The sequence below is a fragment of the Numenius arquata genome, chromosome 7, assembly GCF_964106895.1.
Source record: "Numenius arquata chromosome 7, bNumArq3.hap1.1, whole genome shotgun sequence".
NCBI lineage: Eukaryota > Metazoa > Chordata > Aves > Charadriiformes > Scolopacidae > Numenius > Numenius arquata.
In genome coordinates this window covers 10,619,782-10,680,729 of record NC_133582.1, presented here as the reverse complement: position 1 = coordinate 10,680,729, position 60,948 = coordinate 10,619,782, and the positions used below count along the sequence as shown (strand labels likewise).

The window sequence follows — 60,948 nt, the reverse complement described above, 5'->3', positions numbered from 1 at the left end:
TGTAGCAGAGACAAAGCACTTTTCTTCTGTGTCTCTTCACTGCTCTGTTGTAAGAATTTAGCGAAACCTCATGCTGCAAATCATCAGCTGTGGCATGAAGCGGCTACTGCTCTCACTTTCCACTCATCCTTCATTACCTGTGCGCCATCTGTAGCGTGGAGTGGCCCAAAAGCTGTGAAGAAGGTGCTCAGCCCCCACCTTGTGAAGGATGAGGGCAAAGGAGCTCAGCAGGTTTTGGAGGGAGCAACCTGTTTGGGGAACAAGATTTACCAGGTCCCTGGGACCTCTCTGATCCCATCAATTCCCAAGAGCAGGGCATCAGCACAGTATCAAACACATGGTGTGTATCAAACACGGGGCTCTCGCACTGTAACCTGTGGTTACGACCACCCATAAACAACCAAGTTAAAAGTGAGGAACAAAGCAAAATGCTGCAAGGAGCTACAGCAGGAAAGTGTCAGAGCACAGCATCCTTCCCGGTGAGCGCAGGCAGGAGGCAGAGACCACTGCTCTCACTGATGTTGCCCAGCAAAACTAAATGCAAAACTGGCCACCGCAGGCACTTGGAGAAGTTGGCACATGGATCTGAACTCCATGGCTTCGCTGACGGCTCTCCTCTTCCTCGCCTTCCTCCTTTGTCTAATCTGTTCCATAACCTGAGCTAAAGCACCTACAAAGCGCTGGTCATAGACCCTGTCCATCCCCTACCAAACACTGAAAGTTACTCCATTTCTGTGAAGAATCGGGTCACTTCTATTGCCCCTGATGGCATAATACAGTGGAAGCTTTTTGGAACAGCCCTGTTCACACCACAACATTTGATGAAGGACTAAGTTGTTTGGGCAGTGGTATTAATCAGAAAACAAAGGGCACTTGTTAGTGTTTTAGAGTGATACGGATATTTGGCAGAATATAACGCGAATCTAAGACCATCATGGGGCACCCAGGGCCCCCACTGCAGCAGGGAGGTGGCAGGCAAGGGAGCAAGGGGGCTCTCGGCGCCAGACAAACCCCGAGGGATTTGCTTCAGGGCCACTTTGCTTCCCTTCCTCTGTGCCTTTCCCCGCGTAGAGGTGTTCTCCTCCGTCACCTCATCCAGCATCGGGGTAACAGAAGGAAAATTGCCACCAGATGCCGGGTGTTGAGAGACGCCTGTGGCAGTCACGTTCAGAATCATAGAATGGCCTAGGTTGGCAGGGCCCTTTCAGATCATCAACTCCAACCATCAACCTAACATGGACAAAAACCACCACTAAACCGTGTCGCTAAGCTCCACATCTACCTGTCTTTTAAATATCTGCAGGGACGGCAACCCAACCATTTCCCCGGGCAGCCTGTTCCAATGCTTGATAACCCTTTCAGTGAAGAAATTTTCACTAATATCCATCCTAAACTTCCCCTGGCGCAACTTGAGGCCATTTCCTCTTCTCCAATCGCTTATTACTTGGGAGAAGAGACCGACCCCCACCTCTCTACACCCTCCTTTCAGGTAGTTGCAGGGAGCGATAAGGTCTCCCCTCAGCCTCCATTTCTCCAGGCTGAACAACCCCAGCTCCCTCAGCCTCTCCTCACAAGACTTGCTCTCCAGACCCCTCACCAGCTTCGTTGTCCTTCTCTGAACCCGCTCCAGCACCTCAATGTCTTTCTTGTGGTGAGGGGCCCAAAACTGGACACAGCACTCGAGGTGCAGCCTCACCAGTGCCCAGTACAGGGGGGCGATCGCTGCCCCAGTCCTGCTGGCCACACTGATCCTGACACAGGCCAGGATGCTGTTGGCCCTCTCGGCCACCTGGGCACACTGCTGGCTCATCTTCACTGGGCTGTCAACCAACACCCCCAGGCCCTTTCCCGCCGGACAGCTCTCCAGCCGCTCTTCCCCGACCCCCCTCACGGCGCCAAACCACGCTCATTTTAGGGCCCAGAGCGGGGCGGGGGGGGAACGCGGCGCCTCCTCAAGGGCAGGCCCGGCCCCGTCTCATCCACCTCTCCTCCCCTCCCCGCTGCCTTGCGCAGCCGCGCAGCGAAGGCTGAGGGAGCCGCCGGAGCCGCCCGGCGCGGCCCTCCCCGCCGCCGCGGCTGGGCAGGGCAGGGCGGGGGGCTCGGCGGGGGATGCGGGGCCCGGGCACAGCATGCTGTGGGGGGTGGGCCTGGCGGCTCCCCGCTCCTGCGTGGCGGACCTGAGCCGCAACCGCAGCCTGTCGCTGGGGTGGTGCGGGGGGCCGGAGGAACCGCCGCCCGCCTTCTATGGGGGGGGGGAGATCGTCGCCTTCCCGCTGGCGGGCGGGGGCGCGGGCGGCACCATGGCGGCGCTGGGCACCGACTCCTGGTGGAAGAAGACGCTGTACCTGACGGGCGGCGCCTTGCTGGCCGCGGCCGCCTACCTGCTCCATGAGCTGCTGGCCATACGGTGAGGCGGCGGCGGGGGTCCGGGGCGGGCGGCGGGGGGCCTGGGGCGGCGGGGCCGGGCGCTGCCCCCTGAGGAGAAGCGGCGAAGCGAAGGGCGCTCACCTGAGGGGAGAGGGCGCTGAGGCCTGGGGGGGCGGTCGCTCTGCTTCACCGGGGTTTTCGCCCTTTATCCTTTTTTTTTTTTTTTTTTTTTTTTCCTTCCTTTTCGCCGGATCCGATGAATCAAAAACCTGCAGCAGCCAATTGAGGGAGGATGTGTGTGTCGCCTCGGCCAAGGTGTCCTTTGTCTGTTAAATGTACTGATGTATCGTGTGTATCATGCACCTGTATTTTATTTTATTTTGTTTATTTTTATTTTACTTTTTTCTTAATTCCGTTTTCTTTTTGGCAGGAAAGAGCAAGAGCTTGATTCGAAAGACGCTATCATACTGCATCAGTTTTCACGGCCTACCAACGGCGTTCCGAGCTTATCTCCCTTCTGTCTGAAAATGGAAACTTACTTACGGATGGCGGATCTCCCCTACCAGGTACATCTGTGCAGTTTTCCTTTACACTGCAGTTTGCTATGATTTCATGAAATGCCAAACAAGCCTCCCCCCCAGTCTGGCTTACCCCGGGGAGGTGTAAACATACACCTACAACGAGGTGGGTATCCCGACATTTTTTTGTCTCTGCTTAAATTTGGTGTATAGCCTTTAAAGATAATGACTTGAATAAGATTGATCTGGAACAGCTCTGGATTTCACTGGCAAACCTAATGAATGTCAGAAGTTACCTTGGCTGGAAGCGCTGAAGTGGGAGAGTAGTCTGGAGTTTATATAATGCTAAGTGAACCCCAAAACAAAAGCGTAACGTTATTTGGTCTTTTTGAATTTCACCATGGGGTCAAGATTGGGCAGCTGCAGCTTCTTATTTTCCTGGAGGGTTTATCTCTGGAGCTCTCCTGGGAAGACGTGCTTGCCTTTTGCTTCACCTCCCATCGCCAGTGCTTCCTTTCCAGTGAAGGGAGGCAGGGAGGCTTTTAGAGGTCATGAATGCCGCTTCTTAACTGTACCTGGGTGCATCCTGGGCCATTTTCCTGTAGGGGACAAAGCCCGAGCTACTCCTGGTGCATTAAAGCTGGGAGAGCAGAAATTTGAATGTAGCAGTCCCGCCTGTTAGGGTCAAGGTTTAGTGGTGACGCCGCCAGTCTGGCGTGCGCCTTGTTGCGGTGTCACAGGCTGCACAGCCTGCAAGCTCTGTGAGACATGGGACAGGTTTGTTGTTTCTGTTTGTGTGAAGTATTGAGCGTATTTAAGATGGTACAACAGTGGTGACAAATGTAACAAGTATCTTAGGTAGAAGAAATGTGTCTTTCTCCTCCCCCCCGGGAGCGATGTAAATTTGGCACCTTTTATTGTCCTGGAGAGACTGAGCTGTGGGTAAGTTGCCTGCTCGTCCCACATGAGTTCAAGTCACTTCTAACTTCTGCAGACCAAGGTGTAAGGAAGAATGTTTTGTTTATGTCCAGTGTTTTACAGAGGAAAACCAACCATATTACAACTGTGTTTTTCTTGTTTTTTGGGTTTTTTTTTTTTTACTCATTTGTGGTTGATATTCATTCAGCTTCATATGCGATTAAACTCCTTTGCATTGGAAGTGAAAGAAAGCATAATTAGTACATTTTGCTTAAGTCTTTAAAAGCCTGAGTTTAATGTTCATTATCTTACGATTTAATGGTACTTGAATCGGATACTTCAGAGCATTAAAGAGGGAGATTTCCATCCCATGGGATGTAAAAACTATTTTGGTGAGATCTGTTTTCTTTCTAATGGCAGTAGATGCGGTTCAGAGGTTTGCGATGATCAAAGTTGCTCTGGTGGAGAGTAGTTAAAGCCAGCTGCGATTATAAAAGATGGTTGTGACAGGATATGGTCACTTCTAAAAGATAATACTGCGCATTTGTGTGATTCAAGATGGAGTCGTTTAGACAGCTAATGCTGGGTAGAAGTGACTCACCCAGCTTCTTGGGGGGGAGAGAGAGAGAGAGAGAGGTATTTCCAGAGGGTTATCTTCCCCTCTTTATTCTCTGTACTGGTGGTCTGGACTGCTTTTTGGGGTTGCATCTCTCTGTGTCCTTACTCTCTTGGTGTGAGCACCTAAGCTGGCATAGGTCAGCAGAACCACCAAAAGCAACAGTCCCACCTTCAGGGGCTGGTGGCTCCCTCTTGTTCCTTCCTGCATGTGTTTTTTTTGTGGCAGATCAGGCTGGGCCAGAGCTGGCCTAGCTGGAGCCCTGATGGTTTAGTTTATTTGGTTTTAACCCATCTCTGTTCCCCACGTTCAGTGCTGCAGGAGCAGGAACGGGTCCCGCAGATGCTGGGAACGCCAAGTTGCTGCTCTTAGCTGTGCTGGCTTATATGTGCTTAAGATTTTTTTGTGGGGTTACCCGCCCTATGTAGGGCTTTAGAGGTAAGCTTGGTGGAGCTAAGCTTACAAGCTGAGGATGCAGCTTTTTTTTCTGGAAGAGGCAGGTTCTGTTTCTGCCCTTGTGTTAGGATTATGGCACTGTGTTTGGCTCCAATGGGTGGAGGAAGGTATAGATGGGTTGAAGAGGTAGGGGAGCCAGCAGGCAGTGCCGTTCTCAGCTAGAGTTAAGAAGCTTCCTATACTTGGACTACTTGGAGACTTACTTTGTTCCCTCATGGCCATGTTACCTACCTGTGTAGGACATTGTAGGTGAGAGAGGCATCCGATGGTCCCCCTGGCAGGCAGCAGGGTGGGTGTGTCGGGGGGTATGGCTGGACGCAAGAGGAAACAGCTCGCTTCTCTGTGTGCTGGAGGGAGCAGTGATGGAGAAGCAATAGCACTCTGGGTGGCAGCTGGTGCTGGGGTTTGCCTCTGGAGATTTGCTGTGGTCCTCACCTTCCTGGGGAGGGGATGCTTCGAAGGAAGGTGAAATGGGGTGAAGAAAAGGCAGCAGAGGTGGTTAGACTGCTTTTACTCTTCCGATTCCTTGTGTTTATTATAGTGCATCAGACTATTGAAGAACGTGCTGTGTGTTACACAACATGCTTTAATGGCGTGTGAGAAGTGGAATTGGGTGACACATTCCTACCTTACTCTCATCAGAATTTCTCCCAACAGATGCGCTCTTTTAAAGTGCTCACGTTTTCTTGAAACTGCCATTCCAGGTGCGAGTTCTCCATCAAAAATACTTTGGTAGCCTCCCCCCTCCACACCCCAGGCTGGGCTGTCATAGTACCCAGCTGGTTTTTTTTCAAATTTTTGATGCTTTTCTTGATAAAGCTTAGTTTGAAAGAGCCCATTCTGGGTGTTTGTGGAGATCTTTTGGGTGTTCTTTGCTTCCCTCAAATATGGAGAGCTGAGCATTTATGTAATCTGCTAAGTAATTAGCACGGCAGAAACATGCTGGTTTTGTGCCAGCTCTGTGAAGATGGTAGCCTCCTTGGGAAGAGACATGAGTAAAAGCATAAGCAGCAGTAGTTGAAAATGTGGAACCTAATTTTTTCTGGATAGTACTATAAAATTACCCCAGAAGAGCTGTATGCCATTCTGTTTATAAATTCCTCTGTAAATGAGGTTCTGCGGAGTTTTTGTTATTGTCGCTTCGCAGTTCAGTTAAACATACTCGGAGGTATGAGGGGATATTTTGTTTGATTGTTCTTGTTTTTTTAATGATAATACCATAGCTTTTCCTTGCTTTGCAGCTGGAACAATTTTTAAGTGGAAAATTGATAAATATTTGATGGCAATTTGTAGAAGCCATAAGGGTACTGAGGTTTCAAGCCTAAAATTACCCATTTGAGAACAGTGGATGCAGGAACAGTGTAACAGATTTGTCAAGAGACTAAGGTTTTCTCAGGTCGTTGAAAGATGTTTTCTATTTTGTTTGATAAACTGTATGTAATGAAACATGAAAACCCTGAGGAAGCTTTTCAAGCTTACCTAAACCAACTTTCCTATAAGCACTTTAGCTCTCATTTATGTTTTTGAGTGTGTAGTATTAATGCAATACTATGTTTTTACGCAGTGTATTCATATATATATTATGTATGTGCTTGAAGAAATGTGCAGTTGAATAACAAGAACTTGATTTTTTTCTGGGTTGCAGATGATGGGGACTACGGTTATTGCAATATGTAATAAACACATCTTAAAGCCTTCGTGCACAAGAAGGGAAATCTCATACTTACTGAAAGGGCTTAACAAAGATTAAGTCAGCAGTGCTCAGTGCTGTGTAGACAACCTGTGTAGTTCCAGAAAAAGCTTATGATTCTGTAGTAAATTAATAATGAAGAATTATGGAAACCTGTCAGTCTGAGTGCTGAAAGAGCCTTTTTGATGAAGGGAAGGCCTGGAAGGTGGAAGGATGGGGCTGTGCTCTCTGTTCAGCCTCAGGTGTTCAGCAGTTTTAGAGGTTTTCCCATGGACCATGGTAATAACCCCCTATGTCACCCATACGTGCAGGCGGGGTAGATTCAGTTGCTTTATTCACCCACGTAGGGATGCAGTTGATGAGACATTATTTAATCCTGTGTTCCTGCCATGCTGTTTCTTTGGGCAGAAATCCCAGAAAAGGCTACAGCCAGAAGGCATTGTTTTCCCAGCAGCGCTATCTGTTTCTGCTGTTTCCATCCACGAGGGAAGAGCCTCCGGGAATGGCCACACGTTTGTAGTGCTTTGCCCATCCGTGTTTTGAGCAGTAGCCAGGATGCTGCACTCTCAGACCGAGCTGGAGGCCTGTCCTGGTGTACACTCCTTGCTGCAGGAGTACCTTAATCCATCTTTAGTGCATTCAGGGAGGGTAAATATTTAAGGTCCAGAACTGCTAACCTTAAGCCTCCAGCGATTAGGAGCCAGACCCGAAAATGCTTAGGGTGACTGCCAGAGACAGAGCACGGAGCCCATTTATTGTGAGCCTTTATGGTTTGGGTTTCTGAGCTGGGATTTTCCATTCACTAGGTAACAGGACATGAGGAAGTGAATCACAAGAAAATAGAAAGGTCTGCCTTGTGTCTCTGCCTTCAAGAGTAAGAGAGAATTGAAGTCAAATGTCTGATTCTGTTTTGGAAGCCAGCAATTCCTCTTGGGTTTGTCAAATGAGACATAAGTTTTCTAATCTTTGTTTTTTTCACCTTCTCCAACTGTAAAATGGGTAGAATACATTGCTGCTTCTGTGTGAGTGCTCCACTGAGCAGATACACCAGCATTTGGCGGTGCAGTAGTGCTGTGCTGGTGCTGGGCTCTCGGATACCCAGTTTTAACAAGCGGGTCTGTAAATGTATGAGATTTCTAAGTTACAATGTTGCAGAAGCATGGGAAAAAGCAGATTTCCCTTCTGCCTATTGAAGGAAGGATAGACCTTTCATTACACGCTTGTGAGTGTGTGTGTTTTATCCTTGGAGGTAATGCAGCTGCCTGAGGTAGGTAGTGAATGAATCTGCATAAGGTACTTTTAATGTGAAAAGTGCTGCTCTGTGCAAGAGCCAAATTTAGGTGTCAGTCCTGTGATTAAAAATCACAACAAGTGAGAAACACAGTCTTTTGGGAGATCTGAGCATCTCCAAAGCCTTAAATAACCTTAAGTACTTAAATATTATTACATCACATGGCATGAAAGCGTGTAACACCATGCAGGACCTGGAAATAATTTTATCTGAATTATATAGGGTAAAGCTTTTGTTCTGATTGAACAGCTATCACTAGTCTAGAGTATTAATTTTTTAAAAAAACTTTGCCTTTTAAAAACACAGAAAAAATATTTTAAAAGCTTTATTCTCACTGAAACAGAACTTTGAAGGGCCTTTCTTGTCTATATGTTTGTTTGTTTACTTGCTTTTTTTTCTTAGAACTATTTTGATGGAAAACTTTCCCCTCAAGGGAAAATGCCTTGGATTGAATACAATCACAAGAAAGTATCTGGCACTGAGTTCATTATTGACTTTTTGGAAGAGAAACTTGGAGTGAATTTAAATAAACACCTTGGTCCGCATGAAAGAGCTGTTTCCAGAGCCGTGACAAAAATGGTGGAGGAGCACTTCTACTGGTAAGCTTGCGTGGCGAAGCTGGCTGCGTCAGATCTTGCACTGTCAGATCTGCCCCTGTGCTCGTGCCTGGACGTGAATGCTTATTTTTCTCTTGCAGAGAGCTTGGGTACACAGTTATTAGTTCCACAGCTGCTTTCGCCCTAGAAAACTATGGCTTCTGCCTGCGTGGGCTGGTATGAACCAGGGGTGATTCCCCTGAAGAGCTGTCATGCTGTGTAAGCGAGGTGGGGAGTCGAGCCCTTCACCTGCAGCTTTGCAGAAGGGAGCAGCAGTGGGCTGTTCCTCCGTCCTGTTTCATGTGATCTCCGTATAGGATCAGCCCGGTTGATAATGAGCGAATAATCAAGATGGCTGAATATGTTTGTGGTTGTGGTGTGAATAGGTTGGTGGTAATAGTGGATTAACAGGATACTCCTGTTAATATATATTATTGACAACACTGCCAGTTGATAGGATGCAGTCTTAGAGTATCCTGAGAAGCTGAAGTCCATGTATGAATGGAAAACATAAATATAACCTTGTGGATACTTTATGCATTTTACTGACACCTTTGAAAATAATACCAGTGATTTGCCCCCCAGCTTTACATTTCACTCCTTTTCAAGTGCCCTTTCCAGTCTGGATTAGTAGAAGTAGCAGGTGGAAATGGCATTGTGGATGCTACATTGGCTGCCTCAGCAGGCAGTAGTTTGCTTTCTAGCATGCATTTAAGTCCTTGCACTTCTTGTCTTTTAAAAAAAAAAAAAAAAAAAAAAAAAAGCATGATGTAAATTGAATGCATTTACCTGCTTTTTCTTTCACCTTGTGATCAAAGACAAGCAGCAACATGTGTACATATACTTCTTCAAATAATTTTTAGTGTTTCCTGGGAACAATTTTAGCATTCAGTAGGCAGATTCAAATGATGTGGTTTAGAAATGTAATCCCTGCCTTCCAAGAAGTGTGAACTTCACCAATTATGCCTGTCTGCAGTGCTATAGCCTCAAAAATCTGACTCAGTGAGACTGCAGATGTCTTTTTTTTTGTGTTTGTTTATCCCTCCTCAATTATAGCTGCCAAAGGGAAGATGAGGCCTTTTAATCTTCTAACGCTCCATCTCCTTGCCTTAGTATTGGTTGTTTCGCAGTCCATAGACTTAACTGCTTTAAATGTAACATTACTGATGACAAACTTACACCACCGTTGTGTCCCTGCTGTGTGGCTGTTCCAGAGGCTTGTGACCTTGCATTGGTGAGGTTACACCAAGCCAGCTCTTGGTGTGAGGCATCAGCAGTTGTACTGCTGGAATTCCTGGATAACAACTTTGACCATCCTGCTTTTACACCAAAATAAAATCAGGCTTTAGCAGTGTAGGACCGCGTTTCTCCCTGACAGCATTGTATCTGTGGTTGTGGGATCCCTTCACGTTGGTCCTTGAACCTGCGCACTTCCCACCAGAGGACACCAGAAACAGACCCTGAGCTTCAAGTCTCATGGTGAGGAACTTGGGACAGTGATTGCCTCTCTGCAGAACAAGGTTTATAGAATCAAGCCTCCAAAGCAGCGATATAAAATGCGATTCATACCATTTCACTGCCAGCAGCATGCAAAGTAGCTTCATCATAAATAAGTAATACTGTAGTACATTTATCGAACAAAGAAGCAAAGTGCATCCTGTGGTGTGCTGCCTCTGGATGGAGCTAAGCCTGGTGGGTGCTCAGCATCTCATCCTGAAATGTTTAGCTTTTGCTGAGGTAATTGCTCATCTTCACCAATTAGTGCCTCTTACAGGTGGAAATTGCTGCTCTGGCTGGAGCTGAGAGCAATGCAGGGCTGTTGTGAACCTCAGCCTCTAGACACCCTGACTCCATCCCAGGCTGTGATACCTGGCAGGGGCCAGGCAGAAAGACAGCAAGCGAGTGAGCATACCTATTTTCGTGCCGGGATTAGAGCATGTCTCCGAGATGCACAAGGCTGATTTGGAACTGGCACTGGATCTCCTGTCCCTGGAGAATGCCATAACTATTAGGCTTTTGCTATGTTTAAATGGACAAAAGAAAAAAAGCCTGCTAACCCGAATGGGTGCTGGGCTGAGTCAGCAGGAAGGAGATGGGCGCAGATCGGTTTTGTGGCTCTCGTCCCAGGTCCTGGATCCAGAGCAGACCTCTGTCATCTGCTGAAGGCTTGCCCTTGGTCGCCTCCACTGCCTGCAGCGACCCATGGGCCCTTGGAGACCAGCACCCACAGCCGTCTTCAGGATGCGTTGAGTTTTTGGTGTATCTGCAGCACGTTCGTGGGATCAGACCCCTGTGTCAGACAGGCTGGAGGATGTCAGATTCTCACGTCCTTCTGGTGCTGGCACGCTGGACTCAGCAGCACTGCCGGCATTCAAACCAGGCAGTTCCTGGAGGGCTAGCAGTCACTGTGAGGTGCTTTCTGGCACCTTAAGCTTCAGGAGAAGGATCTCAGGCCAATGACACTAATGTGCTTAGTGAGAACCTAAAGCCTTCAATATGCAGCTTAACCAAACTAGCCCATTAGATTGGTTTACCTGGGTTGTCAAACGCAACCCTAGTGATCTATAACTGTGTGTGTATATATTCACACACACGTATTTAACTCGTTTCTTGCTTTGTCTTTCAAGAAGACCACGTAAACATCATGTATGTCACAAGTACTTGAAGTACAGGAAAAGCATGGTATGAGAATACAAATGAATCTGGCTTTGGTTGGCATTCAGACTTGCTATGTATTAAACATAAAATATATTTATAATACAAATATGTTTAAATACATCAAGCCAATTATAAGAGCAACATCTCTCATGCTATTAACAATGATGAGCCTTGAATGCCACTGGCAGCTTAAAAGCCAGTTGCTTTGGGGTGGTGCACAGCAGGTGGGGTTTCTATAGCAGACTGTGGAATGAATTCATTATAATCCTTTTGTATATCAAGAAATTCCACTCTGCACAGGTTCATATAGAAAAAATAACCCCCAGTTCACGTCCGTGTGAATACCTCCCCCTTGCCTTGATGTTCAGACAGTTTGGGGATAATCAGGCAAGCCGCTGTTGATGAGTCACTTTCTCCATCTCTTCTCCTGATTTATGTATTGAGGCCAAAGCTGCTCTTACGTTTAGACTTCAGATTTGCTTCACCCCTGCAGCATTGCTCTTTAACGCATTATTGTTTTATTTATATTCTAAGATTTGTACAGATGTGCTGGCACAAATGGGTATGTTAGTGTTTCCAAAAATGCTCAGTACAGGCCAATGTTTAAAATAATTATGTCATCCTATAAATACTAACTGTAGTTAAAAATGTATAGTTATGCTGAAGTAGGTTATGTAGACTACTCGATTTCTGGCATTTTCTAACCTTTTGTGATGTTGATAATACGCTAGTAATGTAGTCTGAGAAAGGGATGATGGATGGGATTAAATGCAGAGAAGCATGTTTTGATAGGAAGTACAGATTAATGAACCTTTGAATACAATTATTTTAACGAAGTGCCTGTAAAGCCAGATTTAAAAGTCCTTTTAACTGTCTCTCCGAGTCTGAGCCTGCTTTTTTCTTTGCTTTTGTGTGCTCAAAACCATAAAATTTTAGGAGTAAACTCTGTGGTTGTCTATTTAGCTGCCTTCATTGCCCATGTAAATTTGAGATTTGGGACATGTGACAACTCTACTCATTCAAAGTGACAAGCAGATGTCTTAAGATTGTGTCTGACAGTTTAGCCTAAGCAGGATTACCTAAATCCTGTGCAGCTCTGCTCTTCCTGCGTTGCTGTCCTGATCGCTAAACGCTTTGTCTGATCTCTGCTTCTTCCAGACCCAAAGACCTTCTGCCCCAGAGCAAGCAAATGAGCGCTAGGGACGTGTATTTTTGATTTGAGGTATAGGCTAATTAGCTTTGCGGAAAACCTTCTTCATCCTGTCTCGTGAAATTAAAGCCATCCTGGACATGGTTGATTGTTCTTGGTGTGGTGCCAACTCACTCATATGAACAATAGTGATGGCACCTCCATAGGTCTGAGTTGGTCTTGTGTGACTGGGATGACTTTTAGAAAATGCTGCAGCAGTATCTCCTTTGTTCTTTTTCTGTTTTGTTTTGGTTTCTTTTTCTTTTTGACCCTTTCCATGGCCAGGCCTGCCATTCTAAAGCAACTAAGTTGTGTTGCAGAGTTGCTGGGTGAAGCTGGTCAGGTCCATGCTGGGAAAAGAGGGTCTTTGCAGCGAGACGCACAGCAGTCCTCTTGGAGAGCAGGGTTGGATTTTTTTTAGTTTATTCAAGTAATAAATAATAACTTATAGATAGTTTTTGTGATTATTTCCCAGCGTTTGCACTGAGACCAGAGTTCTTCCTGTTCAGAGCTGTAGCTACCCAAGGGACCTTGTCCTTTCTCAGGCCTGTGGAGCATGACTACTGAAATGTTCTGCTCTATGGAACACCCTTATGCTTTCAGCCCAGTCTTCTTTCCATCCTTCTTAAATCCTGGTTCATCTTTGTTCCTGGAGCAAAGCAGTCTTGCACCATATCTTCTAGCCAAAGACAATGCCTCTGGAGTTTCAGTAGTTGTTCACTCCTGTGCTTGCTGGCTTCCCGTTCCCCCTTCTTGTGCTGGTGCCTCTCGCTAAATCTGGATTTGTTTCAAACTCTGCTGTGCTGAAACCAGCCCAATGGCTTGAGTTCATCCATCTATTTTGAAAAACAAGGATTGTGCGGAACGCCCCCATTCGAAGAGTGGTACTGAAGTGTGTGAAGTGTCATCAGGATGCTTTTGTCATATAGTCTAAGAGGTTGTGAAGAAACCTGTTGAGGATAAAAGCCATCAGAAACAGAACAGGTGCATTTTTGTTCTTCACTGTTCATGCATTTGCAGTAAAATCTGCAGTGACTGTTACTGACTTTGCTCAAGCTGATTTCATTAGAAGTCATTCTCCTGCAGTGGATGGTTTTTAATAGAATTAAAATGCCTTTTACCTGCTCTGTTCGGAGCATTCTAAATTTGAACTGTAACTGGATTTTTTTTCAGCTGTTATGCCAAATATTCTTATACCTCATGTTATTAGTAATTCAAGTAAAGAATCTGTGGAAACAAAGATTAGAACATTTTCATGGTGTAAACATAGTTATTCATTGATGGTGCTGCTGAATTCAACTTCTGTTCATGACATACAGGAGTTTCATAAAACATACATTTAAAAAAAAAATCACAGGAGTTCTTCAGGAGATACAGCTTTGGTTTTTTTTATCTGTCTTGAATTAGGCGATCCATATCAGCACTAAGGAAATTATGTGTAATTGGAAATATGTACAAAGATAAAACTGAAGTCATATTCCAAACAAAAAATTGACCTCTGATCATATTGGAAATGGAAAGATTTGATTATTAAGCTTAATATTTAATGTAATTGTGTACACAAACTTGCAACTTTGGATATTTCAAGTTTTCGATCTAGCTGCATCATGTCTCCATGAGCCTGTTTTCCTATGATCTGAAATACATAAATCCACTTTTATATTTTTTGGTTTGGAAATTGCTACAAATGCATTGGAATGTGCATATCAACTCCCAGTGTTTCTGAGACCCTGTTGGCTTCGTCTGTTTGTCATGCCTACTTTGAGGTGTCTTTAGCCTTTTTTCCAACATCCCTTGAACTTGGTGACAAAAGTCATATGGTCGTTTTGGTTTCTTTGTGATGAGAGAAGATGCTAGATATTAAAAAGGTTAATGCTTTTTTTTCATAAGTTTCTTGAGTAGCAGCAACAGCAAGTAATTTTTTTGTTTGCCTACAACATTAATAAAGGTAAAAATTCATGTAGGAAACAAAAATTTTGGCTGGTAAGACAAATTTTTATAAAAAGACCTTTCAAAATAATACATTTGCTGTTCAATAAAGCTGAAATGCAGCCCCAAATACAGCGGAGTCCTTTGGAAATATCTCTCACATAGAATCAACATTTTGAAGACACAAAAAAATACAGGAGAAAACTGATCCAATAGCCACCATCCCTTTGGTTTTTTTTTTAAATTTTATCCGTAAAAGATTGTGCCATTGTTAGTTTCTGAGGAGAGCAGAGATCTGAAAAATGACTGCTTCAGTATTTATGTTGGGGCAAAGTTTCTGCTTGGCTAAGTTTCAGTAGTACGGAAAGCGGGGAGAACAGGTTGGTGGGAAAGACTGGTTTCTTTGTGGGCTGCGGTGGTGGTGTTTTCCCCAGGTCTGTGCAGTCAATCGTCTTTAGCTAATAAATCCTTTTTGGCAGTTTTGGCACTGCATTTTGTTATGCGACTTTAGCAGAATTCTGCAGCTTCTATTTTGTATTTCAATGTGAATCCCATTTTCTCTTGAATGAGTCATGATTTACGGAGAGAATAAGCACGGGGCAGTCTGTGTAGGTGTTGCAAAGTCATTTTTCTCTGCTGTCGCTCTGAGGTGCGTGAGGGTCTACTCCTTATGGGAAGCTACCTCTCCATCGGGGCAGTGGGCACCCGGCGCTAAGGAAACTCGCTGCCTAACCTTTTGCGAGCCTTTGCAGGGTGCTGATGGGCTGTCTGGGTATTGCACCGCTCTAACTTATTTTCGCATCCTTCTAGGACTTTAACTTATTGCCAATGGGTGGAAAATCTTCACGAGACGCAGAAGATGGTCTCGCTGTTTGGCCCCTTCAGTGACTTGCTGAAGTGGATCCTCTGCCACCTGACCAAAGGGATCGTGAAGCGGGAGATGTATGGCCATGGCATTGGCCGCTTCTCGGAGGAGGAGATGTACACGCTGATGGAGAAGGACATGCGGACCCTCGCAAGCCTCCTGGGTAATGTACTCTTAAGTTCCCTGCCTTCTGTTTGATCACAGCCCGCTGTCCACAGGATGAAATCCACTGCGAGTGCTTCCTGGCAGCTTGATCGCGTAGACAAATAATCTCATTTTGTCAGTAGGTAGAGTCCATGCCGCTGCTGCCACTCAGTCCCACCCTCGTTCCAGCAGGGACAGTGTTTCTTTCCCCCTGTTTGTTACCAAATTGTGTCTCTCGAGGGCTAAGCAGCTCTCTTCTCTGCGCACCCACTATCTGCATCAAGAGGAGCAGAACATGGCCTGCAATATAGGAAGAGCATTTTGCTATGTGAATTTAGGTAAATGTAGTGTTCAGTTCTGCAAATGAAACCTCTTATTTATATTTGGGGGGGTGGTGTGTGTGCATCTCATTTTTTTTTTCATGGGACTCATGGCTGTTTGATCGTTTTCTGAAAACACTTCACAGATGTTGTTTAGATGAGCTGGACTTTGTATTTGGTTGGTCTTAGCAGCTTTATTCAAAGCTGCCAGTAGGAGATAGGTTTGTGTTGTCAAAGCAGGTGGATTTATGCTTCTTGGTTGTCATGGGTGGATCCCATGACAAATCTCAAGGGTTAGTCTCAAGGTTGACCTCACTTAGCTAGAACCACACGAGCCTCATTTCTGTTGTGTAGCTCAGGCTGAAATCTGCAGTGGAGCTGCCTACACTGTGCTTCTCGCTTTGCAGTCTGCTGTGAGCTGACCATATTGTGCTTCTGTTTAAAATTTGCATTTTGAGGAACTGGTTTGGGGCAGATTGTCGCTTCCCTTGAGCTTGTGTCTCTCTTGTGAAAGGAACCAAGACAAGGTGGTACTTGTGTGACTACTTTGTTCCCTGTTACGACGGCTTTAAAGAGGTGGCTGAGTGGAGGGCAGGAGGAACACCTCCCTGCCCTGTGTTTCGGACCGAAGACATATTGCACATGCTCTAAATAAATAAGTGTGGAGTGGATGGAGAGAGCAAGGTGAGGAGAGCCCAGCAGAAGGCAGAAACTGAGTGCTTAATCAGAAAGGGAACGGAGATGCTTCTGGACTTCCAATGTGTTTTGGAAAGGAAGATGTTTGCATAGGACCTAGGTGGGGCTGTGTAGAGTTTTCTGTGAGTTTTGTCTTCTGAAACAAACCTGCCAAATTGCTGGACTGGGAGCAAGGTAGAGAAAAGACATGTGATGCATGGGCACACTGGACAAGGGGGAGGGATTTATTAACAGCCCCTCTTCTGTCAATGCTTTCTCATGCTGCATTTTGTTTATTAACAAAAAAGTTACCTGTTCTAGTGCCTCTTCAAAGAAAACCTAGTTTTGGAGCTTAGGAGGTCCCTTTTCTTCCTGAGGGAGGAAGGGTGGGAGCACCTCATTTTAGAAGAGGAGGCCTGGGCACATCTCAGAGCTGTGGCCATCTCAGGGTGCCCTCTACTGTGGGACTACTGTTGCCATAGCTTTGAGGCTGGCATGGCATGACTTCATGTACGTCACAGAGAGGAATGAGGTTGGGATGGGTGATGGAGCAAGTTCAACCTGTGGCTTGGGAGCTCAGCAGAGCCCCCTCGTTCTGGCTCGGCAAGGCTGGCAGGCTGAAGGGAGCAGCAGTGGATGTGTCTATGTGAAAGTCAGAGCAGACGTAACCTTCAAGAGAAAACTGAAACATGTGCCCGAGTACCTGTAAAAGTCTCTTGGTTTGCTTATTTGAAGTCTGCATCCTTCTGTCTCTGGAATCTATGCTGACACTCAGATTTGTAAAGTCTTTTTCATCTTCCCCTCTGAAACGGATGTCAGATTAGTTAGGGTGCAGTGACGTGAATTCTATTTGCCCTTTTGATTATTGGTGCATTTATCTACTTTTCTATAATTGCCTCAATTTTTCATTAACACCAGCATGCCCAGGTTTTCTCCAGCCAGCTGTTTATGGTTGGGTCTGGTAACTGTGGCCTCCAGGTAGTATCCTGGGATGGGGACAGGAGGTGGGATGAGGACTTCCAGCCTGACTGGAGACTCCTGTTACACAGGGGGAAGGAGGAGGCGGTCACTCAATCTGTTGCCTGCACAGCAATCATTGTGAGATTCTACTCCATGTATATGTGCCCATGTATTTCCCCTTTAAAGGAGGCAGTTGGGATTTTGGCTGTTAATTAGAGGGCAATTTTAAGAGCTTAAAAAGGATGCCCACCTTGCAGAATAGCTACACATACCAAACTAGCTGTCAGTCATCAGGCATATCAGATTAATTTAATGCTCCCCATTTTTTAACAGAGCTATTCACATGGGAAGAAGAATGACTTTTAAATTCCAAGAGCTGCTTCCAGAGAATGATAACTTGGCAGCTGCCAGGTCTTGTGACACTCATTTTGACGTTCCCAGTCACATCTTGAGTGCTTTTTTTTCTTTCTTTTTCATTTCTGAGAATCATTTTTCCTTCTTCCATGTACCTGTTTCCCTAACAGATCTCTTACAAACGTGGGAATTGGAACATAGAATCCTGTGATGGATCAGCCTGCTCTGTTGGTATCAGCTTGCTCTCTGTCCTGCGTTTTCAACCAGAAATGTAATTTCCTTGTCTTGTAGTTTCCTACTGCCTGACAGTAGTGTAAGGAAGTGAGGGCAGCTGGGCATATGAACTAGCAATATATAAAAATATATGTTTTAGTAATTATTTAAAAGATGCAAGTGAGTGAGCAGTGCCCATAAATCTGCTAGTGCTCTCAACTGTCTGCCTGCCTCAGGCTTTTGGGTAAATGGGGATTTTGATTAGGGAGTTGCAGGGCAGCAGCTGCCCGCACTGGCTTTTGAAAAGCATTTGGTGTTTTGTGGAGGGCAGGGGTGCTCAGAGCTGAAACACAGAGGTGGGACTAACCTGAACCCAAGCCTCTAACGCTAATTGAAATGCCCTGCAGCAGCCTGCGTGGGCTGTACGTGCTTGCTGAGGAAGGGTGCAGGTCTCCTGTAGGTCCTGTCTATCATAGATCTGTCTCTTGCCAGGGATTCTTGACCCACTGCTGAAGTAGCTGCTTTTTAATCCTCTGGTGCGTGTATTTGTCAATAGTGGAGCTGTGTGCTCTCACATCCCTGGGCAGTACAAATTCCACCCAAGTCTGGTGTGACCAGGCGATTGCATTTCTGTTGGGGTAGGGAGGGGATAGGGTGAGGTGTTGGAGACGATTAGCACTATGGCAGCCTCCATGCGACACGAGCCGTGTTACCTGGCATAAAACTAGACACTGAGAGATGATACCTGCTCTGTCAGACAGTCTTCTGGAAAAATGTTGCACTGGAAGTTTTGGGAATGGATTGGAACTGATAGAAGGAAATGTGTGTGGAGGCTGTGTTGTGCAGTGCAGGGTGACCAGATTTGCAGTTTTATGGAACCACAGCTCTATTTCTTCCTCTTTCCCTTTGTTTCCACGCACCTGAGGGTGCAGGTGCTGTGCCTGGGGGACGGGGGGGTCACTCCGCTAGCCGTTCATCCCTCACTCACTGCCTGCTTTAGTTGTAGCAAGATAGGAACAGCAATATTGCTTCCCAGCACAACATCGTTATGGATCGAGTCTCAGACCTGGTTGTATGGTGCTAAATTCCTAGTGTTGGCATATAACTGTGGTTTGGGGACCAATTTTTGAGCTGTGTTTGAGATCGATGAATGCTCAGTGTCACATAAATACTGAAAAGACACAACATTTACCTTGTACATACTTTTCAAAGAATAGATTGATGCCGCCGTGAAAGAGCCGGGGAGAGTTAACTCCATGTTAAAATTGCACCCGACAGGCCAGAGGAGGTTATTGTTACTGGTTATGCCTGAGCAGTGCTTTGCTACACTGTAGTACAGGGGGATGACAGCGTTTGTTGTACTGTACTCTGGAATTTGATGTATTTTACTGCTGGACAGTTTTTCTAAACTCACTCAATAACCCTAACATTTAATAACCAGCTGAATTACAGGCAGCTTATGTTGGGCAGGGGAAGAATGTCCTGGGGAGACGGGATAACTGGATTTGGAGAATTCAATTACATACCACATTTCACAGAGTTTATAGCACTTTGGGCCGAGGCAGGGACAGTGCAACCGTCTAAGCTGACCTCTGCAATACCGCATGTTTCACCTGCGTGCTCCGTGTGCGGTCTTTGCTCCAGCTTTTGTGCCTGTGGTGAGGAAACAAGTTTATACTGTACACTTATTTTAAAATGGTGGCTTTGGAACGTGATTTTCTTCCCTATCTTAGGCAGCTATCCATCCTGGCGTTGGGGTACCCAGAGGGGTAAGCAGAATAGCGGTATGGAGTGGACATGTCCCTCCTCTGACTCAGGCCAGTCCCAAGCAACCTGTGTGCCTTATGTGCCTCTGTTTGGTCCCTGGCAGGTAGAAACCAGTGCTTGGGGGTGGAGACACTGCACTTGGTGGTGTGAGAGATGTTCACTCCAGTCTATGGCTGTGTCCTCCTTGAGATGCAGGTCATTCCTGGGCAGTCTGACTGCTCCATCAGTTTCAGCCTGAGCAAATGGTGGGAGAGGAAAGCTTTGGGTATGACTTCCTTTTTTTGTGTGATCAGATGGGTAACCTGAAACTGGATCTGCACGCATGAGAGATACGGGGTGAAGTAGCTTCTTTCAGCAAGTGCATTTGTGATTTTGAACCAGGGTTGAATGATTTTGGGTTTGCACCAAAGGAGAAAATCATGCTTTCGGGCACCTGCTGGCTGCAGAAAAGATTTTAAATGCAGCAGCAGGAGTGCAGTGTGTATGTGCTGCCAGCGGTGATGAGCGGAGGAGGTTACTTGGCCAGTGGTGGTTCTGTAATTGGCCTGGTTACAGAAGAGGTGAGCAGAGGGGAAGCTGCAGTAATGGATTTCACCTGCTGAACCCTAGCAACAGCTTTTGAACTGTATTCAACATTGAATCCCTGTCTTTGAACCAGTGAACATTTTCAGCTAAATGATTTCAGTAAAAAAAATAAATGCTAAAGATGTAACCAGGCAATGTTGGGTGTTTTTTTGTGTGTGGTTTTTTTCAGTTCTTTTTTTTTTTTTTTTTTTTTTTAACTGGGGGGAAGTGACATCCAGTTGAGAAGTGTTTGCTGTTGTATTTACAGGTGACAAGAAGTACATTATGGGACCAAATGTTTCCACTGTTGATGCCACTGTCTTCGGGCATCTGGCACAGGCAATGTGGACGCTACCAGGGACTCGACCAGAGAGGCTGATCAAAGGTAAGAAAGCTTAAGTGATCTCTGATGGAAAAAATCCTGGTGATGTTTGCCATGTTTAAACTTGGTGCGCCTTGTAAGGACACGTGAAGACTGCAGCAGCACTTCAACTGCATCACAGGCTGTTCTTGCCTTTGATGTAGCGTTTGTATCCTGTAATGTTGTTTTGTCTTAAAATTCTTGTTTGTTTTCTCTTTAATGTTCTACACGGTAATTGTTTCTGTTCCTGCACTTGATCTTTTCCCTGTTTAACATAGCAAAGACTGAAAGCCTCTAAAGAATGAATGCTGGGTAAAATGTGAGAAGACACAAGCACGGCCATGAGCCAAATTCTGCTGAGCTCAGTGGTTTCATTGAACTGCAAGTGCTATTGTCCCACTGAAATTACAGCCTTTGCTGTTACTGAAGATGCTGGGCAAGGAAAAAGTCCAGCCTGGCTTTAGAGTCGCTGTGTTTTTGCATGAATTGGAAACATACTCCTTTCCTCCACTAATTTTTCTCTTTTTTTTTTTCTCTTGTGGGGTGGTATAGGCATGTGAAAGTATCTTTGCATCTCTTTTCAGAATAAAACCAGGCAGTATGGAAGAGCTAAGGAGGAAAAGAATGTGAAATAGGTGGAAAAGGAATGAATCTGACCTGTAGGTCTACTCTGTGCGAGAGAGCTACTAAAGCAATAGTTAGGAGACGTAGACTTGCTCATTATTAAAACTTTGAGGGGAAAAAAATACTTGAGATTAGGACGTAAGTATTGTCTATATAGTTCTTCCCCTTGATGTCTGGGGTATCACAGATAAAATTCTGAAGGGTCTGTGGCTTTCAGGAAGAAATACTATGTCTGTTGAACTAGTTTGTCTCTAACAAAAATAAACAGATGATAATAGATGCAAATACCCAGGCAGTGTGGATGATTCTCTGTACCTATCCACCTATGCATGCTATTGTGAGTGCAGGTTTCACATAGACGTTCCCTTTAATATGCTATTATTTCTTTGTTCTTTGAAGTTTTTTGTAGTTTCTTCTCTAAGCATTTACGTGTGTATATACATAAGGCATAAGATACTGAGGCTGGGAACGTTAAGGGTGAGCCAGTGATGGTATAAAAACTTAAGAATGTGAATTTATCTTGCAGACAACGCTGCCATCTGGTGGTGTAAAACCCAAATTCACTGTATTTTAATAAGTGTATTGTGTATATATAGGATCAAATTTTGTCTTTAGAAACCAGGTTTATGCAATATAAGCAGGAATTTTGCTATGAAAAACTTACAGTATTAGTACCTTGTTTTGATTAATTTCTGCAGAGGTTGAGTTTGGGGTAGCTATTTTGCTACATGCTTTTACGTTTATTCCAGTGTAACCCTTCTTATGTGTAGGTTAATAATACGTGTTTTAAGTTACATGAAAGTTAGAAACAGAGCCTCTGAGAGAATTGATGGGATCTTGGAGTTTTGAAACCTCTTTGGAAAGAACCTGCACAATGTGTTTCCAAACAGTGCTAAGGTCTTTGTGCGTCAGCAGGTGAGTTAGAGCATTATTGACCGGAGGTATTTACTGGTGTCTCTTGTGCTGTGTTGCAGGTGAACTGATTAATCTTGCTATGTATTGTGAAAGAATAAGGAGGAAATTTTGGCCAGAATGGCACCATGATGATGATAACACTCTGTATGAATCTGAGGAGAGCAGCGAAGCAAGCAAGACTTACTCCCCTTTGCAGGACTTCAGTTTTTATTCAAGGACAGAAACATTCGATGAGGAAGGGAACAGTATTTCTCAAACCCCTGACACAGATTACACAGGACACTCCCTCTTTGACTCGGATGTGGACATGGATGACTACAGAGATCATGAACAATGCAAGTGATGTGTACAAGCATCTCCCATTTTGCAGACAAGCTGTTTCTTGGGATCAGTGTGATTTATTTTCTCCTCCAGGTCAGGAAGAGGTTTATACCACTTTGGAGGAGACCATTGTGCTTGACTCAGCTGTCACGTGCTACCCAGACTATTTCAACTTTAATTCATTTTGTGTAACTGTTCAGGTGAAACCACGGTAAACATTTATTTAAAACACAAATGGGCAAACTGGAGGTCCAGAGGGCAACAGGACCTTTCAATCTACATTTTTGTTCGCCTTCAAAACCAGATCCCACAACCAGGTGGGACAGACCCCCGGGAAGTGGAGCATTTGTCAGAGCTGGTTTGTGTTGATATCTTAATCTTTACAGGAATGGGTTGAGGACAAAAATGGAAGCGGCACAACTGGCATACCTTTCTCCCAAGGAAGAAAATGATTGATGCTGTATTGATGTGGCAGATTTTCGGGGGGATTTTATTTGAAAGCTGCCCGCGCTCTGGGTGCATGTGCTACTGCAAGGAACTGCTCCCAGTTCTTTCGGAGACAGTGAAAGAAGGCAGGAGGAAAAAAATATTCCTACAAAAAGGAGCATTTTAGTGTTTCTTGTTCTTTCTAAAAGGTGGCAATTGCTACTCTAGAATATTTTTATTCAGAAGGGAAATGTGAGTTTTAATTAATAACCTCCCAAACACTCATCTGGAATGTGTGTTGGCCAAATTTCTTCTGTGTTTTCGAATTAGTATCATGTTCTTACTTCCTGCTGCTGGCTGTTGTCTGCTATTGCTAGGCAAGGCTAAAGAATTGGGATTTGTTACTAAAAGTCTGGTGCATTTCAGCAGTGGGTGCTTTGTGCTCTTTACCAACAGACAAGTCAAACCTATGGAGCTTGCGAAGCGATTTGGGATGTTTCTAGGCGTGGGGTGCTGTGGAAATGCAAGATGTTGGCCCAGGCAGTCAAAGGCTTTAAGATACTTCAGTGGGTGCTGGGCACGGTGCTGGCTGACAGTGCACAGTCCCTGACACCGGTGCTCGGGGAGGGAGTTGGGATAAATGTCTGTGTCAGCGCTGCCGTCTGTGGGGATCTCCAGGTGCTGAAAGAGTGACCAGAATTGATTTTTTAAGGCACCTTTTCTAGCACATCTGTGAATCTGGAACCCCAGATGCGGAATGACAGCACAGGTGCTGACATGCTTCATGTTTATGTCTCCCTAAATGCAGGTTAGAGGTGAGAATGAATCTATGCGATTCACCCACCAGTTTGAAGGTGAGTGTGTACACCAGTGTTGCATGGCCATGACTAGCTGGTTTTAAGTAGAGACAAAGCATATAGAACGCATAGTCAGCTGTGGTATTTGTAAACATGCATATAAAACTGAATATTTACCTGTAGACTTTGGTAATGGCCCGTTTAAAGATATTTTAATTATGATTTTCTCAGTGAGTTAGGGTTAAATGAATCGGGATCTCACAGCAAAATTTTTATAGTATGTTGTTGTGCCATACGTTCTGGGGGCAGGCAGGACAGACAACTGCTTTTAGGGTATCAGTTGTTGGTAGCCCTAATAGTCTGGAGCTTGAAATAACTCGAGCTTTCAGAGAATACCTCTCATTCTTAGATCATGGAGTGTCTCCCGCAGAGGAAAGCACTTGCTCTGGGGAAACACCAAGCTAGCCGTGGCTCTGAAAGAAGGGGGATACACGTCTGCTGTGATTTCCCAGGTCTCTTCATACATGGGAGCCACCACAGAGAGAGCTGACAAGTTTGGTGTGGTCTGAGGTGGGTGTGAATTTGCACCTGTTCCCTCAATTCCCTGAGCATGTTTTTGGAGCCATGTTCCAGCCAATGATCTCTGTTATTGTGGACAAGTGTCATTTGTGAAGTGAACCAAAACTGAGGAGGAGTCATCCACTTACTGCTCAGGAAACTAAGCACAGGAGAATAGTCACGAGAAGATAAGTCTTGGGCTTGAAAGCACAGAGGAGATGGCCTTAAATGCCCGTGAAATTTCATAGCCAAGTCAGGGCAGATGTTACCTGCAAAGATGTAGGTATTGATATTCTGGATAAAAGGCATCCATGTCAAAAAGCTCTACTTCAAAAACATTTATGTGTTGGGAATTCGGATGTTCTCATTTAATTACCTGTGCGTGTTTGAAGGCTGTGCTTTCTCCATCTTTTCAGCATTGGGAGGGTGTGCTTGCAGGTATGGAGGCGCCTGCTGACAACAGATGAGTCCCAGCCATGACTCCCAGTTATTAAAAGACCAACCTGAGTTCAAGAGACCCTGTCACCTTTATAATACCACAGCATGGGTACCTGCTGAGGATGTAGGTGCCTGGCGGGACCACGGTTACATTCGCACCCAGAGTTTTTCGCTTTTATTTTTAATAAATCGGTGTGCCTCAGTGGAGGCTGAACCTCACCCTGGCCAGCCAGATAACGGGCTTTGCCCCTGGGGAGGGTGAAGAGGAAAGAAAGGGGTTGCAGAAGGGGAAGCAGCTTCTTGATGTCAGCTGAGGTTTTCCAGGGTGTTAATCAGCAAGATGAATGTATTTTGCAGCTCATCACTTGCCTGCCTTTTCTGAGGGACTGCTCAGGTTTAGAGAAGTTGGTTGGGAGAAGTTAGTTGGCTTTCTCCTCATGATGGCTACTCTCGATAAAGTCTGCGTTTCTGTGTTTGGCTGTGTTTCAAACTAGAGGTGAAATAAGGAAACGGCATCTCTTTAGGAATTTATAGGTATAGTCCAGGTTTGATAGGCAATCCTTGGGTTTATTTATCCCTTCTGGAAACAAATACTGACTGTCAGACCTGTTTAAAAGGATTTAATCCAAACTTTTTTTTCTTTTGGAAGCTAATACTGGTAAAGTGTTTGGGGGGAAAAATGTTTTTAAAAAATAGCTTTTTTTAACATCTGTGAAAAAGTGTTAATTCATTTTGGTTTGCATGGGGAAAGAAAAGATGTGTTTTTCTTAAAAAAAAAAAAAACCACAACAGATTTTTTGGCTTTCCAAAATTCTGCCAGAAGAGCAATATTTTCTTAGTCCTGCAGTGTTTTGGTTGGTTGACTTCCCCCTCCACCCCCCCTTCAATCACCTCTGTTTTTTACCTTAGTGCTGAGGGGCCATACAGAACTAAAAATAGTTGGAGAGCATCTCTATTCCCCCTTGTTTGGTTTTTGTGTGTGCGTGTGTGTGTGTGTGTGTGCGTGCGCGTGTGTGTTTCTTATTGTTTTGGTTTCTGTTTTGTTGGTTTTTTTTCCCCCCTCCCTCCCTGATCAAAACTGCAAGCGAGTCCATCGTAGGGATGCCAGAGGTCCTGGCTGCGCTGCTGCTGAGGGTCAGGGACATCAGGTGTCTCTGCAGCAGTGAAACCTGGGACAGCCACAGGGTGCCGAACAACCAGTGGGTGAGCTGGGATGGCTGCTTCAAGCTGGACCTGGAGGGTGATGGATGCCATGATGTCATGTCTGAGGTAACACGGACCGCATAAGGTCCATGAGGACCTGTGAGGTCTCTGAGAGCATCACAACTGCCAGCACCAAACCTGGTCATGGTCATGGTCCCAGCCGCAGCCCTGGACTGGTTTTGGGTAGATGGTAGTATGTGGTCCTGCCAGGAGGAAAGCCAGCTCTGGGCTCCTCCATGTTGTCTGTCCCCTCCCAAAATAGGGTGGGGGGCCCTTGGATGGTCAGGGAAGGAGGCAGTGAGGGTGGGATACAGGGAGGATGCCAAGTGGCAGGTTGCCGAAGCAGGACTCGGACCTGTGGCCCGGCTAATGCCACTGTTTGGCGGTCGGGTGGGAGCCCTCTTGCTCATGAGCTGGAAGACGACCCCTCATCCCTGCGAGGTGACACTGTGGTTCCTCCTGGTTACTTTACCTTAAATACCACCAAAGGTTGAGTACTGCCTTTGTTTCCGTAGTGTTGCTTTAAGAGAATGGGTAATTGGTCTGCTCCTCGTTTGGCAAATAGGAGTTTAAAGCAAGCCCTGCATTTCCAGTGGAGTTAGATTTGAAGCAGTCTGTTGTGTTTTTTTTTTTTTTTTTTTTCCATGTGAATTGCAGTGTTTGACTGTGTAACACTCCCTGGTGTCGGAAGGGATTTGTTTACCCCTGTTGGACTCGCTGGCTCTGTCAGCAGAGCTCACTGTTACCCAGTGGGAGAAACAGACGCCGGGATGTGTAGGTCCTACAGAAATCCTACAAATGTGGTGCTTGATTTAAAAACCAAACCCAATCCGATGTTTCAGATCTGGAGGACTGTTCCCATCCAATTATAACACTGCAAGTCACACGTTTTGATCTTTAAAACCTTGGCAATGTCCCTCCAGATCTATATTCTCTTTGAGAAACATTGCCTGAAATATTTCTGCAGTAACAGTTCAGGCACAAATTTCCTTTTGTCAGTGATGTCTGCTCAAGTAATCGTGACAGTTTCATACTGTTTTCATCGGAAGGCCTGTATCTGTCAGATACTGAGCCTTACAAAATATTGCCTGCTGGAAAAGTGTGTTATGTGCAGATTTATGCAGGGCAGCTCACCAAGTGAAATTTCTGTGGCAGAGGATGAATTCAAGTGGGTCTTGTCCTTACATGTTTGAATAAGAATTCGAATCTGTTTTCTGTCAAGTAGCTCTTTAGCCTAACACCTCCCTACCTCCCTACCACCCCCAAATACTGCAAAATTATGAATTAGGCATGCGATTGAAATAAAGCAAATTATGCTTTCTAAATGCAGAATTATGTTGGACAGCCCAGTATCTGGCATATGGAGATAGATATAGATATATAGCGTAGGTGTGAGTTGTGGCATACGTGTCAGTGGCTGTGATCTGGAGGAGCACACAAGTAATAGTGTCTCATCCCGAGGACCAAGAGGACTAGGGGTACCTTTGAGTGACTGCAGTGGTTTTCAGCAGGTATTTGTGTGTGCTGTGCTTCGGGTACTGCTGAGTGCCAGGCAGCCAGTGCAGGGACTCCTTTTGGTAGCCGTGGCTCTGCTGACGCTGCCAGCGTGCTGTCATCCCGTGTCTGTGCTGCAGAGCCATCTGTGTGCTGGTGACAAAGGGCAAGGACAAGGATCTGCTTGGATTTGACCCTTTTACAGAGCATCGCAGTGAGCACAGCTTCGAGCTTGACCGGTGAACGTGGGCCCCGTCCAGCTGGTGTCCGAGGGAGGGTGTTCCCCTGTACCACGTGGGTTGCTGGTGGGAGGGGGGATTTAATTTTTAGACCAGTGACCCCAGTCTTGACAGCTTTGCCTTAGTGGAGAAGTGTTGCACCGTGCATCAGCTCTGTCTCAGTGGGTTTGGGCAATCCTCTCTCTGATGGCCATCGGGGAGGGCTTCTCTTGCATTCCTTCCCTATGGAGGTACCCTCATGTGAAGTCTCAGCCAAGGTTTCTGCAGCTCCCTGAGGAGTTTGGAAAAGAAATGGGATGTCTGTGTACAGCACAGGGATCCCCAGCGATGGAAATGCTCAGTGTGTCACTGCAGCACTGAACTGTTAGTACCATGTCCTGGTTGCCCCACTTACAGATTATTTCTGTGAAGGCCAGAGGAGATCCTTAGGAGCATTTAGTCTGACTCGTGCGTAAAAAGGAGTGCAGGATTTCATCTAATAATCTCCACATTCAGCTCAACAAACTAAAGCTGAAGGGGAGCATACGCTTCCAAAAGGCAGTGAACTTTTGCAGAGCAAATAAAATCCTGTCCCCTTTGAAGTCTCTGACAAAAGTGCCATTTGCTTCAGTGGGGACAGTTTCCGACCGAGCTTCCAATTTACCACTTCTCTTACTCCTCTGTCTAATTATCCTTCACCTAAAATCTGCCTTATTTGCGGCAGTAAGGCAAACAAGATGTGACCCTTGGTTTTTTAAGCTCTCTAAACAAACAAAAAAAAGTAAGTGCATTTTTAAGCTTCACTGGTCGTGGTGATATTCTCACTGGGCATGATGTGTGTGTGTGTGTGTTCTTCCCTCACTTCTCAGTTTGTTCTTACAACTCGTCTTTCCTCGAATGTCCGGGTTTTTATTTTTCAAGATACTTGAAGAATGCAATTCCCAAAGTTTTAACCATTGGGGTGTGCAATCCAGCAAGAATATGTGGATGTGGGTACGGGAGGAGGGATTTATCAGCTACCCGCAGTGTACGAGGTTTAATTAGAATGAAGCAACACATTGCTAAATGAGGACTTCAATGCTGTAGCTGCATTATGTTGTTTGTCTATGAACTTACATGAGACATACATTATTTTAGCACTGTTATTACTACTAGTTTATAAAGCCATATTTAAAATTGTACACTTAATTGTAACATAACTTTAAATTGTGCACTGTGTTGATCCATGTGTATATATATGAAAATCTGTATATTTTGTCTTTATGCCGTATGTCATTGTTGTGTAAATTATAACTAATGGATCTAAAATACCCTTCTGCTTCACGTCCTTATTCTGAATATCTCTCGTGCTTTCTCTAGAGCTGTGAACTAACCGTGTTCTCCTAAATGTGAGAGCGGGGAGCGCGGGGAGCTTTAATGGCCCCTGAGTTAAACCCTCGCCTCCCCAGGCAAATGCTTCAGCCACCAGTGCGATTTGCTTGGGGACACTCTGTCACTGGCCATCTCTCCCCTCGATGCTGCAGGAGGGATCTCAGGGGCCAGCACAGGAGGGGGGACTCCGCTTAAATTTGGGCACGAGGAGGGTTCCCTGCTCCCCTCTCCCTCTCTTTTGTGGCTACTGCTGCCAGTAAGTCCTTAGCCGGACTGGGCAGGCTGCCCCCATCGCAGGAGACCTGGCCTTGCTGGGAGAAGTACAGGACAACAGCCCGCAGGTGATGGGGGTGCAAGACTATACACAGGTGCCTTCAGACCTCGCAGAGGCTTGAGGTCAAATCCCGCTTCGTGAGTAGTGATGTCAGTGTTGTAGGTGCACTTCACCTACCTGAACATAAAAACCAAACAAACAAAAAACCAAAAAAAAAAACCCCAAACAAACAAAAAAAAAGAAAAAATCCCCCCACCCAAGTCAGACCCAACCCTATAGTACCGTTCTGAATAGATTTTTAACTCCTTTCATTGCCTTAAAGTTTTATGGCTGGTGAGGTTGATGTTTATAGACTTTTCCTCCATGAAGGCTAGGAATGTCAATGTATTTAATAAACACAGAGGTCAGAAACACCTACCTCGGTTGTGATACAGGACTTGGAATGTTAAATATTGCAAGCTCAGAAGAGCTGGCGGCCAAAACTGAGAGCCCTGTCAAGGTCAGGTCTCTCCCTGTTCCAGTGAACTTCTGTCTTGGTGAAATACTCACACACTCCATTTATCCCCCAGTCTCAAAACCTTTAAATTATGGCATGTGGGACGTATTCTGGTCATGACAGGGTTGTTCTGGGCTGCATGGATGCTTCCAGCTGCTTATTGCAGCCTCCCTGGCAGGAATTTGGTGGTAAGCCTGGTCTTTACTCCACAGAGCACTTCTAGAAAGGTGAGGGTGCCTGTGTGTCTCATGTGAGGAGATGGCGGTAGGTGGTCCGAGAGTGCCCCGGGGGGATTGAACTAGATGACCTTTAAAGGTTCCTTCAAACCCAAACCGTTCTATGATTCTAACACTCCTCATTTTCCAGTGAAGTTGTTAAAAGGAGCTGATCAGAAGTCTCTATGCCACCTCTGTCCGCACTCAGATGTCTGTTGCCAGGCTGGAGTTTGGTTGCCCAAGCTAAGTGCCCAGTGTCTCCTGAGATGCCCTGGGAGACCCAGGCTACCTGTGCAGAGCTGCCTGGCAGCCTGAGAGCAGGATGGCAGGCAGGTTGTCTTACGGCATCTAAAATGGTGGCTAAACACCTTTGTCCAGGCAACAATCCCTCCTCGATAACCACTTCACGGGGAAAATGAAAGAAAGTGATGGCGGTGGTGTCGCAACTAATATTATTCAATGTTTATATTATGGTAGGACCCAAATAATCTGACCAGCGTGAGCCCTTGCATGTGATGTTCTTCAGAGGCTCAGATTGCCTACCACGAGGTTTAAAATCCCAGGAAAAGAAGAGTGCGAAGAGAAAGACAGCCTGTTGTTTCAATACCTGGCTCTGGATTGCGCCGTGTACATTTGATTTTATATTAAGATCTCACGAGGCATCTCGAGGTGTCTGTGGAAATCTGCTCTGGGCGGTCGGTGCAGCCTCGGGGCTCCTCAGCGGAGCAGAAGTGTCTGCCCCTGGGGTGGACTGACTGCACGACCCGGGTCTCCTTGGGTGATGGTGGAAACCAAACGCTTAGCTCAGGACTGTACCCTGCAGCCAGACATCAAAATTAACACCTCTTCATCCCAGGCTCAATCCCACCCTAAAATGTCCATGTCTTTACCTGGAAGCCCAGCCATCATCTCTATTCTGACTTTTTTTTTTCTGGGAAATGACGTACCATTGCAGAGAGGAGAAGTTGTTCAAGGCGACTAGAGGCTGTAAGGAGCACTCCAGGGTTAGGACATACCAGAGTTCAATCGCCCATATAGTTTTAATCCCACCTCTTTTTGCACAAGTATCATGCGGATTTCAGGCCTTTCAGTCTCTCCCTATTTCATTTTTTTTTTTCCTTAAGACCTCTGCCTCGTCTGGAGCCGGGGGGTAGACACCAGTGAATTAACGATGAGCTGGTGGTGATTTCATTTGAAGTGTGACCCCCACCCGCCCCCCAAGCTTTATTTACTGCACAGGATTCAAGCCCTCCGATGGCAACATTAATGATTAATTTCCGCATGAGCTTCTCTGTGGCAGCCATTACCATGGTTTCTGGGGGCTTCAAAAATACTAACAAGTTTATTTTTGCAACATCCCTGTTGAGATGCAGTAATAGACAAGACTAGAAAGATAGAGTTGTCAAGAGCCTGGAAACTAAGTGTGAGAAACTGGAATTTGATATAGGAAGAGCCAGTGGATGGACTTAAAGAAAGGAAAGATATAAACAAGCAATAGGCATCAAAGATGTTCTTAGCAGATGCACTTAATGTGGGTTAGAGGGTCTTAGGGAAGTGCTGATTACTCTAGGATGGAAGTTGAGGGTCTAAAGTAGAGCCTTGTTTGTCAAAACAGGATGGAAATGATTTAAAGGAGAAGAGTGGTACAGAAATAATAAGATTTGGAGAGAGGAGGCACGGGCTGTCACCAGGCAGGCACCCTTTTTCTGTCACTCACGTAAAAGCCTGCGGTGGCGGGGGTGTGTGTGCTGCCCTTACAGACAGCCGCGAGAGGAGCGTAGCTTCCTCTGCCCGGACACGAAGGCTGTAAGGTTGGGCCCCGCTTCGCCATCCTTTCGAAGGCAGCATTTGTTTGGGAGCCACCCCGAAGCACAGTTGCTATCTAGTAAGAAGCTTTGATTTGTTGACTGCATCCCCGCATAGAGAAATTGCCGTAATTTCCCATGCCGTGATTCACTGTGACAAAGAAAACCGTAATTATTCAGCGTGCAGACTTCGCTGCGTGCTAACGTGGCCCCTGTCCTCGTGGCTTCTCCGTGTCCCTTTTAACCTGTGAGTGCAGCATCGCAGGAATAGCCAGCGGAGCAGGGAAAGGAGATTGGTTGCTCCCAAGAGGATCTGGAAGCGCTCGAAGGTGGAGCGATGTGCTCGCTGTCGCCTGGGGTTGCCGGGCCTGAGCTCAGGGAAGGTTCCCCTACACCAGCCTTTTTCTGCATCCAGCCCTATTTTCAGTCCCGTCGCCGAAGATCATCAGCGATTTGTTGTCACGCAGCGGTTCGGAAGGTGAAAAGGCGAAGGTTTGCTGATGAAGAAAGCATTGCTGTGAAAGCAGCTGGCTCCCGAATGCGTGCATCCTTTACTCCTGAAAAAGTAGGGGGTGCATGTTGTGTCTCCTTTCTCCTGAGCTGTTGTGCAAGTTGTGAGCAGCCAGTGCTTTTCCTCTTACAGCTCCGGAAAACTTTGCTGTAGTATTTCAGCTGTAAAGTACTGATACGCTTTTTAAAGGTGAGACTCTAGCTACGCTGCATTCTCAGGCTTGGTACCATTAGAATAGTAAATATTCTCCCAGATACCTTCTGCAAGCCAATGCCAGTCCTGCTATTCCCATTAAAATAATTCCAAATATTATATTTACATTAATGTATATGTTCTAACGTATGTGAGTTGGGAAGTGACTGGATTTCCTTGTAGCTCATTACCAGCTACCAAACCCCTGCAGAATACCAAAGGGTTGTAAAAGTTTGAGAGTTGTATGTAGACTTTCTAGCTGCTATAACTATTGTTAGTTAATTTGTCTGCTTTCTCCTACAAGGCCAAAAGCAAATCTTAAGAAGACCAGGCTGGATGGGGCTTTGAGCTACCTGGTCTAGTGGGAGGTGTTCCTGCCCGTGGCAGGGGGGACGTAACTCAATGATCTTTAAAGTCCCTTCCAACTCTAACCATTCTATGATTCACCAAAGAGGGGAGAAAAGTGACTAAATCTGATGCACCATTTATCTAATAAATAAATTATATAATGGATAATTCTGGAACCCACTTGGGGAATCAGAGTTAATAGCAAGCTTTTTAAAGCCTGCTTAACGAAATGGTTCACAATATCAAATCCCTTAGACAAATGGTTAAAGAAGTCTTCAGTCTTTTATTGAAAGCCATGAAAATATTAGTACTTTTACAATGAGCCTGAAAATAGGACAAACAAGAATGAATGGTATGATTGCTAACTAATCCCTCCATGGTTTTGGAGCTGGCTAACAAGATGGATAAAAGTCAAGTACTTAGTAATGATTTGCTTTGTCTATTTTATATTTTTTTTAATCCATAGATGGATTTCTGAGAGCTTGGGAAACATGCATTGCCTGAGCCAGGCAGCATCAGGAAAATGTCAGAAAGGACCGTGTATGTGATACATGCTGGCAAATAGCCACAGCTGCTGGGGAAAAAAGAGCAAACACTTTAAAAACTGGGCTAAACCAGAAGCTAACGATAGGAGGAGGATACTGAAGATGAGCAATCATTTTACAAATACAAACTTAACGGTGGTTGTGTGAAGTTTTAAAATTCTACCTAGAAGAATTTTAAAACTTCACAGGGAGGGAGAGGGATGAGATCCACGGGAGGGTGTCTCCTTCATATTTACCACTGTGATACGTGACAGCAGAGATCTCATGGCCACAGTGGGCAGGTTCCCGTTCACAAAATTATTGTGGTGATGGTTCAGTCTGCCTCTTAAAGTAGCTGATGCTGCCAAAGAGGCCAGCTAGATTTTGTGATAAACTTTTACTGGTCTAAAACCAGGCTCCTAGGCATCTTGAAGGCTTCAGAATGGCTTCAATCAGTTTATCTTAAATTTGGCATTTTCTGTGCTAATCAGGTGAGAAGCTTCTGGATTTGCTGCTCTTGTTTGAGATTTCTTTTAGCACCAAGAGGAAACATTAGGAGATTCTGTGACAGCTTTTACTTGCAAAACCGTAAGTATATACTTGTCTCATTGAATTTTAAGTCAGGAAGAGGTTCGTTCATCATCTAAATTAAACAGTTTCTCAGCTCTACAGACAATCTTATATTCTACTGGGCTTTGGTGGCTGAGGAGATGGGAAGAGGGAGAAGGGACTGGGGTGAGGAAGGAAATGATAAAATACTTAACATTCAGATAAACGTGTTTATAAGATCATAATTTGTATAGCCCTGATTACAAACATCGGTGATTAAATTTCACAGATCCCAAAACACGGCTGGAACGACTCGGAGGAGACACAAGCCATATATTTTGGCTTGAGTATTTCCCTGCAGCCTCCCCTTCGGGGCAGCTTTTCTGTACCCTGCCGCTCTGCAAGGCAAAAAACGAGTCGTCCTGCAGCACTTCTGCTTACAACTCTTATTAAGCCTTCCTGTTTCCATCCAGATTCAAGACAGAAAGATGCTTCAAAGTAAAACTATTTTTAGGGAAATGAGTTTGAGGCAGCCCTGGCCCGAGCAGCAGCCTCACACCGTTCCCTTTATCCGATTCCCCGCTGCTGGGAGGCGCCAGGGCCAGTTATTAATTGCACATCCCCAAACTTCTGTGCTGGGGTTAAAAATGACAACTTAGGCGTCAATCACCCTGATTTTGATCTGGTACAACAATGCCCCGAATAAGGAAAGGCCCAACAAAGTTCCCGTTTAGCTGGCTTTTCATTCTCGCTCTGTGTGTAATCTCCGTCAAACAGAAGTGCTGTTTTTAACTGTAATCTAAGCCTATTCGCCTCCGTACCGGAGCTGAGGGTAGCTCATGTCATCAGGCCACTGCAAACATAAGCAAACGAAGCTTTGTCAGGTAAGTAAATATTCTTTCTCTTTGACACGTGAATGAAATGAAATAGATATGAGTGATTGACTGGCACCGGAGATGTCAGACCCCTCGGATGCCCCCCTCCTGGCCGAGTTTAGTCAGCATTTTGTTCCAGACGCATTCGAAAGATCATTAGGTTTTGTTTATCCAGAACTCCAAATGAGAGAACGATGTTTGTAATTCAAAGTGCTGATCCTTCCTCTCCTTTAACCTTCCCAACCTAAGCAGGGTATGGTCAGCCAGTTTAACATTCAAGCCAAGCGGATCATTGCCACGAGCTTTCAGCGACGCAATTACATCACCTAGCGCGGGTGTACCTGATGTTTCTAAACCATCTAGTGCTCCTTGCTTGGTACTTCAGCTCTTAGCAGCCGTACATACGGGGGAAGCAGCAACAAACCAGCCACTTCGCCTTCAGCAAAACATCTTTGTGGAGGACTGAAGCTGGGCTTCTACCCGATTTGCCTTCAGTTTGCTTCTGCAGTCCAACCTCCCTCTGGTCGTTGTGACACGTCTCCAGCAGAGCTGGCTGCTCCCTCATCCTGTGCTCCCAAGGATGGGCACCCTCCTGTTCCTGCAGTCTGCCATCTCACTGGGAGAGGATCCAGCAATGAGCATTTCGACCATAAATATTCCTGTTTGCTCTCCTGGGGAAAATTGAAAGAGACACTGAAGAGATCTTCTGGATGAAGCTGCAAAAAAGGCCCCGACATCTTTCTTCAAGGGGCTGTCCATGTGGCAGAGTTGTTGATTTTAGTTCTGTATTGTTATTAGAGGAAAGACGTGAGATGTCTCATCCAATCTTGCTGCACTCATACATCAGGGAAATGTAGATAATTCTGTTGTTTGTGCATTTTTCTTCTCCTTTTGCAGAATCCTCTTTGATGATGGATTGCTGACAGCTTCAGAGGAAGGTCCCCGTCGTGCCCTGAATCATTCCTCCACAGGCACCTCTTCTGTGCCTGCCTTGATGGATACCTGGTGGTAGAGCAGTATTGCTGGCGTGCTCGGGTGACTCCTGGATCCCCCCATGGTGACAAATCTGCCTCCTTAGTTTCTCTTGTTTCTAATTCCTGTCCAAATGCACTTGTGTTCTGGAGATGGTATGCTGTACTGAAAGACATGCCTCCAGGCTTCGCTGGGTGTCACCGACCCAGCCATCTCTTCTGTGTTCTGGTGGAGAGAAAAGTGGGGCCCTTCCTTCTTCCTCCACGTAGGCTGCTTACTGTGGAGCCACATTTACATAGGAAGACTTGTATGTCCTTCAAAATTCCCTCTCCATCCCCTTGCTTAGGGGTTTCCTCACAACAGCAGCATCTTCCTTGAGTTGAGCAGGCCATGTGCCCACCCTGCCGGGTGTGTGGTGGGCAGGGTGGCCATGGTGGGTTTGGGCAGCACAGGACATCCCTCCACCAGGTTCCCCTTCTGCTGCATGGGGGGGCTGCTGGCCACCCTGCCCACGTGAGGACATCCACAGCAGAGAAACTGTCCCTTATTTATTGCGTCTGTGCTGACACTGCCTCCGTCGGCAACCTGTCCTTCATCTGACCTTCAATGCTGGCCTCTGTGGTGACAGCACATCTTCCCATTATTTTCACAGAAACAAGACTCACGTGTGGGGTGCCAGCAGTGGGGCAGTCATTTAGCAATTTGTAGATCACCGATTGGCGAAAGTGGGAAGCAGCTCCTGCAAACGTCAGAAATCCTGAAAAAACGTAGTCAGGTTTTGATTTAAGATTGTCGAACATCCCTTAAACCTCAGCCGTGTACGTGTTGACAACAAATACATCTCACGCCAAAAATGCTGCTGGATCAGAAGCCACAGAATAACGCTTCCAAAGCACTTGACAATCCCAATCCTGCCCCTTTGGCAACAGCACGGGAAAATGAGTATGACTTTGTAATCCTATCTGCACCCAATCCAGGAATTTTTCAGGGACTTGCGTTGTATTAGGGAAAAATACAGGGTTAATCTCAGAGGATAATACTATTATAGCAAGAGATTTTACTGAATTTGACACAAAAACGCACTATTATATTTTTTGAAAAATTGTAGAGAAGTATTAATACATTACACTTTCCTGTGTTTTTTAAACTGTACATGTAACATACCTTCTGGGTTTTTTTATTAATATTCTGCCACTATTAAAGTTAGAAACAATCTTTCGGCCAACAGCCAAGCATTAAGTGCTGGGGAAAGACAACATAAAGACAATCTACTAATTTGGCAAATGTATTTGAATGGACTGGAAGACGAGGCCCTCCTCTGCTGCCGGGTGCTTTGGAGGTGCTTTACACACAGCCACGGGAGGGCAGTGGATGACTTGGATATGCGGCTTCCTTCCAGTTTTTATCTGTTTTTTAATCGTTTCGTTTCCCTTCCACCGAGCTCCTATCTTGTCAAGAAATAAAAATTTGACGCTGATGCGAGAAAAGGGATTTGATTTTCATTTCCCTCTGCGGGTTTGGTGCATTTTCTTCATATTCTTGTTAGTTCAGCTTATCATCAGTGTGTGGAGAGCGTGTGATACCGTCCCTGGTACCGCACGCAGGGCACGAGGGGGGCCGGGAGGAACGTCTTTGTATGACTCCTGTGTTTACACAACTTTCAAGGTCAGGACTTCCTTCCAAGGAAAAAAAAAAACAACAAACAAACCAAAAACCAAACAATAACAGAGAGCCCACAAACAGTTTAATGGCTATCTGTGGTGCTAGGTTGTCCTAGAGGCACTCCAGATTCTTCCGTCTTCACTGAAAGACCTGACCCGTGTTCAGCCCAGGTTTCGGCCAACAAGCAGTTTAATACCAGAACCATAGCTCTCGAGTCTCCTGTGGCTTAAAGATTTGCTAATGGGCTGCTGTATCTTTTTTGCCGCTATGATATTCAGCTCACTCCAGCCTGAGCTAGCGAAGGGTAAAAGTTGTAATTATAACCGTAATTAAACATTTTTTGGTTAAAAACAAATGAAAACAGTCTCCCCATGTTCAGTGTTTGTGGCCAGCGGGTCTCTGTGATGGACAAAAGACGACTAAAAATGTCAGGACAAGCTCTCCAGACCAACCCCGTACCCCGATCAAAGGTATAGAAGATGGCAAATGCTCAGGATCAGAGGAAGTCCAGCCTCGCAGTGAGCAGAAACAGCCACGTACCGGCTGGACAAGCGCTCCATAGAGACCGAATGCGAGTTCTACAGTTCACAGCAGAAGTGATGTTTGAAACATTTGGAAGCAAGTTAGGGAGAACAAAGGCTGTTTCTGTGGCACACTGAGTGCGGGGAGGGGAGGAGAGCATCCGCAGCCTGCCAAGGCAGCATGAAATATATGCCTGTGTCTCAATATGCCAGAAGATTCTGGGCTTTATTCCCAGAACTCCCACTGGCGCGTATGACCTTGTGCTCGTCACCCACGCTTGCCATGCCTCAGTTTCCCTATCACAAAGTGGGGACAAAAGTACCTCCGAACGGCTGTCACGGAGCTGCTTTTGTAACTTTTTGATGCTAGGGAGGGGGTTGTCTATTTGTATTTGAGTAGTACCAGCTCTCAAGCATTTTGGAGCTTTTTGACATTTGCAGTAGAGTAGCCAGTCTTTGTGTTGAGGCATTGCAGAGAAAGAAAGTCTCAGCAGAGGCAAAACTCACGTTTCCCCAAGTACAAGCTCCACCAGCTGATGGAAGAACATCACCTAGTAGCTGACAAGGTAGGAGCTCTGCGACTTGTGCTGAAGTAGTTTTGACTCCATGTAACAGGCAGCGTGTAGGTGTACCGGCCAGACGCGTACCAGTAGGTTATTGACCCATCATTTCAGTTGCCAGGTTGGCTGGTCACCAGTTCTGGAGGCAAGGTTCAGCATGCCCATGCCGACAGGAGAGGACGCTCGGACGGCACTGGAAAAGCAAAAGGAGCCTGACCCTTAACCGTGAAGGGCAGACGAGGAACCACGGGGTGACTGATGAAAATCTCTATTTGGCCAGCCTGATGCTTGCTGGGTCAGACTCCACATGCCCGCTGTGAATGAATTGGACTCGCTGTGTAGGTACGTATGTGATTTACCTCTCAGTGGGTTTGCACGGGTTTACAGATCTGGCTTATTTTGCATAGGACTGTGGCCTCCTAGATCTGTGACTGACTGGCCTTGGGTTGCAACACGTTTCTTTCAGCTGAAGGCTTGGATTACAGTACATCGTTGGGGGTGTCCCTGCTGACTGCGGGGAGGTTGGACTAGATGACCTTTGGAGGTCCCTTCCGGCCTGGACCAATCTATGAATCTATGAATCTACATCCAAAATTGCACGTAAACGTCAAGAAGCAGAATTTCTCTGTACTCCCTTCGCTTTAACTATTCACCTCCATCAGGCTGAGCCTCCAGGCTCCTACCCGACAGTGCTCTGTGTGTGTAACCCCACATACAGCCCCCCAGTAACTGATTTTTGGGGGAGGCAGGGAGAGCGTTTCTGTTATTAGATTCTCATTCTCTTTTCTGCTGCTTTCCTCAATATTCAGGGCAATAAGTTTGTTGACGGAAGCGTCCCCCAGTAAAGTAGGTTCTAAATGACTTTTGTAACACAACAGGAACCAACTGAGAAACCGTATCTGCAGAGGGGCTTGTTCGTGCCACCTTCTCCAACAGTGAATACAGCGTGGAGGTGGTGACCATTTCAACAGCTTCAAATATTGAGTATTGCATACCGCCAGCTGTTTCCTTGCGACCTACCTACCAATAAGTAGGTCTACCCATGTCCTGAGATAAAGAGAAACATACGAGTGTCTACAGTAAATATCATTCAAGTATTCATATTGAGTGCTGTTTTCTTGGGAGCAATGTGTAAGAACATATAGAAATGGTGCTGCGTAGAAGGCTGGAAACCTGCCGTGGTGCATAAAGGTCCCACCTGGAACATACCTACAGAGTTCCCATTGAAGGAGTACTGATGTTTTCCCCATTGGAAAGAGGTTTTGCCGCATGGAAAGGGAATTGTTGCCTGTGGCTGGTAGGCCTGTGTCAAGTGAAGGTGGAGGTAAGTAGTACATAGAAATGTCAAGTTGTTTCCAGAGCAGGATGTTAATTTTGACTTGTAGTCCCAATCCATAATGACTTTTAACCTTTTTCTATTTGAGTACTACCTGCAAGTCATTCAATTCCACACCATATCTCCTCAGCTGAGTTAGTACATCACTGTGGGAGATGATACTTCAAATTCCTCCTCTAATTCAGACCTCATCCAAACTCAAGTGTTTTCCACTGGACTGCTGTGTGGTCTGTAATGACCACACTGGAACCACACTGGAACCACACTGTTCCCAGTTTCTTCTGCTGAAGCTGTTCTGCTTTGCAAAAGTGCTCTTTAGGTCCACAAACACGTATGAGGCAGGGATGTGCTCTCCACAGTCCCCAACACAACAGCTGTAGGCTCAGGAGGAGGACAAAGAAAACGGATTGCAGGTTTGCATTCAGACTCATTTGCCCTCCCAAAACAGCATCCCCCTATTGCCATTCTCTGAGAGACAATGAGGGCCAAGAGGGACCAGTAGGGATTTAGGGCACTGCTCTGAACTGTGGAGGGTTGCAGTTCAGCTTTCTGCTCTCACAGAAGCACAACCATCCCCATATCAATGTACCCCAACCTCCATCAGTGCCTTCAGCACCAGGGCACAAAGTCCTCCCCATAATGACCTCCCCTCGCGGGAGATGATTTTTGACAATGACTTCCCCCCCAGTGACCTAGTCTTTACCAAAAATGACCCCAACTGCAGTCTAAATTCAGAAAATTTCAGAAATGCTGAAAAAATATTGATCTGGGTCAACCTGAAGGAACATTCTGTTCTGAGAACTGTTTCTGTTGCCTGTAGAGCTGAAAGCCAAATGCTTCTCCCAGGCCATGCAGTGGAAGTGGGTGGTGGAAGGGGAGAGAGGGACATGGGGTTACCAAGGTGAGCTAGTCTGCACTAAAAAAAGTTTTGGGACAACTCTGGTTTTGTTGCTGTTGTTATTTTTAAGCCACTAAATAAACAAGAAATATTAATGACATCAGCAATCCCTCCTAGACATATGCCTGGTCATTAACTTCTCTTATTTTCCTAACCAAAGGCAACAGCATCACATTGTGTTGATGTTTTTTCAAGAAAGTATCACTAGCAAATAATCCTCTTAAGGAAGTGCAAGTGGCTGGAGGCAATGCTTGGGGCTAAAAAACGCTAAGGGCACTCAAACTAAAACAACTGCTTCCCTCCATGCTACTCTGCTGCTGGGCCACTCTCAGAATGCTAATACAAAGAGGTCTGGGTAGCCAGGCACTGGCTCACAAAACAAAAGATTTTGACCCCTTTTGATTGAAAAAAAGCCATGTTTGATCAGTGAACACTATCAGATCTTATAAAAGGTAGAGGATGAATCAGGTAGCAGATAGTTATAGTGTCAAATCAGTAGATCAAGTCCATCCTGGTGCATACCAGTGGAATTCTGATATGTTGGACCAAATTTATTCAGTATTTTTACCTGCTACGTCAGCCCTGGTCCAACTTCCAACAAAGGTGGTGCTAGCTGGCTTCCAGTAGGCCTTCAGAAGTTTTTTGAGGTGTTCCCAGACCTGATTGCTCTACATAAGACCAATTTTAATGGAGCAAATTTATAAGGCCAATGAAAGCTATGTGCTTTGCAGTCTCTTTGTCTCCGCGTCTGAAGAGGGTTCTGAGATCTATCCTTGTGCAGAAATAGGCCCTGCTGACGATTATGACTTCCTGCACAGTCACAGATGCATCTCAAGAGCCTGATGATAAGCTTACAGGTGAAAGTGGCAGAGGAAGAGTAGAAGGGATAAGGTTTTTTGTTATCTTGTATCAATATTCATCACCAAGCCCATTTCAAGTGAAGATTGCATTTAACCTTCTTGGTTTTAAACAGGTTTGTTTATGCTACCCAGTACTTAAATGCCAGTGTTTGCTGGAGCTGGGTCACGGCGCCAGGCAAAGTTCTTCATTTCTGGTGCTGGGGGCTCTCTTAAATTTTCATTTAGATATTTGGACAGTCTCAGGTTCCTCTGGGCTGTTTGCTCAGATGTGGTATCTAAAAGCTGCCCTCATTACCTGTTTTTTTCCTCTAAATTCTAAATTGAAAAACATCCTCATCCTCTAGACCTTCTGATCCTGCTCTGTCAGATTAATTTCTTACTGCGTAGTCAGTCCTGAGGCTGCTTCACTGCATCCCTTAATTTTCGTTCTTTTAAACCTTGGTGATCTCCATGTTTGCACTGCCCAGCCTGAAAAAGCTGCCTCGTTTTTATCTCTTTTTTCTTTGCTTATCAAACTGCACCCTTCCTAAACTGCTCTCCACTCCTCAGGAAGATGGTGATTTGATGCATGCAGTTCCAGGAAAGGGTACAAAGACCTCTGTAAGCGTAGCTTAAGAGCGCTTAAAATTTTCATTTAGTGATCTTTATGAGCCTGTTTGCCATTGTTTTCACTCTTAATGGCATTCAGTGAACATTTTTTTCCACTTTTTCCGGTGCGGGGGAGCTACGTTCTCTAGGAAGTCTGTAAACATACTTGTTCAATTAGCCCTTCCTCAAACCATGGGGTTATCAGGGCCAGGAATTCTGTCAGGAGCTGAGAGGGTGTGCAGGAGATGTGGCATATATATTATTAATACAATAATAATAATAATATAAAAGGCATGGTCTTAAGTGCTTAGATGCTGATGGATATTTCCTGCTCTCTTTTTATGCTGCCGAGGAAATGGGTTTTGGCCTCTGCTGGTGGTCATGATAACATTTTAGAAAGTGTTTTCTGGCCTAGGCAGTGTGGTGACATTGGAGCAGATGTTCTGTAGGACCTCCTGGACTAAATACCTCTTGCCCACCCAGCTGTGACAGTGGACCCACTGGGCCCGTGCAGGAGGAAGGCAGCTGCTGGTGCAAAGCTTTGGTCCAGCTGATGACATCTGACTGCAAGAGAAGACCAGTGGCAACAAACGGATGGGGTTGTGGTGTTGTATTTTTAAGGTAGGAGTGGCTATCTTTCTTTCTTTTTTTTTTTCCTGTTTATTTCTTATTTCCCGTCATTATCATAAGAGTTCATACCCCATCCAACTCTCTTGCCTGTGCTAGGTCTATATGGAGTGTCTACCAGAGCAGAATTTGAGATGGACGTTTCAGCCTGTGCATGGCCAATAGTAAAGCTGGTGGCACTGCCTGTGAGAATTATGAGTTTATTTCCCTGGTCCAATCACAGAGAGATAAACCAGTCCTTATATATTATGAGGCAATTATATGAGCTAATGAGCAAGTTTTCCTACTCAAATTGTAATAGCTATGCTTTTTATTTCCAGCCAGAACAAATCTGACACAGACTCTGACCAAGCCAATAATGATTGCCAGTTCCCGTTATACCTTTAAAAGTTGAATAATATATGTAGCACTTGCACTGTTTTAGTGGCACTTAACATAGGCAAAGAGCTGAACAAGCAGTATTGCAGTTCACACTCATTTCTGTTGAGCAGGTGTTCACAACTGCCATCCCCACCAGTGTTCCTGCAAAGAAACTAAGGTCTGAGGAGAGACAGGGGTGAGTTTTTAGCTCAAACACATCCATGCAGTAATGCAGCTCTCTGTTTTTCATACTGGAGTGAGATTACGTCCATCTGCACCCAGTCATGTAAGTGTGCCTCTTGTGGTTGCTTGTGTTTCCCTTTCTCCTCTTCAGTGTGGGTTTAATGGGTTAATGGGGAAAATCTTGTGGGTTTGGGTTTTTTTTTTTTGCTGTCTGCATGCAATTTTGATTCTTTGGGGTAAATGCAGGTCCATGAGCTGTTAGCCTGAGTATTCCTGTGATTTACAGCAGAAGGCAGAACTATGTATATGCTGGAGTCTTCCTAGCTACAAAGGCAGGTGGCCAAGCTCACCTCCGGAGAAGCTTCTGTTGAGGTTTGGACCACTGCAATGCCAGATGTTGCGGGCTCCTACTGTGCTCAGCATCTCTTTGGATCCATGGTACATTGTCTATCCGGGGTCACTATGTGCTGGGGTCACAGTCTCTTCATTCTCTGTCTTCTGGAAAAGGAAGATGGCACTAAGCAAAAGGAATACTGGGTGAAGTACATCCAACCAAATTCAGCTGCCTTAAGGTTACAAAGCTAGTTGCCTTATGGCTCTTGGATGTCTACAATGGAATTAAGTCATGAAGGCTCCCTTTGGAGTCCACGGTACAGAACAGGTATCTCCAGAGAGCGTTTCATAACATTCTCAGAAAGACATTTAAAACAGGTGGCAATGAATCCCCTCTGGAGACTTCTGTTTCCTCCCATCGATAATTAAAAAAACATAAATCAACAAGGTCGGGCTTTGCCATCTTTCAGCCCTGAAAGTTAGGGCAGATGGATCCTTTAGTCAGAGTGCTAGGTTCCCACATTTCATGCCCTCTTTCAAAATATTGGTCTTTCCTTGTTTCATAATTATATCCTGTCCCCTGACACTATCCAGGTGGCACTTTTTCTGTCACAAAGGTGGGTCAGTGGTAGTATTTTATTGTTAAGATCTTTGGGGCCAGGCATAATCGCAAGTTTTTCTCTTGTACGTCTGTAGCTATAATCAATTTACACTTTGGAGTCAGGTTTTGAAAAGAGCATTTAAAAAAGAAAATAAACTACTTAATGATTGTGACGTGGAAAGTGAAGGTTTCTGTTCTTAGTGAATACAAGGTAGCTTAAATTATTCCATCACATACAGTTCTTTGGAAGGAATATTTTAAGCTGCTCATAAATATTGTTGGGATCTCAGTTCAGCATAACCATGAACATAATTGGGATATCCCAAGAGCCCAGTGAAAGTGGCTGATCAATATGCAGCTACAGGTGAAAGGATTGAAAGGTTGGCCGTGCAAAAAATGGGGCTGAATACTGAGCATAGAGTCATATCTGACATGTCATGAAGACACAAATAATAAAGTATGACATCATCCAGAATTCTGGTCTAAGTTCTGCTTCTTTTGTCTCAAAAAGACGTGTGAATCAGAAGCTTCCATCTCGGTAGCAGAGATGGTTGTAAAAATAGGAGGTGCTTCCATCTGAGGTACGGTTGGAATGACTAAGACTTCTCAGTTTGGAAAGAAGATAAGGAAGTGGGAACATATTGGCAGAATATAAAATACTGAAAATGGAGAAAGTAAATAGATTGCATATTCTTTCTGGTAATGCCAGATGAAATGAATATCTAAATGAAAAAACACTATTACTACTTAAAACTAAAGATATCGTTTTCTAACGTTTCTAATCATTTCTAACGATAATGCAAAATAAACTTGTGAAGCTCATGATGACTAGATACCATAGAACTCCAAGTAGTTGGCAGGATTAAAAGCAGATTAGACATTTGCTATTACAGCAATTGCAGATAGCTAAGAAGTCTACAGTCACATTAGGTAGGATGAAAAATGCAAAAGGGATATAAACCTTTTGCCTCAGTGAATACAGGAGCCGTTCAAGAGACAGGGTTTAAGCAGACACTTCCTCCAAGAGCAGGTTTCTCCTTAATTATCTGTCCGAAGACTTCTTGCATCTTTCTTCAAGGCATCTGTTGCTGGACATGATCAAACTTCGGTTATTTATCTAGTCTATTTTTATGATGGAGATTAGGGGAAACCTGATCAAAACTGGTGGATGTGGCAACTGTATGGCATTCGGGACCAAATTAGATAAAACAGTTGCATAAAATGTAGATTGCTTTTAAGCCTGGTCAGAAAATAATTCATTTAGGAGAGAGGAAGAGTTTGATGAAATACACAGGTGAGAAAATCTAAGAGATGGAAAGAAAAGGACAGGAAACACTGTGCTGGAGAAAAGGGAAGAGAAATTTTCTGGGCAGAGTGTGGGCTGGAAAAGGCGTGGAGCTGGGACTGAGGAAACTTTCCCCTTGGTTCCTGCCCTGCTCGGGAAACAGGGCGTTGTGTACATGCCTGTAAATAAAAAGGATTCAAAGAGATAGCTGACTGCATCATCAATTTTAGCTTCTCCTAACTGCCAGAATGTAGGCTAATTGGTCTGGACAAAGAAGTAACTTCTACTGTTCTTCTTTTTCCTATTCCCTCTATTCTATCACAATAACACTAACTTCAGTGTGTCTATACTGAACTTCTCCTAAGCTACATTAAGCAGTGCCTATTTTAATTTTCTTTTTTTTAACCAAAACTATTTTTTATTCTTCCCAGGGCAGAGAACAGTGGAGGCATCTGTTGCGGGGTCTTTCAGATTTTTTAAAAGGTACCTTGCTGATAGCGGTGAAGATGACGAGGACGGTAAAACGTGCTCTGCATCTGGAGCAGGGGAGAATTAGCAATGGTTCATCACTCCTGTGAGAGTTCATTCAGCTGCCACAGACTGGCCCATGAGAATATTTCTGGAGAGATGAACTTTATCTAATAATCAAAAGTCCGCTGACCTGCTCTCATGTCGCAATTCCTATAGCATGAATAATTACACCCTCTTGTATAATTGGCAACATTAAGAGTGCTAAGTGAAATAATTAGGAAAGAATCAGATTTCACGAGCACACCATGCTCTTACTTTGAGGATTTTATTCGTACCCCTTCCCCTCTCCAGGATAGTCACCACTCGGCTGCGCTTCTGCTGGGAGACGTGGGCAAGCATCTGCCTCGGCATCTCCTGCCAGCCTGTTGCTGGCAGGGTGTCAGCAGAGCCCCCGGGATAATGCATGGCATCTTCAGCGTATCTGGCCTTCGGCGTTCCAGCAAATGTGCGGCGAGATGCGAGTCCGTGGCACGGAGTGTTGCACCAGGTGCCTCTGGTGCCTGGAACCAGGGTTTTCCAGGGCTGGAGGTAGCAGCGCGCTCCCAGGCGCCCAGGAGAAGAATCATTCGGCATCGGCAAGGTCCCTGTTCCACAAATTAATGAAGATTGATCCTCCCCTCCCAGATCTCTCAAAAAAGTGACAGTAACACATTTATGGGAGAGCATCCATTGGAAGCTGCCCGAGCGTAAGGACATAGCTTTGCGGTGGGTCACGTAGAGTTGGTGGGAGCGTGCCATCTTTGCTGGGTCAGTCTGAAACCGATAGAGAAAAATCCCTGACCATCTGGCAGGATGCAGCTGGCACCTGGGGTAGTTTAAGATCTTTTTTGCTGGTTGCAGGGCAAGGGAGAGCTTGTCACAGAGCAGCGCGCACAGTTCCCAGACAACCCCAGGGAAAAACTCCAGGGATGTGTTCCAGCTTCGACCGGGACTGATCCACACAGATAACATGTTTGACAACCATCCGCTGCTTTAAAAAAAAAAAAAGAAAAAAAAAAGAAAGAAAAAAAGAAAAAGAGGAGAAGAAAACCCACGGAAAGACAGGAAATATGAACTGCTGAGAGGTAACTTGGAATTAGGCGAGTGTGAAATGTAGTGTGACACTTCTTAGGTCACATGTTGGGGTGGAACTCTGGCATATTGAATCATACGATGGCTGCAGTCACATGTATTGTGTCACGCAAGAGCTATGTGACTAGATATGCCGGGTCACAGGCTGGGGGAGCAGGACCCTGCAGGAGATGCACTCCTCAGGCCCTGCGTTGGTGCCACATCACCCCAGCACCCCAGTGTGACAGGGGCATCATGCAGACTGGGGACTGGGAGAGGTGGTGGTGCAGCACCAGCGCTGCCACCAGGAAGGTGTTACAGTGAAGCAGAAGTAAGGGGACACCAGCTGAATAGGTCTCACGGGACATGTCTGGCACCCCCTCCGCTAGGAAAAATAGTGGGAGAAAATCTTGAAATTAGTACAATCCAATTGTAATCTGGGGAAACACATGGGGGGCAAAACGAAGAGCTGGGGAATTGCTGGAGAAATACCAGAAACAGTAGTCAAACCAACCCCTTGAGAACACAAGATAGGGAGATGGGAAGGTGGTGAAAGATTGTGTGACTTTCTTAAGATCCTGCATCGCCATGACTTTGTAATCTTTGCTGCTTTACAGGTGACCTCTGACTATCTGATGCTGTTTGGGAGAGGCCAAGGGAATGAAGTGGACAGTTGTCCTCAGGTCCAGTTCTGGCTTATCTTCCCCAGCGTATTGTCCCTGTGACTTTTCTTTTGTGGGGGTCTCCAAAACACATGTATACGTCTCACAGATAGCATCTATTTCTCCTACACCCCTTCCCTGAATCAACAGATGACCCCCCCCTCCCCAGGCCCATTTCTCAGCACAGCCCCCATGTTATGTTGGAGTTTACCTCCCCAGCTCATTCAACCTTAAATGTTGATGTGCACCACCTATTCTGCTGGTGTCTCACTGTGTGCCAGCATTAGCCTGGGAGCTACTTTCACAGGCTTTGGGGAAGAGGTGTGAAGATAAGGGTGCACAGTTAGAATGGGCAAACAAATATGGCAGAACAGGTCCGAAACTTGGACTAACATTGCAGGTCTTTGCAGATTGTTAAGTTGCAGCTATCAGTAGTCCATACCCCTCTTCAGAGCATCCACTGGGATAATACTACAAACCAGGTCCCAGTCGCTCTTCATTATGCCGACTATTCCTGCAACTCAGTCTAAATACAGATGTCTTTTTCCCTTATGATCATTAATTTCCATACATCAACATAAACAATAATAAAGATTAAGGTGGGGGGAAAAAAAGTTTCTAGTCAGCTAAAATACAAAGAGAGGGGGAATTAATATAAAGAGGAGGTTCCAAGGCGTGAAGACACCAGGCTGCCTACTGGGAATGGAGGAAATAAACAGAGCTACAGATGAAGATTTATAGGGAGATTTCTAAATGTGCTTAGCTGAAGCTGTTTCAGAAAGAGAACGGATCCAGTCTCTTAAGCTAGGCTTTAAGCTGGATTCTCCCTGCCTTAACACTCTTTTATTTTGGCAATTATAACATTTGTGTTTATCCGCACTTCTCAAACTTCATGTAATCTGAAGAGTTTGCAGTATCACGTAGTATGGCTGACTCAGACGCTAGAAACAGCTTATGTAGTGAGATAATGTAGAGAGATAGTTAGCATTTTTGTCACATTCTTTCCAAAATGTCACATAAGCAAATAATTTCTGTATTATTATTGTTTCTACCAGCAGGAATTGATGCAATATCATTGCGTTCCACATCTTTTTGATTTTGCCATTCTTATATGGAATAGAGAGACCAGAACGGCAGGAGCCACATAATACCAAATGATGACTTAACACATATTTAAACTAAACCTCTGCTTTTCAGACAGTAATAATACAGACTAATTGCTATTTCTAGTAGTAGCAGACGATGCTGATTAATACATAGTGAGCTCATACTCAATTGATTTTAGTTCTCTTTAACTGATGATAAACTGAAGTGTAACTCATCATTAAAAATTAGAGGCGTGCCGACCATTCAAAACATCACAACTTTGCCAATATTTGAGCATATGGTTGGGTCTACCTTGCCTTATGCTCTAACGGAGATGGACACCATTGCTGCATAGCCTGCTCTGACTGTGCAGAGAAACTCACTGTGCCTGGTGCCGTTGGGTAGGCTGGAGGAGTTGAGCTCAGCGGTGCACAAAGGACTCAACAAGTAGGATCGCAGAATGAAGAAACTGATGCTTGGTGGAAGGGAATGGTCAAAGACTTTCCCTCCAACCTGTTTTCTTCAAATGGGAAATTGGTAATTTAATGGAAAAAAGGAAATTTTTCTTGAAATTGTTGCTTTTAAAATAAAAACAGGCAATTGAAAAAAAGTTTCTAGATTCTCGGCAAAATTTGAAAATTCTGGAACAAAAGCTCCCACTGTCTGATCAGGTCCCCATATGCCTGTCCCTCCTGACTCCTGGAACAACTCCACAGTAGGTCAAGCAGGACATCTTAGGAAAGGTCATGTTTTGCAGATGCCCTCTTTCATCTGGATGTAAGATGCAAAGTCTGACAAGTTGTGTTGTCTAAACTTCCGTATCCCTTTTTTTTTTGCCCTGTCGCACTTACGCCTCGGTCAAATGCTGCCTGCTTAACTTATTAGCATTGTAAACTCTTATTATGTTCAGCATGCACTTCATATGTCATTGGCCTCCAGCTGTTGGTGCTAGCGTAGGAGAAGATGACTTGACCCTAGGTGGGGAGGAGGAGGGTTTCGGGAGACCCTTGGAGTGAGACAGCCTGGGAAGCCGTCCAAGGGCATGCATGTGTAAAGAGCAGCTGTGAAAGGTGGGAGTTGCACACGGAGCCATGCCCTATCACTCAGATTAGCAATTTCCTTATCGTTTCACACTTTTCTACAATATCAGCCCAGGCCACAGTTGACGTGGTAGTATAAGCTGGCCATTAATGCATTAGCTGCTGTGTGATACCGGCACTTTCTGAGCAAACCCAGACAGCGTGGTGGGTGAAGCGCTAACAGCCAGCCCAACCAGTGCGCCTCATGTTGGTAATTCAAGGGAGGGACGCATTTCACTTTCAAAAAAAAGTACTGAGGACAGACCATTTCACCAGAGGGAAAGGAGTTTGGCTGCCTCAACGGTAGCAGAATAGCCAAGACTTTTTAATGCGGAAGAGGTGTTCGTTTGACTCAGCTGGAAGTCATTACAGACTATGGAAAAGGAAATTTTGATGGAGGGAATTTACATCAAAAGAACAGGAAAACACAGCTCCAAAGGGTACCTTGACAGACAGAAAACAAATGTATCCCAGGAAGTAATGAAAGAAGTTTGGAGCAGCAGAAGAGCCAGGAGATGCTAAAATGGCTTTGGTCAAGGCATGGTGACAAATCTGTGTTTGTAACAAAGGAAAAAAAGGATAGGGGAGGTAAAGCAGATCAGGAAAAAGTAGGTAGGACAATACTAAATTAATACAAAGACCTTCCACTCCAAGTTCCCCCTGAGCACTGAGTGGAGAAGGTCTTTTCTGTTGCCATTAGCACTGTTGCACAGTTTTCAGGAGCAAAATGACTGTTGGAGATCTCCTCGGAGCTGGCCTCTTTGCAGTAGAGGATGGCCCTTTGTATAGAGTTCAGCTGCTTGATAAGGTACTTTGGGGGATTTTCAGGAGCACGGCACAGAGTCTATAGGGAACAGAAAGGGGGAGCATTTTAGCCACTAGCCAGACACTGTGATTTTGCAGCTGTGGAACCTATGGCAGTTGGGGAAAGAGTCGTGTCTCTTGTTCTTCCTAACAATAAATCAGACCCATAGGTGACATGCTAAGGATGCTTTAACGCTAGCTTCTTTTCCATCTCTTTTGATTTTGCAGACTGGATGTTTCAGAGTATTTTTATAGCTTTGGTAGTAAGAGCAGAGTCATGATGTGGTAACCAGGAGGCAGAAAGTGGCTATTATGGGGAAACTTTAAAATAATTTCTTTTCAAAGACAACAGAAAGCCAGTGAATGCATTTTGTGTGTCACATGAATTTGGGTAAAAAGCTTGCACCTGAAAGACTCAGCATTTCTTGTATTGCACATGTACACATACATATCATAGAATGGTTTAGGTTGGAAGGGACCTAAAAGATAATCTAGTTCCAACTCCCCTGCCGTGGACAGGGACACCTCCCACTAGACCAGGTTGCTCAAAACCCCATCCAGCCTGGCCTTGAACACTTCCAGGAATGGGGCATTCACAACTTCTCTGGGCAACCTGTTCCAGTGCTTCACCAACCACATAGTGGAAAATTTCTTACTAATATCTAATCTAAATCTACCTTTTTCCAGTTAGAAGCCATTACCCATCGTCCTATTGCTACATGCCCTTATAAAAAGTCCCTCTCCAGCTTTCTTGCAGGACCCCTTCAGATACTAGAAAGCTGCTATAGGGTCTCCCCGGAGTTTTTTCTTATTTGGGCTGAACAACCCCAGCTCTCTCAGCCTGTCTTCATAGGAGAGGTGCTCCAGCCCTCTCATCATCTTCATGGCCCTCCTCTGGACCCGCTCTACCAGGTTCATGTCCTTCTTGTGCTGAGGACTCCAAAGCTGGATGCAGTACTCCAGGTGGGGTCTCACCAGAGAGGAGTAGAGGGGGAGAATCACCTCCCTATGCCCAAGTATCTATATGAATATGCATTTATGTGACACACATGTGTACATGCTTAAGCGCATGCAATTTACTTTTAGGATTATTATTTCTAGGAACAAAATCTAAACACTCTGACAGCACCCTCTAAATGAAATCTGTTAAAACCAGAGATGGATGAAGATCTGAAATGCCCAAATGCCAGAACAACCTGGGAAGGCCGCTGCCGCCTGCAATCCACACTGGACCTTGCTTTCTGGGGGAGAAGCTGTCCCCAGTCCCCAGCAGAGGCTGAAGGAGGACTGCATTGCTCCCAGGCCCTGGTGAGGGGGGACAGGGCAGCATCTGGGTTTGGGCCCCCCTTTCGTTGTTAATTGTGTGAACTGCAGAGTTTTGAACCCAACTGAGCTGTGTTTCAGGTTACACAATGCAGCAGAATGGGATGCCATTGAAAAGGCTACAGATAAAATCAAATGCGAGGGAAGGATGAGAACACATCCTTTCTTCTAGCCATGACTATTTTGTTGTGGCTGTTATCTAACCCTGTAATTAGGACGGCATTCAGAAAATGCGAACAAAGTTGGTATTCTTTTCATAACCCCCAAATCTTTGCATTGCTGCATGAAACTTTTGGCTTCAGCTTTTCCCTGTTCATTAACCATGCCAAAATTTTTAATCTAACACCACTGTTAAAGAGTGGCAGGCTTCCAGGGAAATATATCAGCCAGGCTTATTAATTTCATGCCAAGTGCTGGAGGCGTGAATGTAGAGAACGCTGTTTGACTTTGGATAATAGGAATCAGGCAGCTTAAAGGCAGGGGATAAAGATCAGGAGCCCTGTGTCTCAAGAGGAGGAGCAGGTGCAGGCTGCAAGCAAGGCCTTCGGGCCCAAAGGGGCAGCCAATGCTTAAAACAATCTGCGGTGCTTCTTTTTCTTTCTTTTTTTTTTTTTTTTTTTTTTTTGCCTTTCCTTTTTTTTTTTTTTTTTTAATTTGGCATGTGCCTCTCACAGCTTAACAGACCGCTGCTCCACAAAGAGTGGTAAACAGAGAAAGGGAAATTAAAAAGGGAAGTCCCATGATAGACAAAAACAAATTAGGGCAAACAAATTACACAGAGTCAACAAATAAACAAGGGAACATCTGTGAATATATTTCTTGGATTTTCTGATTCTGAAAGCAACCTGAGAAACAGTGGAGGGATGTATAAAATTTAATCGGGGAACCAAGCTTCTCCTCTTCTCCCCCAGCCCCTCCTTCCCAGGGAAGGTTGAGTTGCAGCAGGGGATACCTGCGCCTTCGCTGGAGACCCCGCTGGCAGGGCACATGTCATACAGCCTCCCTGGTCCCCATCCCAATCCTGGTCCCGCTGTTCCCGCCGGTGCCAGCCCTGCAGGCTACCCCGGGACTGCCGGCGGTGGCCGAGGAACCCTCCGATGGCAGCAGGATGGGACGAGGCTGCAGCCACATCAGCGCACGAGGGGTTTCCCTTTCCCTGATGCTCCCCCCGACACTAAGGCTGGGTCTGTGTTGCACAAGAGAGTCAATATTTTGTCCTCCATCTCTTTGATATATCACTTCTTATATCCATAAATATATATTTATGCATACACTTAAATACAAATACAAATGTAAGTCTACATGTAGTACATATATTTTTTTATATATATAGGTACAAAGACATAGACATGGATCCTAAAGATTTTGGGATTTCTCTTCTGGGAGGTATTGCTAGGCTGCCTCAGGATCTGAGATACTATAATTACAAGCCTGAAGTTGGGTAGAAATTCTCAGACAAGCTCTTCAGAAATGAATCTGGTGAATCAAAAAAAGCCCCCAAACAGTTGTATTTACTTTTTATGCACACACTATCAGAAAGTGACATTTAGTTACTGTTGGTTGGGGGAATGTATGAAAAAGAAAGTGGAGCAAACTTGAATTTAGCAGATTGATTATTTTGGCTTTTAGAAATTTAGGGATTTTTTTTTTCTCTTTAGGAAAGTTCACAGAAAGGGTCTGAAATCAGAGAAACCCATGCAAGGGCCCATTCATCTGAAAATCCACCCAAAAGCACAAAACATGTATTTAATTTCTTTCCAGACCGTCACGTGGCTTTGAATAATTGTGTTTCCCCCTCTTATATCTATTACACTAAAAGATGTTTTCAAAGGAAATTGTTATGTTGACAAGCACTCAGAAGAGATATATTAGTAGTGTTCAAGTTTTCTATGAAGCCCTTAATTTACCCCCTGCATAACAAGCTTTAGTCATAGCGTTGCATAATATTTTTCCCACGGGGCTGTGGCCGCCTTCTGTACGTGGAAGGGGCAATACTTACTTAACAGGCAACTATTCAACACTTTGTTTTTGACTTATTCTGTGTGTGGTCTCTGTGTACCATTCAAACTCGGCTCTGCAGGCAGAAGTTGTTAATTTTCTTGAGGTTTTGCTGTATTGTCCACCACTGGGGTTTTGCGGTGCTTCAGAAACCTTGTTTTGCTTTCATGGCTCTCCAGTTAGGGTGGTGACAGTGACAGTGCTGCTGTTGTCTTACAGATGGGGAGCAGACGCAAGGAAGAGCTGCAAAAAAACTTCTTTCAGGTGGTCAGTTTGAAATGCATGGCGCCTGGGCTTTATTTTCCCAAACCGCTTGTGTTTACATTTAAGCATATACCTGTAATGTAACGCACAGTTACTCCTGACACATCTTTGTTTGCGAATCTCTTCCCACCACTCTGCCAGTTTCTGATCCCCAGCTCCTTGCTCTCTTTGTCCCAGCTTTTGTTTCAGCTTGTTTTCCCCTCTTGGTCTTGGCACGCTGCAGTGTGGCTATTTTTCTGCCCTTATTTTCCTCCCTGACTCTTGGTCCCTCTGTAATTCCCTGACATCATTCACTCTCTCCACGGCTTTTGATAGACGTGGCTTTTTCTCCTTTGCCCTTGAAGTATTACACAGGGACACCACAGAAAGCACAGGAAAAACAAGTCTCATCTTGCTATAGACCCCAGTTGCAATATTGAAGGAAGCCCCCATGTAGTTCCATAGTCCAATGCAGCATTATGTCCTACACAGAGGAAATTCATCCAAAGGCAGCAGTCCTTTCAGGCTAGTAAGGGATAGCAGCAGCTTTGGGTAGTGACAGCTGGATTGGCATCTCCCAATCATCATTTTCTCTTTTGATGTAACTAACGTCAATTAAAGAGGTCCAGCTTAGTAACCACAAGTATCTTCAATGAAAATGAAGAACTTTTCTATTTCTGGTGATTTTAGGGATGGATCTACAATTATATTAGTTGATCAGCAGTCCTCTGGGCATTTGGAGGCATCCAAAACTGCCCTGACTATAACAATAAAAAATAAATAAATTCAAGACTAGCCAAAAGCTGAAGCAGAGAGCGCAGGGCACGGGTAAAGGATAGCTCCTGCCTTGCAGACTGACGCTGGAACTTTCCCCATAGATTTGGACGCTTAGCTGCTCAACTTTCAAGAGCAATTTTTAAATGCAAAAACTGGGAGAGAAGTTAGAATTCAGCTTGCTCTGAGTAAAACGGATTTATCTGAAAGGAAAATCACATTTTTGAAATGCACTTTCTGCCTCACAGCTTTCATGTGGCTCGGTATGCAGATCAAACTGAGTAGGTGCTGGATAAACATGATCAGTAAAGGTTCATATCAGACCGATGCACACCAGACTGGTGGCTTCCAGTGTTATCCAGGCTGGTTATACCACGCAGAGAGAGGAAAGGAGATGAGGCAGTGAACATTGTCGCTTTCTTTCTCTGTGATCAGGCTGGCTTGGCCAGGTGCTGTAACCGAAATGCTGAAAAAGTTGAAGAAACTTTTCTTGTCTAATACTTGCTAAGGAAGGGAGCTGCAGGAGGAGAAGTCACAAGGGAGTCTGTGCGTACCGGCGTACTCCAGGCATTTATGTTTCTGCACAGTCCTGAGCACGAGAATGAGAAGTTTCATTAGGAAAAATGAGAGTCATCTAGAAGCTTAGCGTAGGCTTTCAATTGAAAGTTTTAAATGGCAGAGGTTTGTACTAAGAGTGTTAGTTATTAAAAAACATGGCTAGGCTCCCTCTATTTTTCTTGTCATCCTTCCGTTTGATTGCAGACAAACATAGCCCAGAAGCTTAATGAGTTTCACTGGTTGGCCTACCCAAGTCTAAGCGGGGAAGGGATTGGATCTGGCTCTTACCCACTTATGTTGACAGCAAACAACGCTTCAAAGGTTGATGAGGAAGGAAGGCAAAGTTTCGGTATTCTCTGCACAACTCGGTGTAATCGTACACCCCCATTCCTCCGCCTTCAACCTTTATTTTCAGCAACACATGCTCACAAGGAGTAGTACGTATGAGTTCAGTGGACTCTCTGTAAATGAGTGTTACTCCGATGTACGCGATGGAAGTAAACTTTGAGGATTTGCATGTCCTGTAAATAACTTCTCTAAAAAGAAATCTTTTTTATTGTTTAACCACAGTAGTGCTTGCTTACAGGACTCCAGCACTGACCCGAAACGCAGGAGGGCTGGTGATGGCGTCTATCTCTCTCTCCGTTGCTACAGATAACTCAACTTCTTGTCTTTTCAGAATATAATGCAACTGAAACAGAACACTTGCTATTTGAGATACCCTGAAAGCCTCAGAGAGCAGACGAGCCTTTACTGGCATTCAAAAATCCTGTTACTGGCAAATGCTGGTCAACCCAACATCATGTTTGGAAACCTTGAAGGCAGAAGGCCAATGAGAGGAGACTGCTACTTCCCTGCTCTGTAGTCAACCCACAGCTTGGAATTTCTCCATCTAACACATCTGCTCTTAGATTAAACAGGAGGCCAAATCCTCTGCAAGATCCAGAAAGAGCAGAAACCTACTCCTTTAAAAAAATAAACGAGTGCCTTTTTATGAGCTGCTTTCAGAAAGACTAGGAAGCATCTTGACAATTCATTAAAGAAGAATAAATTGTATCAGAAAAGTGGCCTCAATGGCCATCCACTTGATTCCTAACTGTTAAAAAAATAACCATGACAAAAGATTATTCTTGAATTAAATGGGTGGGGAAAATGATTGTATAACATGAAATGACACATAACGGGGGCTAATAAGGCCTGAATCATCCTGGTTTGACTCATTAATCCCCTGAACTGAATGTCAGTATGCTTTTTTCTATACTCAATGTTATATTCCAGTTTGAAGTATGGTCTTTTCAAGAAAGGTGTCTTACCTGGAAATTAATGTACAAATCTAGACTGGCAGGCGGATGTTTTTGTGAATCAGACCCTGAGCTAAATATCAGACTTTGGTAAAACTTAAGCCATATGGACACAGACATTTTCTTTGATTCATAGTTTGATTAGTTTAAGAAGAAAGATTAAAGCAGGGATGAATGGCTGCGTTAATGAAAGCTGATAGGTCTTGGAATGGGCTCAGTTACAATGTTGATCTCTGTGTCTCAAAAATGCAATGTCATTATCCAGGATTAGAGATTATAATGGAGAAAAAGTTTCTTTGTGTACGTAAATTTGTTCCCGAACTCTCTTGATTATTAGATTACACTAAAGACTTCAACACAACTATGTATAACGTAGTATGAGACAGAGAGATGAATAAATCAAACAAGTAAACCTTCTTTGAATTAATTGCAGTATTTTTTTTCCTCCTTCAGCCCATTCTCACCCCACAAAGTGTGGGCTAATTTCAAAGATTTTATCAGAAGTGATTCTGGGCTGCAAGTAAGGGATCATAGGCTCCAGGTAATTTCTCTTTGCCTGCAAGCTTCATAAATTTAAATTATTTTCTTGGTGTCTCTGACTGCTTCCATGGAACTGCAGGGCCAGAGGAACCTCAGTGACCATCTCATGTGACCTCCCTCAGGACGCAAGCCAGGCTTCCCTCAGGTCTCTACACCCTGGCAGCTCCTACAACTTTAGAAACCTCTCCAGTCCTGAAATGAAAGCTTTGAGGGATCCACAAAACTTCATCCCATGCTTCTTTCATGTGTTAATAATGCTCCTTTTAAAACCTCTGTTTCCACTTTTTTTTCTCTAGCTTTGGCTTCTAACTCCTGGACATCCTTTTTGGCTGAATCAAAAAGTCACGCAGCATCAGACATCATGTCCTCATGAAGGCATCTGCTTACAATAGTCAATCACTTCTTAAGTCTTTTTTTTTATTTATTTAAATAATACAACTAAGATTCTGAAGTCTTTTACTATGAGACAAATTTTCCAAACATTTACTGCAACTTGGGGTTTTTCCCAGTGTTTCCAACTTCCACTTCCCTGGAGCCTCGGCTTTCACAACCCCCACCTTCCTGGCTTTGCAGCTTCATGAGGCAATGCTGCCAGGGACTTTGAAGCTCAAAGCAGGTGAACGGCTGAAAACCACTGATCTAACTATAACTTATTTTCTTTCGAGAGCAGCTAGGCAACACACTAATGGAAGAAAGAGACAAAAATCCGGATGCATTCCGTACCTTATTCGCTGCATATGTGTTCCAGCTGTGGAGGTGGAAAGGCAGAGCCTGCCAAACTGGCCAGACCTGCCTCGCAACAGGCATTGTTTTGAAAGCTCAAGCTGGGTTAAATGAAAAGTGGGGAGAAACATCTAGAGGTGTTTCAGGTCTCTCATTAAGTCAGTCCTATGGCAGTTTCTTTAGATACATCACTACTCCTGAGTTTAATACCTGAAGTAGAATCCTGCCATATTTGAGGAAGTTTATTTTGTATTATATTACCTGTTCCTGCAAGGGTTATGCGACATGAGTGCCATTAAAACATCAAAGACAGAGTCATCTTCCTTTTGAGAATTTTCCCACTCTGTTTCTTCTGTTCTTCTTGTTGCTTGAAGGATCGCTACAGTTAAAAAATTAAAGTGTGGATCTCTTTTCATTACAGGAGAGTTTGTAAATTCCAGCTAGGCATTTCTCAATTTGCATTTGTCATCCTTTAAGCTAATTTTCAGTGCTGCAAAACAATTTTAAATATTGTTTGAAGCCCTCCATTGAACTCTTCTTAACATGACTAGCATAACCTTCCTGTAGTCTTTTACTTCAGTCTGACCAGTGTTTTTTATGATCACAGAAGGCCAGAAAAAGGGGAAAACTGTAATTTTGTTCCTATGCACAAAAATACGATGAAATTCCTTAAATTATATGACTTGGAAATATCTTCAACTCTCCAAAATTTTAGGTTACTGGAAAAAAAAATAAATAAGTGAGCTAAACAAACAAAAGTTGGAAGGAGTGAGATGAAAGAGGGTAAATTCACAAATTTCCCTGTCTTCTATACCTCTGCAGCGATTAAACAGAAAACCCTTTAGCAACCAAGTTACATTTTCACTTTAAAAAATCTTCAGCAAAATATAACCTTGCAGCTGTAAACATATGTCTGAATAATTATTCTGGCTTTATATCAAAAAACCCACCTCTGCCAGAGCAGACAGATTTTAATTTAGCATTCCCCCCAGAGCTCTGGAGGGCAAGGTGGATGATTGAGAGGGCAAGGTGACTTGGCTTCAAGGGCTATCTTTATTTGCATGAATGAGTAACCGTAAAGCACAGAAAATATCTTTAAGTAAATTCCGCCTGTCACTGACAGTGATCTAAATGGAATTATAGTTGCATGAAACTCTCTTTTGCTAATATATATTTTTTTTTTCTGAGAAGTATCTCCCCCTGCCCATTTTAAAATAATGAAAAAAAATATGTGAGAACAAAACAAGCATTATCAAAGAGCAACCAAGGAACATGATTAAACACAGCGACAAACCTTTCAAACAAGTGGAATTTTTCCACTTCTAAACCATGCTGGATGGAAGGCATTGCACCTACAAGCCTCCCATTTAAACCTCCAACAGCTACTGCAGAGCCCATGGCAGCCGAGTCTTCTCTGTCGTGATCTGGTGGTGTAGATCAAAGGCATCCTGGAGAGGCCCCATCCCAGGTGAGAGCTTAGTTAAGCCTGTTTTTAAGACTGGGATTTTAAGTTGATGAGCTTTCTGTACACAGGAGTTAGAGCTGGGACTATTCAGCCTGAATGAGAGGCAGGGAGTAAAGAAGGGAGGAAGTAATGAAGCCAAGCTCCTGGATGGCTTTCAGTGGTTCCCAGTGGCAGGACCAGAGGCAATGGACACAAACTGAAACAAAGGAGGGTCCCTGTGAACATCAGGAAACACTTCTTTTACCATGAGGGTGACTGAGCACTGGTATAGGCTGCCCAGAGAGGTTGCGGAGTCTCATCCCTGGAAGTATTCGAAACCCAACTGGATTTGGCCCTGCTTGAGCTAAGGGGTTGGACCAAATGACCTCCAGGTGTCCCTTCCAACCTCAGCCATTCTGTGATTCTGTGAATATCCACTCATTCAGGCCATTTCCTTATTTCAATGAAGGTTACAAGCATTTCTGACGATTATACCCTACCAGCCATGCAAGATAGGCAATGGAAATGAATATTCTGGAAAAAAAAAGATAATCTGTAAATCTGGCCTACTGAAAGACACAGTGCAGAAGAGTGCTCATTACAGTAAGCAAATTGAGACCTCATCACTCTCTACAAGTACTTGAAAGGACGCTGTGGAGAGGTTGGTGCTGGTCTCTTCTCACAGGTAATTAACGACAGAACGAGAGGGAATGGCTTCAAGCTCCAAGAGGGTAGGTTTAGACTGAACATTAGGAAAGAATTTTTCACAGAAAGAGTGGTCGGGCATTGGAATAGGCTACCCAGGGAGGTGGTTGAGTCACCATCCCTGGATGTGTTTAAGAGCCGTTTAGATGTGGTGTTGGGGGATATGGTATAGGGGAGAACTTTGTAGAGTAGGGTAGATGGTTGGACTCGATGATCCCAAGGGTCTCTTCCAACCTAGACGATTCTATGATTCTATGATTGACTCAAGTCCTGTCCTTGGACTATTTAACTACCCCCATGTCATACCTCCTAGGCTATAAGGCTGGCTGTGATATTTAAAAAAATCCACAACATTGAGCTGCATTGTCCTGAAAGAGATTGCTATACCCTTCTGCAGCTTCTCTGAGTTGTTATCCTACTGCAGCTCCGTGGCCAGTCTTGTAAACTCTCTCTAAGCCAGAAAAAGGCACATGTAATATGTACGGTAGCCCCATCACACTGTTTTTGTTTATCATCTACTCTAATAGGCTTCTGGTCTTTGGGGGAGAAACACTTGCGCTGAAAAGATTTGTCAGTGAGCAGATCTCCAAGATGCTGTATCCTTTGATGCACAATTAATTTGTGATTGACATCTTCCTCCCTCTCTCTGCAAGATTTGCTGAGAACTTACTGAATCGTGTGTGACAGTTTGGCCATTTTGGGTCTGAAAGTTGCAAAGAGGGAGGTTTTGTTGTAG

At 44.8% G+C, this 60,948-nt stretch overlaps 1 protein-coding gene across 1 annotated transcript; it reads left to right on the top strand.

Moving 5' to 3' along the window:
- Window positions 1-2,129: 2,129 nt before the first annotated feature.
- On the top strand, window positions 2,130-22,333 carry FAXC (failed axon connections homolog, metaxin like GST domain containing). Its single transcript, XM_074150946.1, has 6 exons — window positions 2,130-2,407; window positions 2,798-2,933; window positions 8,259-8,455; window positions 15,039-15,256; window positions 20,359-20,475; window positions 22,050-22,333. Exons 1-6 carry the CDS (start codon window positions 2,130-2,132, stop codon window positions 22,331-22,333), a joined length of 1,230 nt encoding a protein of 409 aa, XP_074007047.1.
- Window positions 22,334-60,948: the final 38,615 nt, after the last annotated feature.

Coding starts and splice junctions, on each gene's coding strand:
- FAXC (XM_074150946.1), top strand. CDS start 2,130: ATGCTGTGGGGGGTGGGCCTGGCGGCTCCCCGCTCCTGCGTGGCGGAC. Junction 8,456..15,038: donor GTGGAGGAGCACTTCTACTG/GTAAGCTTGCGT, acceptor GCATCCTTCTAG/GACTTTAACTTATTGCCAAT. Junction 15,257..20,358: donor GACCCTCGCAAGCCTCCTGG/GTAATGTACTCT, acceptor TTGTATTTACAG/GTGACAAGAAGTACATTATG.